The sequence below is a fragment of the Triticum aestivum genome, chromosome 5B (genome assembly GCF_018294505.1).
Source record: "Triticum aestivum cultivar Chinese Spring chromosome 5B, IWGSC CS RefSeq v2.1, whole genome shotgun sequence".
NCBI classification, from domain to species: domain Eukaryota; kingdom Viridiplantae; phylum Streptophyta; class Magnoliopsida; order Poales; family Poaceae; genus Triticum; species Triticum aestivum.
The window spans coordinates 566672135-566744223 of NC_057807.1; the positions used below are offsets into that span (position 1 = coordinate 566672135).

Genomic DNA, 72089 nt, shown 5'->3' on the forward strand with positions numbered 1-72089 from the left:
GTATATCCTTTGCATACTGGTCCGTCGCTCGGGCCAGTCCATCTTGAGAAGCTCGGATGTATGCGTCTCCTGAATTGAAGGCATTGAATGCCTCTTCGGAAAAGATACCATCGCGGAGTACGGCCCGTCGGTGCCGGTGATTCATGGCGCTCTCTACTTCGGAATTTGTGGCGGATAACCTATCCGCATCCTCTGTCGGAGGATAATTCAGCATTGTGCCCACATTAGCCTCCTCTCGTGAGGCCGGTTTTGGAATCCGGCTGCTGGAGGCGTGGCCGGCAGGATCTCCGGATACAGTCCAACGACTACTCTTTCTGCCAGGACATGGTGGACGTTGTTACATTTCAAAGATGATAACCACAAAGCAGATTTTAAAATTATACCTCTGCGACAACGTTTCAATCCTGACCGCCTTCCTCTTGAGCCTGCCTGTCCTGGATGCCCTTTGCTGACGAGTCCCTAGGGGCTCGGCGCCGCATCCCGAGGGCCGCCTCTATAAAAATACAATGTATGTGCATAAGGTATGGTATAAAAAAGGGATCCTCTTTGGAGGTTAGGACTTCAGCTTTGCTTACACGTGATCCAGGGAGCAGTCCGGGATAATCGGCAATAATGGCCACCAAGGTGCCGTTGCAGCTTGCCTGATAAAATGTCCCGTCGACAAGCTCCATGGATATATCCGGATCTTCTTCAAGTCCGGGGTCGAGAGCTCGGCCAGAATCCTTTGGCTGCGGAGAGGGGCTGTTGAACTCTTTCACAGCCTTCCTCAGTTCCTGCTTTAAAACATCAGGGTAAATGATTGTGACGAAGGATGCAAGAATGGATAGAGTTGAGTACAGAGTAACGGCTTACCCAGCTTGGGGAGTTGTACATGGAAAATCCATCCCGCCGCTTAATGCGGAGGAACTCCTCTTCTTCTCCTTTATACAAATCGGACAGTATTCTCACCAGAACGATGGCGGAGTCCGGACCTTTATGACCGTAGTGGGTGGCATCGTCTTCCCCGTTGAAGTGCCACATGGGCTTCCCCCGATATTGAAGTGGCCGCACCCCCCGCATTATGCATATTGACATAACTTCGATTATTGTCAATCCTTATTGGGCCAGTGTCTTTATCCTGGCCATCAAGAAGTGGACTTCTCTGTCATCTTCCTCCCGGGGGCTCCGAGGGTGCCAGCTTTGGCGTTTCTTCAGCGGAGCGTTATTAAACTCAGGAAGGCCCGTCCGAATTGGGTCCATAAGGGGAACGTCATCTACATAAAACCACTCCGAGGGCCAGCCTTCGGATGCCTTCTTTGGAGTGCCGGACAGGTATCCGGTCTGGGCGACGCGCCATACTTTGGCTCCGCCCACTTGATATATAGATCCCTCCTGATTACGAGGGACGAGGCAGAATAACCTCTTCCATAACTCAAAGTGAGCCTCGCAGCCCAGGAATAACTCACAGAGGGCAACATATCTTGCGATGTGCAGCACGGAGGCGGGGGTAAAGTTATGCAGCTGGAGGCCATAGAACTCCAGGAGCCCGCGGAGGAATGGGTGGATTGGAAATCCAACGCCTCTTAGAAAATATGGGGCGAGGCATACCCGCTCCTCCTGAGATAGGTTAGGAGATCTCTCTGCTTGTGCCCCACCATTATAGGTGGCTAGTCCGGCTCGGACTGGGACCATGTATGCAGGTGGAAGAAACCCTTGGGTCTGCAACTCTACTAAACGATTGTGAGGGACAGAACACTTTCCCCAATCCCCTGGCTTAGAGATGAGTGAGCGAGAGGAGGAGCTGCGGCGGCCGGCCATGATGGAATGTTTTTTCCGGATGCGCTCTATTGAACGCTGGCCTGGGAGAAGATGGTAAGATTTGGATCTGAAGATCCCCGTCTCTTCAAATAGACGGTTCATTTACAGGGTCAGGGTGGCAAATATAAAAATGCCCTGGCTCCTCATATTCGCTCGACACGTGGAAATAACCATTAGTGAAGGACAAAAGCCTAGGAGTACAACATTGGCGGGAGGCCGAACACTATTCGCCACAATGGGTACTCTGGATTCGGAGAAGAACCCGCCTTGCAATGCCGAAGATAATCTGCACGCTAGACTCATCGTCATTGAAGCCTGGTTCGGGGGCTACTGAGGGAGTCCTGGATTAGGGGGTATCCGGACAGCCGGACCATGTACTTTGGCCGGACTGTTGGACTATGAAGATACAAGATTGAAGACTTTGTCCCGTGTCCGGATGGGACTCCTTAGATCTCCTTCTCTATAACTGACTATGTGTAACCCTAGCCTCCTCCAGTGTCTATATAAACCGGAGGGTTTAGTCTGTAGGACAAGAACAATCATAATCATAGGCTAGCTCCTAGGGTTTAGCCTCTACGATCTCGTGGTAGATCAACTCTTGTAATACTCATATCATCAAGATCAATCAAGCAGGAAGTAGGGTATTACCTCCATCGAGAGGGCCCAAACCTGGGTAAAACATTGTGTCCTCTGCCTCTTGTTACCATTAGCCTTAGATGCATAGTTCGGGACCCCTTACCCGAGATCCACAGGTTTTGACACCGACAGCCGCCGCCAAGCCCTAATCTCTCTTGGAAGGGCTGATCTCGAGTCCGTTCGGGGCTCCGGAGAGGGGGATTCGACGATGTCGTCATCATCAACCATCCTCCATCACCAATTTCATGATGCTCACCGCCGTGCGTGAGTAATTCCATCGTAGGCTTGCTGGACGGTGATGGGTTGGATGAGATTTACCATATAATCAAGTTAGTTTTGTTAGGGTTTGATCCCTAGTATCCACTATGTTCTAAGATTGATGTTGCTATGACTTTGCTATGCTTAATGCTTGTCACTAGGGCCCGAGTGCCATGGTTTCAGATCTGAACCTATTATGTTTTCATGAATATATGTGTGTTCTTGATCCTATCTTGCAATTCTATAGTCACCTATTATGTGTTATGATCCGGCAACCCCGAAGTGACAATAATCGGGATACTTCTCGGTGATGACCGTAGTTTGAGGAGTTCATGTCTTCACTATGTGTTAATGCTTTGGTCCGGTTCTCTATTAAAAGGAGGCCTTAATATCCCTTAGTTTTCGCTAGGACCCCGCTGCCACGGGAGGGTAGGACAAAAGATGTCATGCAAGTTCTTTTCCATAAGCACGTATGACTATATTCGGAATACATGCCTACATTACATTGATGAATTGGAGCTAGTTCTATGTCACCCTATGTTATAGCTATTACATGAGGAATTGCATCCGACATAATTATCCATCACTGATCCAATGCCTATGAGCTTTTCACATCTTGTGCTTCTCTTATTTACTTTTCCGTTGCTACTGTTATAATTACTACAATACTGCTATCTTTACTTTTGCCACTATTACCATTACTATCATACTACTTTGATACTAAATACTTTGCTGCAGATACTAAGTTATCCAGGTGTGGTTGAATTGACAACTCAACTGCTAATACTTAAGAATATTCTTTGGCTCCCCTTGTGTCGAATCAATAAATTTGGGTTGAACACTCTACCCTCGAAAGCTGTTGCGATCCCCTACACTTGTGGGTTATCAAGCGTGAGTTTGGTAACATGGCAAAAAAGGTTCAGAAATTGCCGAAAACCTTGGAAAGACTTAGAACTGCTTCTATTGGTAGAGGCCCGACATAAGAGGAACTCTTCGTGGCTTCCCAGCTCCGAGAAGTGTTGTGTAGGAAGAAATATGGATCAAACAACGATCCAGGGTGCAAACTATCCGGGCTGGCGACAGGAATACAATTTTTTTCATGCATGAGCGTCACAGAGGAGAAGGATAAATCGGATCACCACTTTCGAAAGAGATGATGGTCATATATGTTCAGATCATGAAGAGGTGGCTGATGAGATCCAAAGGTTCTACATGAATCTGTACACCTCTCAAGGATACAGAGACATGGCAGATTTACTTCAATTTGTCACACCCCGATTAACAATGGCAATGAACGAAGCGCTAGAGAAGGACTTTACTGTTGACGAGGTGCGGACAGCTCTGTTCCAGATGGCCCCATCCAAGGCTTCGGGTATTGATGGCTTCACCGCCGGATTCTTTCAAAGGCACTGGGACATCCTTGGTTATGACATAACAATGACCATACTAGATTCTTGAATGGAGGTGAACTTCCAAGGGGACTAAATGACACTGCCATAACTCTAATCCCCAAGGTATGTAACCCCCGGAAATTATCTCAGTTCTGCCCTATAGCTCTCTGTCTCGTTCTTTACAAAATTGCTGCAAAAGCAAATAGCAACCGAATGAGAAACTTGATGGATGAGGTTATAGGGGATGAGCAAAGCGCCTTTGTCCCAGAACGTCTCATCACTGATAACGTTCTAATGGCATATGAAAGTATCCAAGCAATGAAGAAGAAAAGAAAAGGCAAGAACGCTTGATACGTCTCCAACATATCTATAATTTTTTATTGTTCCATGCTATTATATTATCTGTTTTGGATGTTTAATGGGCTTTACTATGCATTTTTATATTATTTTTGGGACTAACCTATTAACCGGAGGCCCAGTCCAAATTGGTGTTCTTTTCGCCTCTTTCAGTGTTTCGCAGAAAAGGAATATCAAACGGAGTCCAAACGGAATGAAACCTTCGGGAGAGTTATTTTTGGAACAAACGCAATCCAGGAGACTTGGAGTGGACGTCAGGGAGGAAACGAGGTGGCCACGAGGGTCCAGGGCGTGCCCTATCGCCTGGGCGCGCCCCCACCCTCGTGGGCCCCTCGTGGCTCCCCTGACCGACTTCTTTCGCCTATATATACTCATATACCCCGAAAACATCCAAGAGCACCATAGATTGGGAGTTCCGCCGCCGCAAGCCTCTGTAGCCACCAAAAACCAATCGAGACCCTGTTCCGACACCCTGCCGTAGGGGGGATCCATCACCGGTGGCCATCTTCATCATCCCGGCGCTCTCCATGATAAGGAGGGAGTAGTTCACCCTCGGGGTTGAGGGTATGTTCCAGTAGCTGTGTGTTTGATCTCTCTCTCTCTCTCTCTCTCTCGTGTTCTTGATTTGGCACGATCTTGATGTATCGCGAGCTTTGCTATTATAGTTGGATCTTATGATGTTTCTCCCCCTCTACTCTCTTGTAATGGAATGAGTTTTCCCTTTGAAGTTATCCTATCGAATTGAGTCTTTAAGGATTTGAGAACACTTGATGTATGTCTTGCATGTGCTTATCTGTGGTGACAATGTGATATTCACGTGATCTACTTGATGTACGTTTTGGTGATCAACTTGCGGGTTCAGTGACCTTGTGAACTTATGCATAGGGGTTGGCACACATTTTCGTCTTGACTCTTTGGTAGAAACTTTGGGACACTCTTTGAAGTACTTTGTGTTGGTTGAATAGATGAATATGAGATTGTGTGATACATATCGTATAATCATGCCCACGGATACTTGAGGTGACATTGGAGTATCTAGGTGACATTAGGGTTTTGGTTGATTTGTTTCTGAAGGTTTTATTCTAGTATGAACTCTATGATAGATCGAACGGAAAGATTGGATTCGCGTTATTTTACTACAGACTCTTGAATAGACCGATCCGAAAGGATAACTTTGAGGTGGTTTCGTACCCTACAATAATCTCTTCATTTGTTGTCCGCTATTAGTGACTTTGGAGTGACTCTTTGTTACATGTTGAGGGATAGTTATATGATCCAGTTATGTTATTATTGTTGAGAGAACTTGTACTAGTGAAAGTATGAACCTTAGGCCTTGTTTCCTAGCATTGCAATACCATTTACGCTCACTTTTACCACTTGTTACGTTGCTGTTTTTATATTTTCAGATTGCAAATACTCATACCTACCATCCATATTGCACGTGTATCACCATCTCTTCGTCGAACTAGTGCACCTATACAATTTAACATTGTATTGGGTGTGTTGGGGACACAAGAGACTCTTTGTTATTTGGTTGCAGGGTTGCTTGAGAGACACCATCTTCATCCTACGCCTCCCACAGATTGATAAACCTTAGGTCATCCACTTGAGGGAAAATTGCTACTGTCGTACAAACCTCTGCACTTGGCGGCCCAACAACGTCTACAAGAAGAAGGTTGCGTAGTAGACATCAAGCTCTTTTCTGGCGCCATTGCCGAGGAGGTGAGTGCTTGAAGGTATATCTCTAGATCTTGCAATCGAATCTTTTCGTTTCTTGTTTTATCCCTAGTTTAGTCTATAAAAGAAAATTACAAAAAATGAAATTGAGGATGCCTCATATGCTTCATCTTTTTAATATCTTTCATGAAAATAAGGATTCCGATAATTGTGCCAAAGTCTTAGAAGAAGAATGCATTAGAATGTTTGGCACTAAATCTTTGAATGATGATCATGATTGCAATGTTGTTAGTGTGAACTCTTTGAATATCCATAGTACTAATGATGATTGCACTAGTCATGATGAAAATGTCTCTTATAAGCATGTCAACTTTTGTGGAGTGCATAGAGTTTGCAAGCACACACCAAATAGGGAAGATAGATTTTGCAAGAGGCATAAGAATTTAGAAACTAAATGGTTGCAAGAGAGGCTAGAAGCTTGTGCTGAAAATTTAAAATTTCTTTGCCATCGTTGTGAACTTTGCAATGAACGTGATCATTTAAATACCCAATGCAAATTGTTTCGTGATCAAATCGTGTCCAAAAATTGTGATGACTTGATTTCCCTTGCACATCATAATGAACTTAGTTTGCTTTTGGGTTATGAAGAAATAAAACGTATAACTAAGGATATGCCCGAATTTGTCCTTGATAAAGTTCTTGATTTTGATCTAGAAGAAATTTTTATGTATTGTGCGGTGAATTGATTGAAAATCCTTATATTGCCAATTACATAAAGAAAAGAAAACAAATAGAAGATGAAGAGAATACTAATGAAAGGGAAGAGACTTCCCAATATCGTCCTATTATTTCTTATGATGAATCAGGTAACGAGGAGGAGCTTTCTATTCAACCAATATCATTAATAAGGAGCTCAAAAAAGAGGTTAGACCCACACATGATCTGAAGAAGAAAAAGGAAAAGACGGAGAAGCAAAGGCAGAAAGGTATCCCTTCCAGATGATGTTGCTCCTATTACTCATTGCTATACTATTGGTGCTATCCATACTATTAATGATGAGAGTGATTATGCTTATGATACGAAAAGGCCCAAGCTTGGGGATGCTATGTTTGATGAGAATGACATGTTTGAGAATATATTTGCTACAATTAATGTTTGTACCAAGCTTGGGGATGCTATGTTTAATGAAGATGATATTTTTAGCCTCCCAAGTTTTGATGTGCAAATTTATTATGATGATAGCATGCCTCCTATTTATGATGGTTATATTGATGAAAGTGGGTTTGGAAGAGTGTCAACTTTAGGAAGTAATGATCCCACTATTTTGGAGGGTGTTGAATCTTATAATATTTATGAAAGTGTATTTGGAGAGGTCATTACTTTATTTAGTGATGAATCCACTATTTTGGAAGAGGTTTCAATTGATTATGGTGAGAACAAAGTTGCTACTTATGATGATTATTGTGATGATACTTATGCTATAGAAAGTAGTAATGATTATATTTATAAAACTTGTCATGATTATGATTACCATTTTTCTGAACATTACTCTTTTAATGTGGAAACAATTTATAGTATTCGAGTCTCCTATGATACTCCCACTATTCCGAATAAGAAGAATTTTGCTTATGTGGAGAGTAATAAAAATTTCTATGCTTGTAGATCATGAAAAGAATGCTTTATGTGATAGTTATATTGTTGAATTCATTCATGATGCTACTGAAAATTATTATGAGGGAGGAACATATGCTTGTAGGAATTGCAATAATATCAAGTTCCCTCTCTATGTGCTTAAAGTTTTAAAGTTATGCTTGTTTTGCCTTCCTATGCTAGTTGATTATTGTTCCCATAAGTTGTTTGCTCACGAAATCCCTATTCATAGGAAGTGGGTTAGACTTAAATGTGCTAGTAATATTCTTCATGATGCTCTCTTTATGTTTCAATTCTTATCTTTTATGTGAGCATCATTGAAATCATCATGCCTAGCTAGGGGCGTTAAACGATAGCGCTTGTTGGGAGGCAACCCAATTTTATTTTTGTTTCTTGCTTTTTGTTTCTGTTTAGTAATAAATAATTCATCTACCCTCTGTTTAGATGTGGTTTTATGTTTTAATTAGTGTTTGTGCCAAGTAGAACCTCTGGGAAGATTTGGGTGAAGTCTATGTGATCTTGCTGTAAAAAACAAAAACTTTTGCGCTCACGAGATTAGCTGCAATTTTTTACAGGAGAGTGATTTTAGGTTGATTATTTTTGAAGATGATTAATAGACAAATGTCTCAGGTCCACCAGTTTATTACAGAATTTTGGAGTTACAAAAGTATTCAAATGATACAGATTACTACAGACTGTTCTGTTTTTGACAGATTCTATTTTCATTGTGTTGTTTGCTTATTTTGATGAGTCTATGAGTAGTATCGGAGGGTATGAACCATAGAGAAATTTAAATACAGTATATATTACACTAATATGAATTTAGAAGGAGTTCACAACAGTACCAAAAGTGGTGATTTATTTTCTTATACTAACAGAGCTTACGAGTTTTCTGTTGAGTTTTGTGTTGTGAAGTTTTCAAGTTTTGGGTAAAGATTCGATGGACTATGGAATAAGGAGTAGCAAGAGACTAAGCTTGGGGATTCCCAAGGCACCCCAAGGTAATATTCAAGGAAAACTAAGAGCCCAAGCTTGGGGATGCCCCGGAAGGCATCCCCTCTTCCGTCTTCGTTCATCGGTAACTTTATTTGGAGCTATATTTTTATTCACCACATGATATGTGTTTTGCTTGGAGCGTCATTTTATTTTGTTAGTATTTGCTTTATGTTATTTATCACAATGTTTTGCATCTATATTTTCAATATAAATGTCAAGGATAGCCTTTACCATGCTTATTTTGCAAGTATACATGTTATTGTTTCAAAACAGAAAGTTTACCGCTGTTGCAAAAATTCCCTAGAAAATTCAGAAAATGATATAATTTTGAAATTTTTTGCATATTGAGATATGATAAATATTCTAAAGTTTAATATTTTTATCATAATTTTTGGAGTTAGGGAAGTATGATGAATCTTGCATTCTTTACAGACTATACTGTTTTGGCAGATTGTTCTTATGTTTGCATTGTTTGCATAAGTTTGCTTGTTTAATGATTCTATTTGAGGATAGGAGTATTAAATATGTAGAGACATTTAATATGAAATGTTGAATAATAATTTTTGTGATTTTTTACAGTATAAAATGATAAGGTTTTTGCATTGGTTTATACTAACTTATCTCAGGAGTTCTTGTTGAGTTTGGTGCGGATGAAGCTTTTGAGATTTAGGAAACCGAGATATAAAAGGAATTAAGGAGACACAAAATCTCAAGCTTGGGGATTCCCAAGGCACCCCAAGATAATATTTCAAGAAGTCTCAAGCACCCAAACTTGGGGATGCCCCGGTAGGCATCCCACCTTTATTCTTCAACAATTATCGGTTAGTGTCGGTTGAACCTAAGTTTTTGCTTCTTCACATGACGTGTGCTATCCTTGAAATGTCATTTGTTTTGTTTTGATTGTTGTTTGAATAAAATACCAAGATCTGAAATTCTTAAATGTTAGAGAGTCTTCCCATAGTGCATAATTATTCGACTACTCATTGATCTTCACTTATATCTTTCGGAGTAGTTTGTCATTTTCTCTAGTTCTTCACTTATATCTTTTTAGAGCACGGTGGTGGTTTTATTTTGAAGAAATAGATGAACTCGCATGCTTCACTTATATTATTTTGAGAGTCTTGAACAGCATGGTATTTGCTTTGGTTATAAAATTGGTCCTAATATGATGGGCATCCAAGATAGGTATAATAAAAAATATCATATAGAGTGCATTAAATACTATGATAAATTTGATACTTGATAATTGTTTTTAGATATAAAGGTTGTAATGTTAGAGTCATGCTAGTTAGATAATTATGAAATTGAGAAATACTTGTGTTAAAGTTGGCAAGTCCCTTAGCATTTACGTATGGTGAACGTTGTGTGACAAATTTGAATCATGTGGTGTTTCTTTGATTGTCTTCCTTATGAGTGGAGGTCGGGGACGAGCGATGGTCTTTTCCTACCAAACTATCCCCCTAGGGGCATGCATAGTAGTACTTTGCTTCGAGGGCTAATAAACTTTTGCAATAAGTATATGAGTTCTTTATGACTAATGTGAGTCCATGGATTATACGCACTCTTACCCTTCCGCAATTTGCTAGCCTCTACGGTACCGTGCATTGCCCTTTCTCACCTTGAGAGTTGGTGCAAACTTCGCCGGTGCATCGAAACCCCGTGATACAATACGCTCTATCACACATAAACGTCCTTACATCTTCCTAAAAACAGCCACCATACCTACCTATTATGGCATTTCCATAGCCATTCCGAGATATATTGCCATGCAACTTTCCACCGTTCCGTTTATTATGACACGCTCCATCATTGTCATATTGCTTTTGCATGATCATGTAGTTGACATCGTATTTTTGGCAAAGCCACCTTTATAATTATTTCACACATGTCGCTCTTGATTCATTGCATATCCCGGTACACCGCCAGAGGCATTCACATAGTCATATTTTGTCCTAAGTATTGAGTTGTAAATAAATAGAAGTGTGATGATTTCCATTATTAGAGCATTGTCCCATGTGAGGAAAGGATGATGGAAGCAATTATTCCCCCACAAGTTGGGATGAGACTCTGGACTCTATGAAAACTAAAAGAGGCCAAAGAAGCCCAAAGAAAAAAAAGAGGCCAAAGAAGCCCACCAAAAAAAGAGAAAGAAAAAAATGAGAGAAAAAGAGAGAAGGGACAATGTTACTATCCTTTTTCCACACTTGTGCTTCAAAGTAGCACCATGATCTTCATGATAGAGAGTCTCCTATGTTGTCACTTTCATATACTAGTGGGAATTTTTCATTATAGAACTTGGCTTGTATATTCCAATGATGGGCTTCCTCAAATTGCCCTAGGTCTTCATGCGCAAGCAAGTTGGATGCACACCCACTTAGTTTCATTTTGATGAGCTTTCATACATTTATAGCTCTAGTGTATCTGTTGCATGGCAATCCCTACTCCTCATATTGACATCAATTGATGGGCATCTCCATAGCCCGTTGATTAGCCGCGTCAATGTGAGACTTTCTCCTTTTTTGTCTTCTCACATATTCCCTATCATCATACTCTCCTCCACCCATAGTGCTATATCCATGGCTTACGCTCATGTATTGAGTGAGGGTTGAAAAGGCTGAAGCGCGTTAAAAAGTATGAACCAATTTCTCGGCTTGTCATCGGGGTTGTGCATGATGGGAGCATTGACAAAAATGAAGCATAGCCAAACTATATGATTTTGTAGGGATAAGCTTGCTTTGGCTATGTTATTTTGATAAGACATGATTACTTTGATAGTACGCTTAAAGTATTACTATTTTTATGTCAATATTAAACTTTAATCTTGAATCTTTTGGATCTGAACATTCATGCCACAATAAAGAGAATTACATTGAGAATTATGCTAGGTAGCACATCAAAAATTCTGTTTTTATCATTTACCTACTCGACGACGAGCAGGAATTAAGCTTGGGGATGCTTGATACGTCTCCAACATATCTATAATTTTTTATTGTTCCATGCTATTATATTATCTGTTTTGGATTTTAATGGGCTTTACTATGCAATTTTTATATTATTTTTGGGACTAACCTATTAACCGGAGGCCTAGTCCAAATTGTTGTTTTTTGCCTATTTCAGTGTTTCGCAGAAAAGGAATATCAAATGGAGTCCAAACGGAATGAAACCTTCGGAGAGTTATTTTTTGAACAAACGCAATCCAGGAGACTTGGAGTGGATGTCAGAGAAGCAACGAGGTGGCCAAGAGGGTCCAGGGCGCGCCCTACCCCCTGGGCGCGCTCCCCACACTCGTGGGCCCCTCGTGGCTCCCCTGGCCGACTTATTTCGCCTATATATACTCATATACCCCAAAAACATCCAGGAGCACCATAGATCGGGAGTTTCGCCGCCGCAAGCCTCTGTAGCCACCAAAAACTAATCAGGACCCTGTTCCGACACCCTGCCGGAGGGGGGATCCATCACCGGTGGCCATCTTCATCATCCCGGCACTCTCCATGACGAGGAGGGAGTAGTTCACCCTCGGGGCTGAGGGTATGTACCAGTTGTTATGTGTTTTATCTCTCTCTCTCTCTCTCGTGTTCTTGATTTGGCATGATCTTGATGTATCACGAGCTTTGCTATTATAGTTGGATCTTATGATGTGTCTCCCCCTCTACTCTCTTGTAATGGATTGAGTTTTCCCTTTGAAGTTATCCTATCGAATTGAGTCTTTAAGGATTTGAGAACACTTGATGTATGTCTTGCATGTGCTTATCTGTGGTGACAATGGGATATTCACGTGATCTTTTTTATGTATGTTTTGGTGATCAACTTGCGGGTTCAGTGACCTTGTGAACTTATGCATAGTGGTTGGCACATGTTTTCATCTTGAATCTTCAGTAGAAACTTTGGGGCACTCTTTGAAGTACTTTGTGTTGGTTGGATAGATAAATTTGAGATTGTGTGATACATACTGTATGATCATGCCCACGGATACTTGAGGTGACATTGGAGTATCTAGGTGACATTAGGGTTTTGGTTGATTTGTGTCTTAAGGTGTTATTCTAGTACGAACTCTATGATAGATCGAACGGAAAGAATAGCTTCGTGTTATTTTACTACAGACTCTTGAATAGATCAATCAGAAAGGATAACTTTGAGGTGGTTTCGTACCCTACAATAATCTCTTCGTTTGTTCTCCGCTATTAGTGACTTTGGAGTGACTCTTTGTTGCATGTTGAGGGATAGTTATCTGATCCAGTTATGTTATTATTGTTGAGAGAACTTGCACTAATGAAAGTATGAACCTTAGGCCTTGTTTCCTAGCATTGCAATACCGTTTACGCTCACTTTTACCACTTGTTACCTTGCTGTTTTATATTTTGAAATTATAAATACTCATAACTACCATCCATATTGCACTTGTATCACCATCTCTTCGCCGAACTAGTGCACCTATACAATTTACCATTGTATTGGGTGGGTTAGGACACAAGAGACTCTTTGTTATTTGGTTGTAGGGTTGCTTGAGAGAGACCATCTTCATCCTACGCCTCCCACGGATTGATAAACCTTAGGTCATCCAGTTGAGGGAAATTTGCTACTGTCCTACAAACCTCTGCACTTGGAGGCCCAACAACGTCTACAAGAAGAAGGTTGCATAGTAGACATCAATGCTTCATGTGCAGTTAAGTTGGACATGCTCAAAGCATTTGACAGGGTGGAGTGGCACTACCTAGAAGCGATGATGATCAAGCTTGGTTTTGTGATAAATTCATCAGGCTAGTTATGAAATGTGTATCATCAGTCCGCTTCTCTGTGAAGGTTAATCGAGCACTCCTACCATTCTTTCAGCCGACAAAAGGATTATAGCAAGGGTGTCCCATGTCCCCCTACCTATTCCTAATTTGTGTGGAAGGGTTTACTTCGCTGATGAACAATCATGCTGGCCCCCATATTGATCGTGGGATTCACGTGAGTGTACGCTCACCATGGGTCAACCACCTACTGTTCGCGGATGACAGCATCATATTTCTTGGCGCAAATCTTCAGAGTGCGCGAAGATTGAATGAGATCCTGCAGATTTACGCAGAATGCTCCGGACAATCAGTGAACAAGGCCAAAAGTTCAGTTTACTTCAGTCTGAATGCAAGTCAACCTGTTCGTGAGATAGTAAAGCAAGAACTGGGAATTCTATCTAAAGCTTTCACGGAACGATACCTCGGTCTACCGACAGCGGTAGGACGTATAACCAGTGGCTCATTTGACCACATCAGAGAGAGGAGACATGCAAATATGCAAGGCTGGTCAGAGCGCTTCCTTGCATGCGCAGGAAGAGAGGTACTACTGAAATCAGTAATTCAAGCCATCCCCACCTTCAGTATGTCCTGTTTTCTATTGACAAAAAAAGTTTGCAAACAACTTACATCTTCAATGGCAAAATATTGCAATCTGGGTTTGTTGCACCAATTATACTGTATGGGTTCCCTTATAGTCTTTCTGTCAAAAAAAATTATATTGGTGGAGTAGCTCCATCGATAGGCGATCCTTGCATTGGCTATCATGGGAGAAACTGTCGGTACCAAAGGTTCAGGGAGGCATGGGGTTTAGAGAACTTGAGAAATTCAATCTGGCGCTTCTCGGGAAGCATGGCTAGCGGCTAATAACCCACCCCAACTCCCTTTGCTCTCGTGTCCTCAAGGGGAAATATTTCCCAGACTATGACTTCATGCAGGTCAATGCTCCATCCTCCTCATCAGCGACATGGAAAGCTATTATTGCAGGGAGAACAACACTGCAAGCGGGGTTGATCAATCGTGTTGGAAACGGTGAACCAATCTCTATCTGGAACGATCCCTGGATCCCCACATCCTCTTCCCTCAAGCCCATGGGGTTGCTAGGGAACGATCCGCTCGAGCGTGTCTCGGAGCTTATTGATTCCAACATGGGATCTTGGGATTGTGAAAAAGTACGACATAACTTTCTTTCACCTGATGTAGAGGCTATATTAAACATTCCTATTCGACGCAACGGTGGAGAAGATTTCTTGGCATGGGCCTTTGAAAGATCCGGAGAGTACACTATAAAATCAGCCTACCGTGCTCTTGTGACTCAGAACGAGCGTCGAGCTCTAGAGGAAGGGACGACAGAGGGAACTTCAACTTCTCAGAAACAGTTGTGGACTGCTATATGGAAACTCAAAGTGGTCCCAAGAGTTCATGTTTTCATGTGGAGAGTTCTCAGGGATACTGCCTGATTATGCCAACATGAAATACCATCATATCCGCACCAACTCTCGGTGCGACTTGTGCAAAGCAATGGATGAAGACCTCTTCCATGCATTGGTTCATTGCTCACATGCGCAAGCTTTCTGGTCTGCAGCAAAGGAAGTCATTGGTCTCAAACTTCCACGGCTGCATCCAGACACATGGGAACGAGACCTAGTGGTTGACACTAGATTCTTAGACTCGGACGTATTCAAGATCATTACAATCATGCATTCAATCTGGACCTCGAGGAACCGCTGGACACACGATGAGAAGGTTATGACCCCGCCCAAGCAATCAAATGGGCTCGAGATGACCTATCTATACTCGATATGCCTCCGAACCAGCGACAAAACACGAGGACTCAGAAGTTGATCCCACCCCAGCCCGGGTGGATCAAAATCAACACAGATGGCGCACTGGACACACAACTCCGGGTGGGAGGTGTCGGGGATATACCCCGCGGCGTAAACCGGCCGGAAGTTTAACCCGGCCGGACTTGGCGGTTTATCTGAAGACCCCGCTGGCACTTGGCGATTCACCGGGCGACCCGTTTGGACCTGGCGGTTCACGACTCATTGGTAACCCGGCAGGTGGGTGCGAGGAGCGACAAGACCTGGTGGCCCAACGGGCGGTTCATGAAGGCCGGTTCATACTATGGTGGGCCGGTTTAAGAGGAAAGGCAGGAGGAATATTTACCTTACAAGGAGTTAAGACCAGGACTTGTATCCGGTTTGTATTAGAGATAGACTAGTCCTAATCCTAATAGGACTCCACATGTAACCCGCCCCTTCAACATATATAAGGAGGGGCAGGGCTCCCCAAAGAGGGACAAGCTACAAGAAAGAAGAAACAATCTTAGGGCTAGACACAAAGAGGAGAGCCGGTTTACGGCGATTCCCTCGTGATGATAATGAGACATAGCCTCAAACAGCATGTAGGGTTGTTACCGGATGCTGTTTCCCGGGGTCCGAAGCTGTCTAAATCCCTGTCTTGTGTTACATCTCTCGATTCCGCTCAACCCCTCTCAAGCTACCACATAGATGCGTTGGCCTCACGACTAAGTCCTTACCCTAGGATATTCGACGTGACAAATCCACGACAATTGGCGCCCACCGTGGGGCCCGCGCACGGTGGTGATGAGTTCTTGGAGGGATCTCTTCAGGGATCGAGAAACTCGCGATTGATCAGGATGAGAAAGAGCCGGCACGGAACGATCGTATGAGCTGCCGGACAACCATAAGCATACCCAAGTTTATCAGAATTATGGTTAATTTTGGAGCTGACAGATACAAGATTGGAGATGAAAAATTAGGGTTGCAGTTGTGTACGTCGCCGTGCCCGTGCGTTTTCGCCGCGTCCGAGACGAGATCTGCCGCACAGGTGATTTATCAAAGACGTCGCTATCCAAGACGAGTTGATTTGCGCACAAATCGCCCAGGCTGCAGCCTTTTTTAGCCGAGACCGACAGTCCTCCGCCGAGTTCCGCTGTCAATCACGGGTCGCTTCCACATCAAACCACAGCTTCAAGTCCCAAGGAGATCAATTACCGATTTGTTTGCTTAAATAAATCTAGTCACCGTGGTGTACTAGCTGAAAGTGCTCTGTTTACAATCCTCAAATCCTAGTCACTGTGGCTACACTACTGCTGCATCACGTGAAGGCCAAAACCACGGAGACGCAGGCGCACAAGACTACTGGGATGATACACGAACAGAGTTCAGAAAAAAAAAAATTACGTGGTGGAGCCACGACCCAAACTCGGATGAGGCCACTTGGACTCTGCGGCCTCGGTCATTGCCAGCGCCGGTGCACGCTCGCCTGCATCTTTCCTCCGCGGTCGCGCCAGGCCTCTGCTCGCCTCGCTGACAGCCGACGTGGGCCTGTCTCAATCTACTGCTACTCAACCGGCATGCGTTTCAGCCACGAGAGATCTTCACCACCGCCCCTTCCATGGCTGGCTTCTAGCCAATATATCCCTCTGCGGCCTTGAGATGCGGATGCCGCGGACTGGCGCCACAAGCCGTCTTGCCGTGCGCCCACTCCGCTGTGGTTAAGCCGCCGGCCGTCTCACCTCTGTGGTGAGCCGCCGTGCCGGTTTGCCTCGCCGCCAAGCTGGCCTCGCCTCTCGTACTTCGAGTCGCCGCTTCGTCAAGTGGCCCTGCTTCCGAGACGCTTTCCGGTTTGATCTCCGAGTCACCCGCAGCCGCGGCCTTCTTCTGAGCCGTCCCGGTTTAGCCTCGCCTCCCAGTCGTAAGCCACCTCGAAGCTGCCGCGGACGCCATTCACCTCCGCCGGAAACCGGCATCTGCTGCTGCCGACCCGGCCTCTACTGCTGCTAAACCGACCTCCCCTGTTGTCGTGAGTCGCTGCGACCGCACATCGACCCACCTCGGATGAGCCGCCGGCCACTCAACTTAGGTTCTGCCGTGGCTCCGCCTTCTTCAAGACTGCGCCACCCCACCTTCTCGTGTTTGGCTTCATCCGCTGCCAAGGGCCCTCGCCAAGCTACTGAATCGCCGGCGTCCCCTTGCCTTGCCGTTGTGCTGTTTCTTCAAATCAACCGCGCCATAAGACGCCCAAATTGTTGCTCCACTTCTGTTGTTACCCCGCTGAGCTACGAATTATTCATATAAAGGACAACAAGACAAAAGCTCCATCAGAATTGCCAAAACTGCATCAGGGTTTTCTGAAGAAGGCCTAGCTCCCGGTGGTGAGAGAGAGAGAGATCATACAAGCATCATTCTACGACGCTATTCGTTTAGTAAAACAGGCCACCGAACAAGCATAAAGGCAAATTTCTACCATGGATATCCATGGTTTACATTGCCCGTCAGACGCTAAAAAGGAAGCCAGTGGCAGCCTGCGTGGGATGTTAGGCACTGCCATCTCCATTTTCTCAAAAGAAGACACAGGCAAAATCGACTAGCACTTACAGTACAGCCGCTTATACGGTGAGGGAGTTCTACTACTAGTAGTAGTAACCCATCCAGACTAAAATACTAGCACATGCACAGTGCTACTAGATCCAATTAAATTCTAGCATGTGTCCAAATACATCACGTGAAATCTATCCGATCTATTTTTATTTATATATTTTCATTTCTATGAGCACAATTACTCTGGCTGTAATATTTTTACGCAGGATGATTATTAAAAAAAAAGATGGTATTATACTACAGAGGCACGTTCGGCTGTGCCGCGCAGTTTCACGGACACACGTATCACGGTCCGTTTTACATCAACGCGCCAACCGACTCGCCCGTCCGCACCACCTTACAACACCACGGACGATTCGCCTGTCCGCCCTGGCCACCGGTTCATGCGTCCGCACCGGTTTACAACGCGGAGGATAACTTGCTCGTCCGCACCTGTTTACAACACCGCGGCCGGTTCAACTGTTTGCTCGCATGGCCGACTTGCCCATGATGGATTTCAGCTTCACTATGGTGATCGTCAAACTCCGCGGTGGATATTTTCTGGCTAACATATCAGGTGAAATACACCCACTATATTTTCATATTATATATTGCTTTCTTTAAAAAGAGCAAAATACTCTGGCTTGCAAGTTTTCCAATGCAGGACAAATTGTCTATTCCAAAAAGGGATTATTATACCGCTGAGCTATTGGATAACCCATGCCGGTTTATATCGCGATCCAATCGCGTCAACTCGTCAGGACCATACGGATTATCCAATAACGCATGCACAGGCCGCCGTCCCCCGCAGTCCGGTCTACATCAACATACCGGGCCGCACCTGTCTGCATGAGTTGTTTATTGAGTATGGGCAAGTCACAGTTTGGGTAGCCTGTTTTTCTTTCAACAAAATGGAGGCAAATTACCATATACTATCAACAGTCGTCTGCACTGGATTGCTCAATGGGCAGGCGCACAAGTCGCCGCCACTGCAGTTTGGTTAATTTCAAATCGCCAGTTGGAAGGAACCATTGGCCGAGTTGCTGACACGGCTCATATGGGATCATTTATAAACCCACCGCAGTCACCTCAACTTTCTGTGGACTCACATCATGCTATCAAACACCAAATGATATACAAGTTATGCCGGTTTATATCACGGTCAAATATGGAGAGTTTCAAGCCAACTCCTCGAGTCACCTTGAGACTCGGGGGCTACGATGACATGACTCAGCAAATCTTGCCAGTTTCAGCAAATTTAAGAACCCAGGACGATGGAGGGAAAGATAACCCGGTCCCGGAGGCTACTGTTATTTGAAGTCCGTCAGAAAATTTCCGGCTTAGAAAAAATATGACAATTATAGAATCCCGGCTCAATGAAGAAGTTTCGGGTCATCAGAAAAGATTCCGGTTTAAAATCCGGCTCAAGGGAAGCCAGTCTCACTGAAGCTCTCAAATCCGGTTTAACAATGTCCGGTTCAAAAAAGGAATTAATTTCTCGCAAGTTCGAGTTGAAAGGCCGTCAGAAAATTCCCGGCTGAAAATGAAGATTCCGATTTGCAATCCTGTTTAAGGGACGTCTGTTCTCCCACAAAGCTTTGAAGCTCTCACTATCCGGTTCAAGATCCCGGTTCAAGAAGAATTTATCTCTTGCAAAAAAGTTAAAAATTACCAAAGAGGACCTGCTGCCATGATGCGCGGTTCAAACATGGGTATCCTGCCTTATTGGCCTAACATATTATTGATCACATGGGGGCTTCTGCTTCATAAAGCGGGGTCTCTGTCTTTCTCGTCATGCGAGGTTACACGGAGTGGTTCTGTTTAAAGCGACCTCCGGTTTACCCCTTGACATTTGTTTTTTATATATCACTGGGGGCCTTGGTCGTGTCCGAACCAACGAACACCCTTTGATAGGCGACAACCACCAGATCATTTGGGGACATGGTCAAGTCTGAACCAGTCACGCCTCTTGGTCGGCCTAAGGCCACAAAATCACTTGGGAGCATGGTCGAACCCGAACCATTGCCACGCCTCTTGATCTGGCATATATGCCACGAATCATTTGGGGACCTGGCTGACTTGAATCATTGTCACTCCTATTGGGGGCCTTGATCCTGTCCGACCATGGTAATACCATCTGATCAGCTCAGTATAGCATATTTTTGCAAACGGTTTTTATCATTGCCTTTGCTTCCATATTTTTTCATAACTGTTATTTGATTTTTGTTGCATTTTTTAAACCGACAACGTTTTAATCCGGTTCAACTATCAATTACAAATTGACGGAACACGGTCAAGTCCTAATCCGGGGGCCATCTGCCCGGTTTGATTTTCTATTATCATCCTATTATGGAGTAAGCCGGCGTTCATTAACCTGGCTTGACTTTCAATTACAAATTGTCAGTACATGACCAATTATAATCCGGCGATTATTAATCCGGTCTGGTTCGACTACATGTCACCAGTATTATATATGGATAATCCGGTGTCTATCATAACCCGGTGCGGTTTTATCATAAACCGACACAATATGGAAGGAGTTATCAGTACTCAAGATTGGGATTATCACCCTTACTACAGAAAGTTGGTAAACCAGCGAGGTGATTCAATGTCACAGGTATGATATATTTCATATTTGATTGTTCTTAAGTGCAGCCTTGGTTATAAACCCAGGTTATATGTTGGGCATTATGACCCGCCGGCGGTAAACCGCCAGGACACTTTAAACTTGTTGTATGCAGAAACAGGTTGAATAAAGCATGATTATAAATCGTCGGCATTTATTAAACTGGCCTGGCTTTTGAATATAAGTCACCAGTATATATTTGGATTGCGACATTGGAATCATGCGCTTATAAATCATTGGGTTATATCATTCAAATAGCCGAACTTGGCTGAATTTTCATTATGATATTGAATGAATATGGTTTTCATACCGGATTATATTATCTTGAATAGCCAACATGGCTGGATTTTTATTAATAACCGATATTATTGAGGTTTTCAAAGTCGCTTTAGCGCACTGGATATTATTTTATCAAAGGATATGGTTTATTCTACAATTGAAGGAATAGTCCCGAGTCGCTGCAGGCTTACGACCTGGCACTTGGGGGCTACATTATTCAAATTGAGGTTATATGCAAGTCTCATGTCGCTGCAAGCATGCACCATGACACTTGAGGGCTAATGCAAAGTCATTTTTTGCTCATTTTATTGAAGACCCGACTCATCATATCATAATGAGCCGGCCCTTGAGGGCTACCAATTGCTCCTGTCAAACATTCAAGGTATACAAGACTTAATCCATTATATTAAAGGGTTCATTGCTCGGTTGGTAAAACACAAAGCTCTTGACCTTGTGGACGTGGGTTCAAGCCCTACGATGGAAGCTACATTATAAGATGTTATTTTCATTGAAGTATACATAAACTCCCAGCTTAATAATTATCTTATTAAGCCGGCCCTTGGGGGCTACACTGGTTGAACTTTTTTGAGCATCAGGCAATTACAAGTCCCAGGTTGCTGCAAGCATGACAACCCGACACTTGGGGGCTACATAATATGGAGTGTTCAGTTTTTATTCGTGACTGGGATGAACAACAGGGATTTCTTCATCCGAGGCAGTATTCATATTGAAGCAAGTCTTAAACCATCACTTTGTTCTGCTCAAGACTTGGGGGCTACAGGTAATATGCATATAAGGAGAAATGTTTTCAAATTCTCAGTTTTGAGCAAACCAGATTGACCCGATGTCACCAATTAATCATTACGACCTTGTGGCTGCAACCCGGCGTCATCAACAATCATAACCCGGCGTCTATAAACGGTCATAATCCGGAATCATCTGTTTTATAACCCGGCCATTTTGGTAATGTTAAACCGGCAAGTTTTTACATCTTCAAACCGGTTGAATATCAGATGAGTATTTCAAAGACCAATATTTCTTAAACCGGCGCTTTGGAAGCCGACTCAAGTGGATTATTTTTCACAATATTTTTCTATGAGAAACCAACGTCAGCAATTTGAGTATGAAGCTGGTTTATTGACCCGGATTTTCTAGAAGAAGGAAATGACAAGGACTTCAGAATGATCAGACGCCGGTTTTCAAGAATTCTTAACCTGAAGCATAGTCTGTCAAATTTGTTCTTGTATTTGTTTTACAAGATCAGTTTAACATGGATAAATCTAAATTAAACTGGGGGCTAATGTCGGGGATATACCCCGCGGCGTAAACCGGCCGGAAGTTTAACCCGGCCGGACTTGGCGGTTTATCTGAAGACCCGCTGGCACTTGGCGATTCACCGGGCGACCCGTTTGGACCTGGCGGTTCACGACTCATTGGTAACCCGGCAGGTGGGTGCGAGGAGCGACAAGACCTGGTGGCCCAACGGGCGGTTCATGAAGGCCGGTTCATACTATGGTGGGCCGGTTTAAAAGGAAAGGCAGGAGGAATATTTACCTTACAAGGAGTTAAGACCAGGACTTGTATCCGGTTTGTATTAGAGATAGACTAGTCCTAATTCTAATAGGACTCCACATGTAACCCGCCCCTTCAACATGTATAAGGAGGGGCAGGGCTCCCCAAAGAGGGACAAGCTACAAGAAAGAAGAAACAATCTTAGGGCTAGACACAAAGAGGAGAGCCGGTTTACGGCGATTCCCTCGTGATGATAATGAGACATAGCCTCAAACAGCATGTAGGGTTGTTACCGGATGATGTTTCCCGGGGTCCGAAGCTGTCTAAATCCCTGTCTTGTGTTACATCTCTCGATTCCGCTCAACCCCTCTCAAGCTACCACATAGATGCGTTGGCCTCACGACTAAGTCCTTACCCTAGGATATCTGACGTGACAAATCCACGACAGGAGGCGTGGGGGGAGTTGCCCGCTCGCATCTCTCCTTCATGGGTGCATGGTGCAAGCCAATCCCAGGTATTACTGACCCTTTCAGTGCCGAAGTTCTAGCATCGCGAGAAGGAGTGATATTCGCCCAACTGAGGGGCTTCTCGCATGTGGCAATGGAAGTGGTCTGCCTGGAGGTAGCGAACCTCTGGAATTCGCATCACAGTCCCAGATCGATTGTGAAGCCTATCTTTGATGAAATCAAGGAAAGAGCTGCGAGCTTTGTCTCCTTCTCGATTCAGCATGCCGTAAGAGAAGCCAATTGTCCGGCTGATCTTTGTGCGAAGCATGCGACTACGCTTTCCGTTTCAGATGTTTGGATGGACACCTGCCCATCCTTCTTAGTTAGCAGCTTCTTAGCTGATTATAATCGGATCTCTATCATGCAATAAAGCTCCTTAATTTCGCGTCAAAAAAAAGGTTGTGGTGCAGGCCCCTCCCGTATTGACGAGGCAGACTTCGCAAAAAAACTTGGCCGCTTGCTCGCCCGCTTGGCTGTAGTCTGTCAAGTCTGCCAAAATGATTGCTTGCCTCCTTGCGGAGGAGGTTTGTACGGACAAAATGAAGAAGGTGAAGAAGGCTATCAGGAGTATAGGCAAGAAGAGTGACGCCATTAGAAAGGTGGCTGCGGTGGCTTAATGGAGGATGCTCAGTCTCTTCGTCGCCCATCTTCAGTTGACTCGCCTATGTGGATTTGGTGGCGTTCGGTGGTTTTGTTGACGGTTTTGTTGCAACATTGATCTGCGATGGCCCGTGGTTGTTGTATGTTATGGAGTTCTTTTCCTAGCGAGTAGTCCGCATTTGATTTGTATTTATCGATTTTTGGCCGGTTTTTTAATTAACTGGTCAATTCTTTTCTTTTTAATTAATCGATGAGGCAGATCTTTTGCCTTCATTTTGAAAAAAAGCTGTGGTGCATGTATACGCATGTCAGGACAACCGCCGGGGTCGATTGTCGTTAGTGTCAGTAGTGTAAGTGTACATGCATGGTTACTGTCCGATGCGATGTTGTTTTCACAGAAAAATCCGCGTGAGTCGTCATTTTCATATAATATTTTTTCAAAAAGGGACGCTTTATTGCTTAAAAGGTTTAAGCATTACACCCGGCCTCTGCATAATTAAGATGCACACAGCCAACAAAGTTCTCACACCAAGGCAAAATAAAAGAATAAGGCGATATACAAGAAAAATGAAATCTGTATAATGCCTAAACTGAAGGTGGCCCAATCCTAAGATCATGCTGCCACCCACGTTGGAAAAAAATATCCCTCGCCGAAGCCTCCAATCGTGTACACACCTCCATAAACAGGTCTCCATTCTCCACTTGTTGTAGAGAGGACCATAAACAAAGAGTCCCGGTACATCTGTAGATAACCTGCATAAGAGAAGTACTTTTATCACTAAATTTTTTATCATTTCTACATAGCCAAAGCGACCAAATCACGGCAAGCGCTTCCACCCTGATAAGAGTTCTAAACTTGTGATCAATCCCATGTAGTCAGTTGCCAAATATATTAGCAACAATACAGGGAGGATACAAGCCAGACGCTATTTGGATGACTGACCATATAGAACGAGCCAATTTACATTGGAAGAATAAATGTTTTATTTTCTCATCATGTGGACAAAAGACACATTGTGTACTTTCATGCCAATTCCTCTTAATAAGGTTATCTTTAGTAAGAATGACTCCGCGATGAAGATACCATGCAAAGATTTTATTCTTAAGAGGTATCTTCATCTTCCAGATCTTCTTATTATTATCAACTGGCACGTCAGACTGGATCAAAGCTCTATACATAGAATCCACTTAGAATTTCCCACTCCCATGTAGGTTCCAACGAAATACATCGGACCCTTGTGACAACTGTACCGTGGCTAACCGCTGGAGTAGTATGTTCCACGATTGGAGTCTAGGTCCAATTAAATCCCTTCTGAACGTCACATTTCACGGAAATGATTCCAAAACCTTGGCGTAGTATCATCCTTGTGACGCACAATATTATATAGAGCTGGATATTGTTCACGGAGTGTAGCATTACCTAGCCACTTATCCTCCCAGAATCTAATTTCCGAGCCATCCTTAATCAAGAAGGACCCATAGCGGAAGAAATGTTTCTTTGTTGCCATTAGTCCCGCCCAAAAATGGGAGTCCCCAGTCTTCCAGTATACTTGTGATACCGCCTTTGAACCCACATATTTTCTTCTAAGGAGTGTTTGCCATACACCATCTTCCGTCAATAACTTAAACAACCATTTGCCGAGAAGGGCCCTATTCTTAACCTCAAGGTCATGAATGCCCAACCCGCCTTGGTCCTTGGGACGACAAACCACACTCCATTTAGCCAGTCGATATTTCTTTCTCTCGCTATCTCCTTGCCAAAAGAATCTCGATCGGAAGTAATCCAATCTATATAATACTCCTTTCGGCAACTGGAAGAAGGAAATCATATATAGTACCGTATTACTTAGTACTGAATTTATGAGGACCAACCTTCCACCCAGAGATAGCAGTTTACCTTTCCAACTACTAAGTCTTTTTTGTAGTCTCTCCTCGACGTATTTCCATTCAGCATTTGTGAGTCTCCGATAATGTATCGATATCCCCAAATAAGTGATCAGAAACTGGCCCAACCCGCATCCGAATAGGTTAGCATACAGATGGGCCTCGTCTTGAGCCTTGCCAAAACAAAACAATTCACTTTTATGGAAATTGGTCTTAAGCCCTGAGAGTTGCTCGAATGCTGATAAAATTAATTTCAGATTTCTTGCTTTCTCGAGGTCATGATCCATAAAGAGAATTGTATCGTCAGCATATTGAAGGATGGAGAGACCACCATCAACTAGATGATTCACCACCCCATCAATTTGGCCATCAACCTTAGCATGCTCAATCATGACAGCTAGCATATCTGCCACTATATTGAATAGCATGGGCGATGCTGGGTCACCTTGTAGCAATCCTTTCTTCGTTTGGAAATAGTTACCAATGTCATCATTGACTTTAATGGCAACACTACCTCCAGCCACGAAGCTATGGATCATTGCGCGCCACTCTGCAGAAAATCCTTTTATTCTGAGAGTCTGTTGAAGAAAAGACCACTTGACTTTGTCGTAAGCTTTTTCAAAGTCGATTTTAAGAACTACCCCATTCAGTTTTTTCCGATGCAATTCGTGGACTATTTCATGAAGGACAACAACCCCATCTAGGATGTTTCTGCCTTGCATGAAAGCAGTTTGAGAAGGACGAACCATATGTACAGGAACCGAATGTAGTATAATCGTCGCAACCTTCGTGAATATTTTAAAACTGACATTAAGGAGGCAGATTGGCCTATACTGTTGTATCCTTTCAACCTCATTAACCGTAGGTAATAAAATAATTTCATCGAAGTTTAATCGAAACAACTCTAGTTGGCCAACGTGAAGGCAGCTAAACAGGAGTAGGAGATCATGCTTGATGACATCCCAAAAGTTTTGGTAGAACTCAGCGGGAAAACCATCTGGACCCGGAGCTTTGTTGTGCTCCATTAGGAAAACCGCCTTTCTAACTTCCTCCTCAGAAAATGGAGCTGTTAGAAGGCTATTTTTTGCATCAGAAACTTGCGGGATGTCATCTATTCGAGACTCATCCATCAAGAAGTTTCCTTCCTCAGGTGTTCCGAATAGATTTTTGTAATAGTTAGTTATATAAGACTTAAGTTTCTCATGCCCTTCAATCGTGCCCTCCTCCTGATGTAGGGAATGAATAAGTTTCTTCGGGTGTCTACCATTGGCGACACCATGGAAATATCTCGTATTCGAATCACCTTTCAGGATAAACTGAGAGATTGAGTGCTGGTACCACTTAAGTTCCTCCTCACGTAGCATGCGAGCTAACTGGGCATTCGATTGACTCTTGATCTCTATCTCATGCTCAGAGAGAGGTCTAATCTCTGCCAAAGCTTCTAAATCATCAATAATAGATGAAAGACGAAGCTTTTCTTTTTTGAGGACACCTGCAGTGTGCCTAGCCCAACCACGAAGGAACTTACGTAAAGCACGCATTTTGTTGTTCCATTTGTGAATTGGGGTAAGTCCGGCAACCGTTTTATCCCACACCTCCTTGACCATGTCTTGGAATCCATCCCGATGCAACCAACCCAGTTCAAACTTGAACTTGCGTCTGTGCTGCCGTCGTGGCAATCCAGTAGATAAGAGGATGGGTGCATGGTCTGAGATAGCCTCTATATGAGGTAGAGCGCGAACAGAGACCATTGGGAATTTGGATTCCCAGTCGGTATCCATTAACACGCGATCTAGTTTCTCATATGTCGGCTCCGGGAGACTGTTCGCCCAAGTGAACTGTCTTCCAGTCATGGAAACCTCTTGCAGATCTAGACTGTCTATGACAGCGTTGAAAAGGAAAGGCCAATGATTATCAAACCTACCACGGCTTTTCTCATTTGGAAATCGTAGCAAATTAAAATCCCCACTAATAAGAATGGGATAGGGATTATATTTCGCCAGATTAACCAATTCACGGAGAAAAGCAGCCTTGAACTCATCCTGGGCTGCCCCATACACGGCGACGAGGGACCATGTGAAGTTGTCAGCTTTGTTTCGGATATGGAGTTTAATGTGAAACTCACTCTCCGAAGAAGCCAGAACATCCATAGTCCCTGTGTTAACGCCAAGTAAAATGCCCCCAGAACGACCTCGAGGTGGCCGTGAAATCCAATTATAGTCAATCCCGCCAGAAAGACGGTTAAGAAGACTTACTGAGAAATCACATCTCCCCATTTCAGATAAGGCCAAAAAGTCTAAATTATACTCCCTATTACATTCCACAATGAATAGATGTTTAGCCAAGTCACCAAGACCTCTGCTATTAAAAAACATGCCATTCATGAGGAAACAATAGGAGATTTAGAAACTTTCACCCTCTTAGAGGGTTTATGACCTCTTTTCGAACGGTCAGACTTGGAGCTGTAGCTCAATCAATGAACTAAGCCCGGGCTCCTCCAAGCCCACGTCCGAAACCTCCCCTACTACATGAGCGAGTAGCTGACCATCTGATGTGGCATGCACCTCCTCGTCATCTAGATGTGAGAAGAAAGATTTGCTCGAAACTCGTGGTTTAACCTTTAATCGGTCATATTCCAAATGTCTCAAAGCGTTTGCAGAAACAGAAATATCATTTTCATTATTTCCTAGACTAACGCCCACTTTATTCAACTTAGAAACTATGAATGTAGTAGAAAAGGATAAAAATGATTTGGGTGATGACGAAGTACCTTGGTTGTCGAGGTTCTGGGTTGCTTTACGTCGCATAACCTTGGTCAAAGAGTCCTCGTTAGTGGCCGTCCTACCATCATCGGCCACCAAATGACGGCCACTCCGGTGTGTGGGTGTCACCTCCAATGAAGAATGTCGCACAAGCACCCCTGCTGGAGGAGGGGACGAGGGTGGAGTAGCAACCCCCTACCCGGCAGCCTCGATCGCCAGTTCACACGACGCCGCCAGTAAAGATGGCGTGTCAGTACACGGGACCACGGGACCACGGGAGGAGCTTGGAAAGAAGAGGTGGACACGTCCGGCTCCGTCAGATGCTGAGGAGCAGCAGCGGAAGCGTCCTGCTCCACAGGAGTCCGAAGAGCCGCCGAGCGTGCAGCACTGCATGGATGCACGCCCGTCGATGCACTACATGGCTTAATACCCGAGGCAACACTGTATGGCTGTACATACGTGAGTAGTCCTTCATGATCCAGCCCTCCTGTAGTATGCATGCGCTGCTCCAACTGCGCTGCTTGCTGGACGGCCTCATCCCCAGCCTCAGGATGCCAGTTCTTCAAACGCGCACCAGGGCGCCCCGGAGTACCGCCGGCTCCCTGCACCTGCTTGGGTACAGCCAGCTTCGACGGCGCCGTCCGTGTCGTCGACGGCGGCTGCGACGCCACCTCAGCAGCTCATTGTACATTATCAGAAGGAGAGGCCGAGTGCCCTGCCGAGCCGCCGGTGGCCTGCATCGCCTGGAGGGCAGCGGGCGGCGACGTAGCTGCCCGAGAAGGCGATGACGGCTGTGATATATATATTGCCCGTGGTGTATGAGGCAAAGGTGACTCCTGCCGGTGCACTCGTGAGGATTTATGAAGACCCGCGGCATGCTCCATGCCTCTCGGCGTCTGCCACGAGGAGTTAAATGGAGTGACGGCCAAGAACACAGAACCGCCTCCCGTCGCACCACCAGAGCCCCCACTCGACAGACCATGAGACACATTAATGTTATTCACCGGAGCAGCACTAGACGACGGATGGTTGGATGGTTGTTCTGAGGTGTCCATCTCATCGTCCTTCTCCTTGGTGCCGCTCTCATCGTCAGCATCATCACCCTTGCGTTTCCAGATATACGGGACAAAGTCAGGATCCGAAATGTATCATGCTGGCTCCCTCCTGAACGTGAAGGCGTAGCCCTTGAGCTTAACCAGCACATCTGTTGCAACAAAAGGCCCCGCAACATCTTTGTCTTTAGACAAAAACTGAGTGTTGGTCATAGCCACGAGAATCCGGACAACACCACGGCGTCGAAGGCTAATGATATCCTCATCTAAGGTCTTGTCCATCAAAGTACCAATAGCCGAAAGCCCCCAAAAATGACGCGCTGTATGAGGAACACCCTCAACATGGAGCCCAATCTGCTGAAGCTCCAGCTTATGTGGGACCTCCTGTGATCTCCATGCTGTGACGGTCATCTGGACATTAACCGACGGCACGTTCATCTAAATTAATGGCTATTAAGCCATATAATATATCTGTAGCACTTCCTGGCTTCCCGTTAATGGGTCTGGACCGTGCTAATTGGCGGTTACCCGCTGGGCAAGACAACGGCGATCGCTTTCCGACAGCAGCGCTCTACCCGTGCATGATGGATGTGTCTTGGGGTGCGTGAAAGCGATTTTCCTCTCACATTTACACGTGGACCAACTTTCAGCATATATTTTTACCACGTCAAAAAATGAGTCATCTCTATCTTATTCTCACACGGACACGGTGACACAGGCACGCTATATTTCTCTCGATGCGGGGTAGACCTCGGTAGATAAACTAGTTATAAACACAATCTACTCAAAAATAGAAAAAAGAAACTGGTTAAACACAAAAGCTACAGGGAGGATAAGATACGTGCGGATGGCAGGGGTTTGGAGCCCGCGTATTCGTTGCAAGTTGGACGTACGTGCTGACCGGAGAAGGAAACAAGCTATCCCAAAGGTTTTATAAAAAAACAAGGTATACCTCATATGATATTTTCCCACAAAAAAAACCCTCATATGATTTAAACCTCCACAGAAAAGATAGTAAATTTGGCAATTTTGCAGTAAATGGTTGTTCTTCTACTGTGGCGTTCTTAATCGAGAGCCGTTTTATTTGTTTGGTAGTAAAAGCCAGCGCCAGTCTTGCTTAGTTCTTCTTTGGATCTCTGCTTCAGGGTCACAGATTAAATATCTCATGACTCTTAGACATACTTGTGTGGCTCCTGATCCTTCGGTGGTAAATGAGATTAAATATCTCATGACTCTTAGACATACTTGTGTTACTCATGTCTCTCGTTCACAAAATAAAGCTAGTGATAGCTTAGCTAGTTTTGGTAGAATTCATGGCAGGACGATGACCTGGTTTGGGTCTGGTCCGCCGGATGTTTTGGAGATCGTTCGTAAGGACTGTAACAACTCTTTGATTGAGTAATGCAAGTATTTCTCCCGAAAAAAGAAAAGGGTCGCAGCTATGCTGCCCTCGATGTGGGTGGCCGAGTTCTGAAATGGATCTTCATGCGTTTCTACACGGCCTATGGAGTGAGGGTTGGGTCGACGTTCGTCCACGGTGAAGTCAGGGCCGCTTGTTCGGGGATTAGGGATGGCGATGACACCTGTTTGTGGAGAACTGATGACGATGATACCCGTGTGCTAGCTCGATGAGGCACTCTTTGCAAAGTTGTGTGTGAGATATCTATGTGTGCCGCTCACCGGTTTGTTATAGTTTTCGCCCGGTTTGTCATTAATTAACCAAACAATTCTCTTCTGCTTAATTATTGGATGAGGCAAGTATTCTTCCTTGGTTTCGAAAAAAACTCAGATCAAACATGAGCATAAATTTGAAGTTGTGGAGCGTGAAAGGGGTTCACATTTTTAATCGGTGATCATAAGTTCATAACCACAATTTGTACTTCCTAAATCAGCGACAACTAATATGAACGGAGGGACTAGTTAGGATTAGGAGAACAAATGTTATATCATTTGTGAAAAAAGTTATGAGTAAGTATTTTACCGAGACTGTGAGAATTACTTCATCTAGTATTTTATTCCTTTTAGGGTCTTTCTTAGGCCTCTTTTGGGAAACTCGTATCTCCTTAATTATTTACTTGATTAAATTTCACGAGTGAACACATGTGCGTACACGTGGTACTTATCACGACGGCTATCTTGGTGCATATTACCTCCGTTGTAATTGTATCTGTGCAACTAATGCTTTGCAGGCAGCTGCACTTAGCACATGCAGTGACATGGCTAAAGATGGAGTATCAGAATCAAATCCTGGCGCAGGCCTCAGCTGGTCTTGCCAATAGCAGGCAGTGGTATACGCGTGTCGGGCAAAACCGCGTAGGTTGCCATTTTCTAGTTCTTTTTTGTTTTTGAATACTTCAATATCACAGAGTTTAAATTGCCCCGGCACTGGCAAAATAAAGAGTTTAAATTGTCAGTTCGTCACGTACGAAAAGCTAGCTCATACACAGCCTCATTCGAACTAGACATCATCTATACTCTGAGTTCTAGTTGGCCAAATTAGATTCGTATCCGCCCACGAGTGTTGCCAATATTTTTGATCATTGGCTGGACGGTATTTTAAATAGGTTGAAAACGCTAATAAGGATGGGAGAGTATGCCTTATTATGGTCGCTTTGGCTATGTAGAAGTGATTTGGTTTTTAATAACAAAAATGTCTCTACGCTGCAAGTTATTGTCCGTTGTGCGTACTTGCTTCGTACGTGGTCTACACTATAACAAGCGAAATACCAACCATTATTCAAGGTGGTCTGTACGCGGTTGGAGCAGGTGGCTATGAAGGTTTTTGCCCAACATGGGTGGCAGCGTAATCTCCGGATCGGTCCACCATCCATTTTGACATAGGCATAGTCTCGGTCTATAGGACTACTGTTACTGAATTGTCGGCTATTTTACGTTCTTTTGTCAGACTATTGGTGTTTGGCTGTGTGCATTCTAGTTATGCAGAGGCCGGGTGATACTCTTAATGATTTGTATCTCTTGATGCTACGTTTGAAGTTAATAAAAATGCCCTTTATCGAAAAAAAGTTGGCCAAGTTAGATGATGATGGGCTAGAGTATCATTTATCTCTTATCTCTTACTAGGTGCCATGGGCCTTGTGCCATCTTTGTGGCCGTTCTTGCGTCTTCCCTGGATTTGGATTTTGGAGGTCCGTTGAGATTCCTTCCTCCGGGAAGGATGGGTTCCGTGAAGCTAGGCTCCAAGTTGGATGCTGCTTTTTCATGAGGCGAAGCCAATTAAAGTGTGCTAGCTAGTTCCTTTTGCCGCCCATGGTTGCCACTTGGGACATATATGATTCATGTACTCGCCGACATTAAACAGTTACATAAGACTCTCTCAGTCTTCTGCATTTGATCGATGAAAGGCGTATTTCACTGGATGATTTGTTGATAATCTGGATTTCTGTTGCAAGCAAGCATGTTTCATCTTATCTTTTGTATATATTACTCTAATTTTTTCTGAGGTTCTGAATAAAAAACTGCAAGTGTAAAATATTGTGTTGGCAGCTTTTTAGGGGCATGCATAAAAACAGGGAAACATTAGAATCCTCTAGTACCGGAGTTTTACAGTTTACTATACATCATCGGCTCATGTATAACTGGGAAACATTAGAATCCTCTAAAAACAGGGACTTTATGATGCATGCATGATTATTGTGTAAGTCAAGAATGATGGAAATTGTTTATGTTGCTACTTGTTGTATAGTTTTTTTATAGATAAAACCTTGTATAGCTGGTACGTTTGTCCCATGCACTTCCAATATGCTTACACAATTCTTCCGAGGAATGCAAAGTCTTCAAATTTATATGCTTATACCTTTCCACTTGCAGTATGTAACTATATGGATGCATGCATATGCATATATATATTCTATATATATAGTAGGTTGGGGTAGGACCATCGGACCACTGTGGCGACGGTAGTCTATAAGTCTATTCGACCTTACAGTAACACTATACTACTGTTGAGCTTAGAGAAGACAACGTTGCACTAATATAACCATCACACAGTGTTGCCAAGTTAACAGGTCGCTCTAAACTAATGGCCCCGCATCATGGGCTGCGTCACCATCGTGACGTGGGCCAACTCGGCCCCCCATCGCCCACTTGCCCCTACTCTCAAGGATTGCTATATATACCCCTTGCCAGCAGCAGAGCAGCTCACACCAGTCACCACCAATCACCACCACCACTACCTCTACCATTACGCCTATCATTCGTGATAAGCCCTAGCTAGCTAGTGAGTGAGCTCAGAGAGCTTTGGTAACGAGGCATGGACGAGCTGTACGTCCAGTCGCTGGTGCTGGCGGCGGTGGCCGTGGCCCTGCTGCAGGTGCTCAAGGTCTACCTGAAACCGATGCGGGAGAGGGCGCCGCCGGGGCCGTGGAAGCTGCCGGTGATCGGCAGCATGCACCACCTGCTGAACGTGCTGCCGCACCGCAAGCTGCGGGACCTGGCGGACGCGCACGGCCCGTTCATGATGCTGCAGCTCGGCCAGACGCCGCTGGTGGTGGTGTCGTCCAAGGAGACGGCGCGGCTGGTGCTCAAGACCCACGACACCAACTTCGCCACCCGCCCCAAGCTCCTCGCCGGCGAGATCGTCGGCTACGAGTGGGCCGACATCCTCTTCTCCCCCTCCGGCGACTACTGGCGCAAGCTCCGCCAGCTCTGCGCCGCCGAGATCCTCAGCCCCAAGCGCGTGCTCTCCTTCCGCCACATCAGGGAGGACGAAGTAATTAATTAACTATCTGAACGTGGCAACAGAAAACGCCAGAGTATCCCATAATTGAACTTACAAGTAGTTAAGTACTGTGCGTAACACAGCTACACTTAGCAGCACGGCCGAAAAGTTAAAGTACGTAACACAGAACAGTCGCGTGAAAAAAATACCGGCACCACAAGATTGAGACTTATGAATGAACAGTGTTTAGTTCGTCAGCTCGATTCGTGTTGACGCATGCATGCATGCATGCACACATATATGCAGGTGATGATGCGGATGGAGCAGATCCGCGAGGCGGGGTCGTCGACGCCGGTGAACCTGAGCGTCATGTTCCACAGCGTCACCAACAGCATCGTGGCGCGTGCGGCGTTCGGGAAGAAGCGGAAGAACGCGGCGGAGTTCATGGCGGCCATCAAGTCCGGCGTCGGCCTGGCAAGCGGCTTCAACATCCCCGACCTCTTCCCGACGTGGACCACCCTGCTCGCCACCATCACCGGCATGAAGCGCAGCCTCCAGGGCATCTACACCACGGTGGACGCCATCCTTGAGGAGATCATCGCCGAGAGGAAGGCCGCCCGCGCCGACAAGATCAAGGCCGGCGCCACGGAGAACGTGGACGAGAACCTGGTGGACGTGCTCATCGGCCTACAGGACAAGGGCGGCTTCGGGTTCCACCTGGACGACAGCAGGATGAAGGCCATCATCCTGGACATGTTCGCGGGCGGCACGGGCACGTCGGCGTCGGCCATGGAGTGGGGGATGTCGGAGCTGATGCGCAACCCGCGCGTGATGAGGAAGCTGCAGGCCCAGATCCGGGAGGCGTTCAAGGGGAAGGCGGTGGTGACGGAGGCCGACCTGCAGGCGAGCAACCTGCAGTACCTGAAGCTGGTGATCAAGGAGGCGCTCCGGCTGCACCCGCCGGCGCCGCTGCTGGTGCCCCGGGAGAGCATCGACCACTGCGAGATGGAAGGGTACACGGTGCCGGCCAAGTCGCGCGTGGTCATCAACGCGTGGGCCATCGGGCAGGACCCCAGGTACTGGGAGGCCGCCGAGGAGTTCCAGCCGGAGCGGTTCGAGGACGGCGCCGTGGACTTCACTGGCAGCAGCTACGAGTTCCTCCCGTTCGGCGCGGGACGAAGGATGTGCCCCGGCTTCAACTACGGGCTGGCCAGCATGGAGCTCGCCCTCGTCGGCCTCCTCTACCACTTCGACTGGTCGCTGCCGGAGGGCGTGGCCGAGGTCGACATGGAGGAGGCCCCCGGCCTCGGCGTGCGCCGCCGCACCCCGCTGATGCTCCTCGCCACCCCCTTCGTCCCGGCCGCCGTCGCGTAGCCACGTTTGGCTGCATGCCTCGTACCGACCTATCAATGATGCATGCACTGTGTGTGTGTCCGTCGGTGCGTCCCCATCTACTATCTAGTACCCACACACGCGCGCGTGTGTACAGTATCATTGAGTACGTTGCTTGTGTTGATGTGTGTGGTGTACGTGTGTCACGTGCAGTGTAACCATGGAGGCCCTAATACTTGAGGCCGATCGATCTGGCCGTACTGTATCTGCATGAATGATTGGATTGTTGTTACTCCCGTACGGGAGTACGTACTGCTGTTGTTTGAAACATTATTATGTTCTTTGTTTGTCCTGCCGGGGACATATCGCATGTATCACGGCAGTGACTCGGTGTAGGAGGCCGTGACTTGGTGAGGTACATACGTGTAATATTTCACGAAATAACCATATCACCATATCATATGATCGTACGTTCAGAAAATTCAGATACATCACTTAGGATTCATGCACCACAGTGCTCGATCAATCGGTTTAATCAAACAGCAAAGCATCTACGAACCGACACTGACATAGCTAGACGCTGCACTGCTAGTTCACGTGCATTTAGTATACCAAATAAATATAATATGAACATATATTCTATGATGGATCTGAAGATATCAATTTTGTCTTATGAACGTTAATAGTTTCTTGTATAAACACGGTCAAACTTCAAAGACTTTGAAATCTAGTATGCGGAGTAAAAATGATCGGAGAGAGTAAGAAAAAGTTCATGTCTGCATAATCCATCTTAGTTTTTTTAGGGGAAGAATCCATCTTAGCTGAAAGTAGCTACGAGTACGATGCAAAACATACGATGGACCGTGCGTAATCAACATGCATGCATACGTGGGCACGTGCAGAGGTACAGCTACCTAGTTCAGGCAAGCTCGAGCGGCCCAGGGCCTCTAAAAGGGGGAGAGGCTACAGATCAGTCGACTGAATTTTTCAGTTAGTGTCAGTCGCGTGGACCGTCGGATGAAAATCGTGTGGCAGCTAGATCTTCTTCTTCCTCAGCTCCCTGACCGCCAAACATGCCTCCGGCCGAACCGCCGACCACCGTCACCCGCGGCCGGCGGCGCTCCTGCTCCCGCCTCGCCGCCCTGCCCTCCCTAGGATCGCCCCCCGCTGTCGGTGTAGCGCCACCCCGGCTATCCCTCTAGCCCCCCCCCCACCCCCCCTACCTCTCCTGGTGACTGGATTTTTTTCTCCGGCGAAGTGCGCCCCCGCCCCACCACTGCCGTCCACCATCGCCCCCACTCTGAACCCTAAGATAGATACTGGGGTGATGACGGCGAGTCCCTTCCTCTTCTCCGGCGAGGTCTTTCCTTATCTCCAGTGAGCTCTTTCCTTCTCGTGCGTTCGTTCAAGAATCGTCCGACCACGAACTGAAAAATCAGTCGACTGATAAGTAGCTAAACTGTCTAAAAGGAGTAGGCCTCGCGTGCATGCAGCTGAAGGAGGACAATCACGAGGATGCATGGCCAGCAAGAGTACGAAAATCATCTGCATGGCCACATGGGCATAGGGATAAGTATACCTGGGCGTTGCACTGTTGCTGTACAATTTTGGCCTTTTGCCAATGCATGATTGACATGATATTCGCCTCTTCCAAAAAAACAAACGGTTTTGCTATTATTCAGATACCTGAAAATAATTGTTGCGTTGATTACTTATTTTTTTAGGAGGGCGGACCTTGTCGAAGAAGAAACGGTCCAACTATCTATCTTAGGAGGAAGCAACAACCTTATTATCTATCTTGGGGGGAAGCAACAGTCTCATTATCTATCTTAGGGGTCGGGGCGGGGATCCAGGGAGATCGCTGGAGTTGTTCACCGGTGGTGCGGGGCTTAGAGGGATGGTTAGGCAGCAGCCAACATGGTGGTGGGGGGAGGTCGAGAGGAGGTAGGGAGGATGATAGCCGCTGGACGCAGGGGGCGAAGGTAGGCGGTTAGGCTTGGGTTGGCCAATGACTACATGAGAAAGAAGAAGCTGGAGGTTGAAGATGAACAACGCCATATCTGTTTTCAGTCGTTGGATGAAAATCTAATGGCCTTTGATGAAAGTGACAGTGGCATATGTTTTTTCAAGTACATGTTAAATAGAAATAGTAGGTCCCAAACAAGCCAATATGCACTTTTGCCTGTGTTGGACGTACTGGAAATTTTCCTTTTAGCACGATATTTTAGTGCCTGATTCATTAAATCATAAGAAAATAGTAGAAGAGAAGTGTCCGAGTAACTAAGGGAAATCTGGGCAGAAACAAAGAGCACACTGGCCGATCTGGCGGCCCACAAGGCCCTTACAAACTGTGTTGCACTCTGAGACCTCATTGGGTTTAGAGAAAACCAAAATATGGCAATTAAGAAGAGTATAGCAATTTGATAGGACGATACTTGCCATCCTAAGGAAATTGTCTTTGCCTTGTTCTTACGCAAAAAAATAAGCTTTAAGTGAAAGTGTAGATTTCTCCAAGAAGACAAGAAATGAGTAGTATTCCTACGAAATTCCCGTATGCGTTTCCTACAAACCGAATACATGTATCTATAGGAAAAAATTTCTCTGAAATTCTTGTTCCTATGTTTTTTCTACAAAAATCCTCCAAATACCCAATGAGGCCTGAAATCTGGCTTTAAACCGTTAAGTAAACAGATGGAACCCTAGCTGCCGGTTGGGTCAATCGTAGGTCGACGTAACTAACACTCTTACGGTTGGACCGATCTGGTATTAACATGTAGTACTACAGCGCTTTCCGGGGAATCATGCACTCCCGTCTCTGAAATAGACTCTGCCTTAGCTGTATGCACAGTAGACAGTGCCCCATGTGGCCATGTGTAATGCGTGCAGCTATAATCTTTCCGGCTAAAGGATAGGTTTATACTATGCGGTGGTGCCCAGCGTTCACATCAGAAGAAATAATCGTAGTGCTATCTGTTTTCTCAGGCGAACATATTTACTAATTGCTATAATCTATATTGCGTATACCCAGAGTGTGACATGTCTAATGATACCAACATTTAAATAATACAATAAAATGTTTGGTACAAACTATAACGAAAAATACAGAAATTTGGCATAGAGACAACATGGTATAATGTGCTCGCACCTAGACATGTAAAAGAAAAGAATATGTTGAAAACGAAGAGGAAAAGAGATATAGTATTCACAGTAGAGGCTAAAAATGTGTACATTCATAGAACCAAACGTATATACATCCTGTTTTGATTTTATGTGTCCCATGTTATTCGAATTTTTGCAAAAAAAAGTTCATCATGCCATACTTTAGATCATTGTCATTTCCTTAATTTTTTTATCATTTATCCTACAATTTTTATGATGGTATAGCGATATATATCATTCATTGGTAGCACGAGATATGTTTTCCTATGCATATACATTTCAAGTATTCAACTTGAAAAAGGGCAGCTAAAAGAATCGACCACAAGACTATGAATCGCGCGGTCCGCCCAGTCCAAAGAAGCATATTCACTTGTAATTTCCTAACACTATAAATGAACGTAATTGTACGAGAATCATATGGATGGGTCGAATATAATCATTGAGTGCTGTTCTATATACTACTATTTGGCGATGCTGATGCACATGGCGAGTGCACATTGATTATTTCGGTCCACAGTTTAAACCAAGTACACGTTGCGTGCAAAGAAAAAAAGGTGCACGTTGCGCACGCGACAGTACAACACTTCGTTTTATTTTGGCAAACTTGGCCCCCCAAAGAAGGCCACTCTATACATTATCTCTAACATCGAATTACATATAAACAACCCACCAGGGTTCAAATCCTGATACTCGCATTTATTTTCGGATTTATTTCAGAATTTTCGGCGATGCGTATTCAGTGGGAGGAGACGTTCCCGTCGACGACGAGGCGACTACGGTGACTTCGTAAATCTCAAGATGATATGCCAGCCCAGTCTTTCGGAGGTGCTTATAGGGATAGGTGTGCGTGTGTGCGTTTATAGGGATGAATGTATACGCGTGTATATGAGCGCTTGTGTCTGTACTGATGTTAAAAAAAACATCAAATTACATATAAACAACCCAATTGAAAAAAAAGATGCACGATAATCCAGCAAGGACACGCACACCGATCGCCGTTGTTGGACGATCCACGCGTAGGCTCAAGCACAAAGGTTGTTTAAGTCACCAGAATAGCTTCCACGCCATCGTCGCTGATTTGAGGAGGCTTGTCTCGAAGAAGCCGGTGCTCTGGTTGCCACCAGCAAGGTGGCCACATCGTAAATGTCCGGCGATGCACTCTGAGAGCAACTCCAACGGGGTGACCCGTTTCATCCGTCATCGTCCGTTTGGTTCAGCGCGGACAGAAAAGGCGGTCCAACGCGCCAACTCAAACGGACGCGCGTCCGCTTTTCGTCCGCGGGCGACCCATTCCCGGCCCATTTCTGAGCCGGATTTGTGTCGGCGCAGACACGCGACGGACGTGCGCACGCTCGTTCTCTCCTCCCCGGGCTCGCTAGTCTGTGTCACATTGCCCTCCCCCATCCAACAGCAACCCTCGTCCTCCTTCTTCGTCGTCGCCGTCGCTGCCGCTCATTTTTGCCGGGGCCTCTGCCAGCTGCCGGGGCCTCCACATCCGCCCAGCTACACCGCCCACTCCCACGTTGTCCGCCACCGCCGTCTTGCCGCCGGGGAGCCGACTGCTTCCCACCCCCCGCGCCACCCACCACACAGCCGCCCCCGACCAAGAAGTCGCCTCGCCGCCCGGCCAGATCCTCACCGTCACGCTCGTCGGACGCCGGCAGGACAGCTAGCTGGTCCGTGCGTGCCGCGACTCCCTTCGCCGACCGTCTCCTTCACCGACACCCGCAAGCTGTTCGACAGTTTGCCAAGGTACAAAATGAACTCCGCTGACGAGTTTTTTTTTCACAATTTTCTTTGCGACTCCGACGATTCGTCCTCCAATGACAAGGAGGAGATATTGGCTGCCGTGTTGCTCCATCACCACCTCAACAGCCAGCGGCCATTTTTCCGTGGCTCCATTCCGGGCCACCTTCCGGCGTTGAACCGCAACCGAGAGAGTGGGCATTTCCTTCTTTGGAAGAACTACTTTGATACAACAAACCCGTTGTTCAAACATCAGAAATTCCGCCGCCGTTTCTGTATGAGTAGGCATGTTTTCAACTGTATTAGAGAGGGGGTGGTCGGCTATGATGACTATTTTGAGTGCAAAGAGGATGCCGTTGGCAAGATTGGTTTTCCTCTTATCAGAAATGCACTGCCGCCATCTGAATGCTTGTATACGGAGTGCCCGGTGATCTCATTGACGAGTACGTCCGTATGAGCGAGTCTACTTGCCTAGAGTCCCTGTATAAGTTCTGCAAGGTTGTTATTGCTGTGTTTGGCCCTGAGTACTTGAGAGAGCCGACTGCTGAAGATACAACCCGTTTGTTGGCGATGAATGCCAGTAGGGCCTTCCCAGGGATGCTTGGTAGTATAGGCTGCATGCATTGGGAGTGGAAGAACTTCCCTTCTGCTTGGCAAGGGCAGTATAAGGGCCATGCAGGGCTTGCACTATCATACTTGAGGCCGTGGCATCTCAAGATCTCTGGATCTGGCACTCTTTCTTTGGCCTGGCCGGATCACACAATGATATCAATGTGCTTCAGCGCTCGCCGGTGTTTGATAGGCTTGCCGAAGGCAACAACCCACCGGTGAACTTTATTGTCAACGACTACACCTACGACAAAGGATACTATCTGTGTGACGGTATCTATCCTCAGTGGACCACTATTATCAAGACAATACCCAACCCTATCGGAGAGAAGAGGAAAATATTTTCCCAAGAGCAAGAGAGTGCTAGGAAGGATGTCGAGCGTGCCTTTGGTGTTTTGCAATCTCGATGAGGCATCGTTCGGTATCCTGCTAATACCTGGAGCACGCAGAAACTACGGGAGGTGATGGCTGCTTGTGTGATCATGCATAATATGATCGTAGAAGACGAGCACCCGGAACATCTGTATGATCAAGGGTTTCAGTTTCAGCGTGAGAATGTTGTGCCTGAGCATAGAGTAGCGGCAGCGTTTGAAAAGTTCACCCAATTTCATCAAGACATGCGTGATTGGGAAACTCACATGCAACCGCAAAATGATTTGGTTGAGCATATGTGGGCTCATGTTGGAAACTGATACGTCTCCATCGTATCTACTTTTACAAACACTTTTGCCCTTGTTTTGGACTCTAGTTTGCATGAATTGAATGGAACTAACCTGGACTGACGTTGTTTTCAGCAGAACTGCCATGGTGTTATTTTTGTGCAGAAATAAAAGTTCTCGGAATGTTCTGCAAATCCACAGAGATAACTTTTGGAAAATATAAAAAAATATTGGCGAAAGAATCAAGGCCAGGGGGCCCACACCCTGTCCACGAGGGTGGGGGCGCGCCCCTCCCCCTGGGCGCGCCCCCCTGTCTCGTGGGCCCCCCTGATGCCCCACCGACCTCAAATCCAACTCCATATATTCCGTTTCGCCGAGAAAAAAATCAGGGAGAAAGTTTCATTGCGTTTTACGATATGGAGCCGCCGCCAAGCCCTAATCTCTCTCGGGAGGGCTGATCTGGAGTCCGTTTGGGGCTTCGGAGAGGGGGATTAGTCGCCGTCGTCATCATCAACCATCCTCCATCACCAGTTTCATGATGTTCACCGCCGTGCGTGAGTAATTGCATCGTAGGCTTGCTGGACGCTGATGGGTTGGATGAGATTTACCATGTAATCAAGTAAGTTTTGTTAGGGTTTGATCCCTAGTATCCACTATGTTCTGAGATTGATGTTCCTATGACTTTGCTATGCTTAATGCTTGTCACTAGGGCCCGAGTGCCATGATTTCAGATCTGAACCTATTATGTTTTCGTGAATATATGTGAGTTCTTGATCCTATCTTGCAAGTCTATAGTCACCTATCATGTGTTATGATCCGAAAACCCCGAAGTGACAATAATCGGGATACTTCTCGGTGATGACCGTAGTTTGAGGAGTTCATGTATTCCCTATGTGTTAATGCTTTGGTCTGGTACTCTATTAAAAGGAGGCCTTAATATCCCTTAGTTTCCATTAGGACCCCGCTGCCACGGGAGGGTAGGACAAAAGATGTCATGCAAGTTCTTTTCCATAAGCACGTATGACTATATTCGGAATACATGCCTACATTACATTGATGAACTGGAGCTAGTTCTGTGTCACCCTATGTTATAACTATTACATGACGAATTGCATCCGACATAATCATCCATCACTGATCCAATGCCTACGAGCTTTTCACATATTGTGCTTTGCTTATTTACTTTACCATTGCTACTGTTACAATTACTACAAAACTGCTATCATTACTTTTGCCACGGTTACCATTACTATTATATTACTTTGCTACTAAATACTTTGCTGCAGATACTAAGTTATCCAGGTGTGGTTGAATTGACAACTCAACTGCTAATACTTAAGAATATTCTTTGGCTCCCCTTGTGTCGAATCAATAAATTTGGGTTGAATACTCTACCCTCGAAAATTGTTGCGATCCCCTATACTTGCGGGTTATCAAGACTATTTTCTGGCGCCATTGCCGGGGAGCATAGCTCTATTCTTTGAGTCACTTGGGATTTATATCTGATTATCACTATGAAGAACTTGAAAGATCAAAGAACTAAAAAATTTCCCTCAACTACGAGGGGAGGTAAGGAACTGCCATCTAGCTCTGCACTTGATTCTCCTTCCGTTATGAGTAAACTTGCGACACCTAAACCTGCTACTGCTATGAATTTTGATATGTCACATGTTATTGATGATGCCACTTCTGCTATGCATGATACTTATGATGAAACTACTTCTATGCTTGATACTACTGTGCCATTAGGTGAATTTCTTGATGAACAACTTGCTAGAGCTAGGGAGAATGAAATTATTGAAACTGATAATATTGATGATAGTGATGATGAAGGTTCTCCCCCTAAATATGAATTGCCTGTTGTTCCTGAGGGTTATGTTATGGATGAAGAAACTGCTAGAGATTTTCTTGCTTGCATTGATAGATCAGATCTTAAGAAATTATTAGCTAAACTAAAACAAAAGACTCTGAATGCTAGAATGAAACATGACCCTGCTTTTGCTACTTCACCTATGTTTGTTACTGATAAGGATTATGAATTCTCTGTTGATCCTGAGATAATTACTTTAGTTGAATCTGATCCTTTCTATGGCACTGAATCTGATACTGTGGTGGCACATCTTACTAAGTTAAATGATATAGCCACCCTATTTACTAATGATGAGAAATCTCGCTATTACTATATCCTTAAAATATTTCCTTTCTCATTAAAGGGTGATACTACAACATGGTTTAATTCTCTTGATCCTGGTTGTGTGCGTAGTCCCCAGGATATGATCTATTACTTCTCTGATAAATATTTCCCTGCTCATAAGAAACAAGCTGCCTTGCGGGAAATATATAATTTTGTGCAAATCGAAGAAGAGAGTCTCCCACAAGCTTGGGGGAGGCTTCTCCGATTACTTAATGCTTTGCCTGATCATCCTCTTAAGAAAAATGAAATACTTGATATCTTCTATAATGGACTAACCGATGCTTCCAAGGACCACTTGGATAGTTGTGGTGGTTGTGTTTTCAGGGAAAGAACAGTCGACCAAGCTGAATTGTTATTGAATAATATGTTGACTAATGAAAATAATTGGACTTTTCCTGAGCCAAATCCTATTCCTAAACCAACTCCAAAGAAGAGGGATGTTCTATTTCTCAGTCCCGAAGATACGTAAGAGGCAAAGAAGTTTATGAAACAGAAAGGTATTAAAGCCGAAGATGTTAAAAATTTACCTCCTGTTGAAGAAATTCATGGCCCCAATATACCACCTAAAGAAATACAAGGTCTTGATAACCCTACACAGGTAGTGAAGGTAAACTCTCTTTATAGATATGATAAAGTTGAAATCCCGTCTACTAAGTTTGCTAGCCAATGCTTAGATGAATTTGATGATTTTATGGATAAACAAGCAAATTTCAATGAATATGTTAGTAGACAATTGAAAAATAATGCTTATATGATTGGATGCTCAAGTGATTATATGTCTAGAGTTAAGGGTGAACTTAAACTCACGAGTAAACATGTTTCTATGGTCACCACTCAAACTGAACAAGTACTTAAGGCTCAGAATGAATTGCTAGATGAATTAAATAATAAACATGATTTTGCTGTTAGAGTGTCTACTAGAACAAGTAAAGTGACTCAGGAACCTTTGTATCCTGAAGGCCACCCTAAGAGAATTGAACAAGATTCTCAGAGGAATAATTTAGATGCTCCTAGTCCTTCTAAAAAGAAGAAGAAAAAATGATAGGACTTTGCATGCTTCTAGTGAACCTAATATAAAAACACTTGAGAATCCTAATGATACTTCTATCCCTGATGCTGAAACACAATCCGGAGATGAACATGAACCTAATGATAATGCTAATAATGATGTTAATATAGATGCTCAGCCTAGCAATAACAATGATATAGAAATTGAACCTGCTGTTGATCTTGATAATCCACAATCAAGAAATCAACGTTATGATAAGAAAGATTTTGTTGCTAGGAAACATGGTAGGGAAAGAGAACCATGGGTTCAGAAACCCATGCCTTTTCCTCCTAAACCATCCAAGAAAAAGGATGATCATGACTTTGAGCACTTTGCTGAAATGATTAGACCTATTTTCTTACGCATGCGCTTAACCGATATGATCAAAACAAACCCTTATGCTAAATACATGAAAGATATCATTACAAATAAAAGGAAAATACCCGAATCTGAAATCTCCACCATGCTTGCCAACTATACCTTTAAGGTGGAATACCTAAGAAACTTGGTGATCCCGGAGTACCCACTATACCATGCTCCATAAAAAGAAATTATGTTAAAACTGCCTTATGTGATTTAGGAGCCGGTGTCAGTGTTATGCCTCTTTCCTTATATCGTAGACTTGAATTAAGTAAGTTGACACCTACTGAGATATCCTTGCAAATGGATGATAAATCAACTGCTATACCCGTCGGCATTTGTGAGGACGTGCCTGTTGTTGTTGCGAATGTTACTATCTTAACAAACTTTGTCATTCTTGATATTCCTGAGGACGATAGTATGTCGATTATCCTTGGAAGTCCCTTTTTAAAAACTGCAGGTGCTGTTATAGACTGCAACAAAGGCAATGTCACCTTTCATGTTAATGGTAATGAGCATACGGTACACTTTCCGAGAAAACAACCTCAAGTTCACAGCATAAATTCTATTGGGAAAATTCCATCAATTATATTTGGAGGTTTTGAATTTCCTCTCCCTACTATAAAGAAAAGGTATGATATTCTTATTATTGGGGATGTTCATATCCCCGTTGAGGTAACCTAGTGTCACTTCGAAATTTCTCCGGTTGTATGTGATTCGGAATGAGTTTGTTAACAAGACTTGATCAACCTTGTTATTGGATTCCATTTGATGAACATGAGATGGATGAAGTTAGAAGGCACAACCTTCTGTACCCTCTCTTTACTTTCTGTTACTTAGAATAAATAAAGTAGAAATAGAATATTTTGTCAGTTTTCTGAATTATCCATGCAATAAAAAATATCCCGAAAATAAAAGTTCTCCAAATGCCATGCCAATTTAATATGATTTTTTCTGGAATATTTGAGAATATTTGGCACTAAGAACACAACAGGGGGAGCAAGCACCTGGCCACGAGGGTCCAGGGCACGCCCACATCTACAGGGCGCGCCCCCTACCTCGTGGGCCCATGGTGGCTCCCCTCTACTTATTCCTGCACCCACACACTCCATCTTCCTCCCAAAAAATCCCCATCCAGCTCAAGCACGAGTTCTAGCTCATTTTGCTGCGATTTTCGATCTCCTTGCTCAAAGCTCCATTCACAAAACTGCTTTGGGAGATTGTTGCTTGGTATGTGACTCCTCCAATGATCCAATTAGTTACTGTTCTAGTGCTTTATATCTCCTTGCTCAAAGCTCCATTCACAAAACTGCTTTGGGAGATTGTTGCTTGGTATGTGACTCCTCCAATGATCCAATTAGTTACTGTTCTAGTGCTTTATTCATTGCAAATTCTTGCTGCCTTGGTGACCCTGTTCTTGAGCTTGCATGTTAAATTTATGAGGTCCCAAGTAATTCTAATGCATGATATAGGCTCTAGGCACTTATGGGAGTAGTTGCTATCAATCTTGTTTAGTTTGATTCACTTTTGTTTTGAAGTTACTAAAAATTTCAGAAAATTTTCAGAGGAAGAAATATGTTTAGGAAAATGTACCAAGGTGGTTCTTCAAGGAAGAAAGGACCCAGGCTCGCGATACGTGAGTTGTACGACAAACCACCAAGGGAAGCTAATGTGCGGCCTTGTGAATGGCCGTCAGAGCAGTTTATGGTATCATCGGGCATCAAGAATGAATTCGATGAATATGTGCGTAATGCTGACCTTGAGGAATTCATGCAAGATAAGTGCCCTCAATACCAATATTTAACTGATTCATTTGTGAGAAGGTTTAAATTTACATCCTCGCGCAATTCTCAAAGTGTCCTGTTTGATATTTATGATAAATCTTATACCATGGACCTAGAAGATTTTACTACCGCTTGCAAACTCCCGCAGTGGGGAGGTGTTAATGAACCTAGTAAATCTGAATATAAATACTTTCTTGCTAGTATCACTGTGGGAGAGTCTAGAGAAATAGCACAAGCTACCATAGGGAGCATTCATTTTCCTGCTATACATTATTTTGCTCTCTTCATTGGTAGATGCATTAATGGTAAAGATGAAGCATGTCACATGTGTGTTCCTGATCTTTGTGTTCTCAAGAGTGTTGTCTTAGGTGATAAACAATACAACTTGGGGGTAATTGTTGCACGTAGGTTGCATCATAATGGTTTAGCTGGAGATTTGTTTGGAGGAATTTATGCAACCTGTGTGGCTAATTATCTTGATATACCTATACATGAAAATGATACGGAGTTGCTTCCCGCTTATTTAGATTATAATGCCATGGTTAGTCATCATTTTCTTGAGAGGAACGACCAATTCCTCCAATATCGACTAATCTTTGACAGACGTCATGCTGTCCATATTACTCTCCCTGCTCCTACCCTTTTTGATTATCAGGCAAAACAAAGATATGTTGTCACCAGGGAGGAGGCAAACTAGTACGAGAGAAGAGCGAAGGCAGCCCGCCGCCAGGCTGCAGCTCAGGAGGCAATGGTTGCTGCATCTCAGTACGACCCCAGTTACAACTACGGATATCAGCCAGGCTACCCATGGCCATAGACCAACTTAGGCCAAAAGCCTAAGCTTGGGGGAGTACGTATTCCTCGCCGACTTTACATTCATGTTCACACACTCATTCTAGTGTCGGTGCTCATACTCTTTCATTGTATTATCCATGCTAGTTTAATTTCTTTTTCCTGCTTTCTTCTTGTGTGTTTGATAAACCTTAAGAAAAACCAAAAAATTAGTTAGTTTAATTTCCATGCTTGTAGTAAAAATTAAAAGAAAAACTCAAAAAGATTTCTCGTTCTTCTTTTTGCTTGTTGGGAGCTTTCCCGTGTAAATAGTTTTATTTCTTTTCTTTCCTTTGGGGGTCAAGAGTAGAATACCATAAGGAAAATGCTTAGTGGCTATTATATGCATGATTATTGATTTAATTTAGAGCCCAAATTACCTTGTCTTCTCCCTTAAGTTGAATGCTTGCAGATTCCAGCTTAGTCCAATGCACGTGCACTATTATTATTATACACACAGTTCGGTCGTGCAAGTGAAAGGCAATAATGACGATATACGATGGACTGATTGAGATGAGAGAAGCTGGTATGAACTCGACCTCTCTTGTTTTTGTAAATATGATGAGTTCATCGTTCCTGATTCAGCCTATTATGAATAAACAAGTTTGCAATGACAATTAGAGATTATAGTAGCTTATGCCATGCTTAATTAGCTAGGAGTTTATAATGGTTTACCTTGCCTGCCAACATGCTATTAAAATGGTTGTGATGTGGTATGATAGGGTGGTATCCTCCTTTGAATGATTCGAGTGACTTGACTTGGCACATGTTTGCGCATGTAATTGAAACAAAAATCAACATAGCCTTCACGATATTTATGTTCATGGTGGATTATATCCTACACATGCTTGCACTCGGTGTTGATTAATTTTAATGCATGTTCATGACTATTGTCGCTCTCTCAGTTGGTCGCTTCCCATTCTTTTCCTAGCCTTCACTTGTACTAAGCGGGAATATTGCTTGTGCATCCAAACTCCATAAACCCCAAAAGTTATTCCATATGAGTCCACCATACCTTCCTATATGCGGTATTTACCTGCCGTTCCAAGTAAATCTGTATGTGCCTGATACGTCTCCAGTGTATCTATAATTTTTTATTTCTCCATGCTACTTTATCTACTGTTTTGGACTATATTGGGCTTTATTTTCCACTTTTATATTATTTTTGGGACTAATCTATTAACCGGAGGCCCAACCCAGAATTGCTGTTTTTTTTTTGCCTATTTCAGTGTTTCGAAGAAACAGAATATCAATCGGAGTCCAAACGGAATGAAACCTTCGGGAACGTGATTTTCTCACCGAACGTGATCCAGGACACTTGGACCCTGCTCCAAGGAACAACTGAGGCAGTCACGAGGGTGGGGGGCGCACCCTCCCCCCTAGGCGCGCCCCCCTACCTCGTGGGCCCCCTGTTGCTGCACCGACGTACTCCTTCCTCCTATATATACCTACGTATCCCCGACAGATCAAAGGGAGAGCCAAAAACCAAATTCCACCGCCGCAACTTTCTGTATCCACGAGATCCCATCTTGGGGCCTGTTCCAGAGCTCCGCAGGAGGGGGCATCCACCATGGAGGGCTTCTACAACAACACCATAGCCTCTCCGATGAAGTGTGAGTAGTTTACCTCAGACCTTCGGGTCCATAGTTAGTAGCTAGATGGCTTCTTCTCTGTTTTTGGATCTCAATACAATGTTCTCCCCCTCTCTCATGGAGATCTATTCGATGTAATCTTCTTTTTGCGGTGTGTTTGCTGAGACCGATGAATTGTGGGTTTATGATCCAGCTTATCTATGAATAATATTTGAATCTTCTCTGAATTCTTTTATGTATGATTGAGTTATCTTTGCAAGTCTCTTCGAATTATCCGTTTGGTTTGGCCAACTAGATTGGTAGTTCTTGCAATGGGAGAAGTGCTTAGCTTTGGGTTCGATCTTGCGGTGTCCTTACCTAGTGACAGAAAGGGTTGCAAGGCACGTATTGTATTGTTGCCATTGAGGATAACAAGATGGGGTTTTTATCATATTGCATGAAGTTATCCCTCTACATCATGTCATCTTGCTTAAGGCATTACTCTGTTTTTAACTTAATACTCTAGATGCATGCTGGATAGCGGTCGATGAGTGGAGTAATAGTAGTAGATGCAGAATCGTTTTGGTTTACTTGTCTCAGACGTGATGCCTATATACATGATCATACCTAGATATACTCATAACTATGCTCAATTCTATCAATTGCTCAACAATAATTTGTTCACCCATCGTAGAATACTTATGCTCTTGAGAGAAGCCACTGGTGAAACCTATGGCCCCTGGGTCTATTCTCATCATATCAATCTCCATTACTTTAATACTTGCTTTGTTTTTACTTTGCCTTTTACTTTTCACTTTGCATCTCTATACCAAAAATATTATTTATCATCTCTATCAGATCTCACCCTCGTAAGTGACCGTGAAGGGATTGACAACCCCTAATCGCTTTGGTTGCAAGTAGCTATCGTTTTGTGCAGGTATGAGGGACTTGTGCGTGGCCTCTTACTGGATTGATACCTTGGTTCTCAAAACTGAGGGAAATACTTATGCTACTTTACTGCATCATCCTCTCCTCTTTGGGGAAATCCAATGCAGTGCTCAAGAGGTAGCAAGAAGAATTTCTGGCGCCGTTGCCGGGGAGTTTGCACAAAAGTCAACCATACAAGTACCCATCACAATCCCTATCTCTCGCATTACTATATTTGCATCTCGTTTTCCTCTCCCCCACTTCACCCTTGCTGTTTTATTCGCCCTCTCTTTCCCAATCTCCTCCTCTCTTTCCCAATCTCCTCCTCTCTTTCCCTTTCGCCTTTTTCTCGTTTGCCTTTTTTGTTTGCTCATGTGTTAGATTGCTTGTTTGTCGCGATGGCTCAAGACGCTACCAAATTGTGTGACTTCACCAATACCAATAATAATGATTTCCTTAGCACTCTGATTGCTCCTCCTGCCAATACTAAATCTTGTGAAATCAATACTGCTTTGTTGAATCTTGTTATGAAAGATCAATTCGCCGGCCTTCCTAGTGAAGATGCCGCTACTCATCTGAATAGCTTCGTTGATTTATGTGATATGCAAAAGAAAAAAGATGTCGATAATGATGTCATTAAATTAAAGCTATTTCCTTTTTCGCTTAGTGATCATGCTAAAGCGTGGTTTTCATCTTTGCCTAAAAATAGTATTGGTTCTTGGAACAAATGCAAAGATGATTTTATCTCTAAGTATTTTCCTCCTGCTAAGATTATCTCTCTTTGGAATGATATTATGAATTTTAAGCAAATTGATCATGAACATGTTGCACAAGCTTGGGAGAGAATGAAATTAATGATACGTAATTGTCCTACTCATGGTTTGAACTTGTGGATGATTATACAAAAATTTTATGCCGGATTGAATTTTTCTTCTAGAAATCTTTTAGATTCGGCCGCGGGAGGCACTTTTATGGAAATCACTCTAGGAGATGCTACTAAACTTCTAGATAATATTATGGTAAATTATTCTCAATGGCATACTGAAAGATCTACTAATAAAAAAGTGCATGCGATAGAAGAAATTAATGTTTTGAGTGAAAAGATGGATGAACTTATGAAATTATTTGCTACTAAGAGTGTTTCTTATGATCCTAATGATATGCCCTTGTCTACTTTGATTGAGAATATAATGAATCTATGTATGTGAATTTTGTTGGTAGGAATAATTTTGGTAACAACGCGTATAGAGGGAATTTTAATCCTAGGCCTTTTCCTAGTAATCCTTCTAATAATTATGGAAATTCCTACAACAACTCTTATGGAAATTTTAATAAGATGCCCTCTGAATTTGAGAGTAGTTTTAAAGAGTTTATGAATTCACAAAAGAATTTTAATGCTTTGCTTGAAGAGAAATTGCTTAAAGTTGATGATTTGGCTAGGAACGTTGATAGAATTTCTCTTGAAATTGATTCTTTAAAGCTTAGATCTATTCCTCCTAAACATGATATCAATGAGTCTCTCAAAGCTATGAGAATTTCCATTGATGAGTGCAAAGAAAGAACCGCTAGGATGCGTGCTTCCAAAGATGCCTTTATTAAAGCATGTTCTTCCAACTCCTATGAAAATCAAGATGAAGATCTAAAAGTTATTGATGTGTCCCCCATTAAATCTTTGTTTTGCAATATGAATCTTGATGAAACTGAATATGATCTTCATTTACCTAGAAGGCGTTCTAAGAATTCGGAGTTTTTAGACCTTGATGATGAAATTGATGAAAGTGGGATTGAAAGAAATAAAAACCTAGATACTGCTAAACCCACTATTTTGGATCTCAAGGAATTTAATTATGAAAATTGCTCCCTAATTGATTGTATTTCCTTGTTGCAATCCGTGCTAAATTCTCCTCATGCTTATAGTCAAAATAAGGCCTTTACCGAACACATTGTTGATGCCTTGATGCAATCTTATGAAGAAAAACTTGAGTTGAAAGTTTCTATCCCTAGAAAACTCTATGATGAGTGGGAACCTAATATTAAAATAAAAATTAAAAATTATGAGTTTCATGCCTTGTGTGATTTGGGTGCTAGTGTCTCCACTATTCCCAAAACTTTGTGTGATTTGCTAGATTTCCGTGACTTTGAAGATTGCTCTCTAAACTTGCATCTTGCGGATTCCACTATTAAAAAGCCTATGGCAAGAATTAATGATGTTCTTATTGTTGCAAATAGGAATTATGTGCCCATAGATTGTATCGTTCTTGATATAGATTGCAATCCTTCATGTCCTATTATTCTTGGTAGACCTTTCCTTAGAACGATTGGTGCGATTATTGATATGAAGGAAGGGAATATTAGATTCCAATTTGCCTTAAAGAAGGGCATGGAACACTTCCCTAGAAAGAAAATAAAATTACCTTATGAATCTATCATGAGAGCCACTTCTGGATTGCCTACCAAAGATGTCAAAACCTAGATCTATCCTTGCTTTTATGCCCAGCTAGGGGCATTAAACGATAGCGCTTGTTGGGAGGTAACCCAATTTTATTTTTTATTTTTTGTTTTTGCTACTGTTTAGGAATAAATAATACATCTAGCCTCTGTTTGGATGTGGTTTTATATTTTAATTAGTGTTTGTGCCAAGTAGAACCTATAGGATAACCTACGATGATAGTTGATTTGATTCTGCTGAAAAACAGAAACTTTGCGCGCACGAATATAATTTTGTTAAATCACAGGAACATGCTTTTGCGTTGATTCGTTTTGCTGCTATTCAATAGACAAATTTTCCAGGACTTCCTATTTTGGTAGAATTGTTAGAGTTCCAGAAGTTTGCGTTAGTTACAGATTACTACAGACTGTTCTATTTTTGACAGATTCTGTTTTGCGTGTGTTGTTTGCTTATTTTGATGAATCTATGGCTAGTAAAATAGTTTATGATCCATAGATAAGTTGGAATACAGTAGGTTTAACACCAATATAATAAAGAATGAGTTCATTACAGAACCTTAAAGTAGTCTTTTGCTTTCTTTCACTAACGGAGCTCACGAGATTTCTATTGAGTTTTGTGTTGTGAAGTTTTCAAGTTTTGGGTGAATTCTTTTGATGGATTATGGAACAAGGAGTGGCAAGAGCCTAAGCTTGGGGATGCCCATGGCACCCCCAAGATAATCCAAGGACACCAAAAAGTCAAAGCTTGGGGATGCCCCGGAAGGCATCCCCTCTTTCGTCTACTTTCATCGGTAATTTACTTGGAGCTATATTTTTATTCACCACATGATATGTGTTTTGCTTGGAGCGTCTTGTATTATTTGCGTCTTTGCTTGTTAGTTTACCACAATCATCCTTGCTGTACACACCTTTTGAGAGAGCCATACACCAATTGGAATTTTCTAGAATACTCTATGTTCTTCACTTATATCTTTTGATCATGATAATTTTTGCTCTAGTCCTTCACTTAGATCTTTTAGAGCACGGTGGTGGATTTGTTTTAAAGAAACTATTGATCTCTCATGCTTCACTTAGATTATTTTGAGAGTCGTTAATAGCATGATAATTTGCTTAATGTTAATATACTTGGTATTCAAGATATGTGAAACTTTCTTTTGAGTGCGTCGAATACTAAGATAAGTTTGATGCTTGATAATTGTTTTGAGGTATGGAGGTAATAATATCAAAGTCGTGCTAGTTGAGTAGATGTGAATTTGAGAAATGCTTGTGTTGAAGTTTGCAAGTCCCGTAGCATGCACGTATGGTTAAAGTTGTGTAATAAATTTGAAACATGAAGTGTACCTAGCTTGTGCATCCTTATGAGTGGCGGTCGGGGACGAGCGATGGTCTTTTCCTACCAATCTATCCCCCTAGGAGCATGCGCGTAGTACTTGATTTTTGATGACTTCTAAATGTTTTCAATAAGTATATGAGTTCTTTTGACTAATGTTGAGTCCATGGATTATACGCACTTTTACCTTTCCTCCTTTGCTAGCCTCTTCAGTACCGTGCATTGCCCTTTCTCACCTTGAGAGTTGGTGCAAACTTCGTCGGTGCATCCAAACCCCGTGATATGATACGCTCTATCACACATAAACCTCCTTATATCTTCCTCAAAACAGCCACCATACCTACCTATCATGGCATTTCCATAGCCATTTCGAGATATATGCCATGCAACTTCCATCATCATATTCATGACATACATCACTTTTGTCATATTGCCATTGCATGATCATGTAGTTGACATCGTATTTGTGGCAAAGCCACCATGCATTATTTTTCATACATGTCACTCTTGATTCATTGCACCATCCCGGTACACCGCCGGAGGCATTCATATAGAGTCATATCTTGTTCTAAGTTCCGAGTTGTAATCCTTATGTTGTAATCAATAGAAGTGTGATGATCATCATTATTAGAGCATTGCCCAAAAAAGATAGAAAGGCCAAAAAAGAAGGCCCAAAAAAATAAAAAAAATAAAAAGGGCAATGCTACTATCTCTTTTTTCACACTTGTGCTTCAAAGTAGCACCTTGTTCTTCATGTAGTGAGTCTCATATATTGTGCTTCAAAGTAGCACCTTGTTCTTCATGTAGTGAGTCTCATAAGTTGTCTTTTTTTATACTAGTGGGAAATTTTCATTATAGAACTTGGCTTGTATATTCCTACAATGGGCTTCCTCAAATGCCCTAGGTCTTCATGAGCAAGCAAGTTGGCTGCACACCCACTAGTTTTCTTTTGTTGAGCATTTATAGCTCTAGTGCATCCGTTGCATGGCAATCCCTTATCCTCATGTTGACATCAATTAATGAGCATCTCCATAGCCCGTTGATTATCCTCGTCAATGTGAGACTTTCTCCTTTTTGTCTTCTCCACACAATCCCCATCATCATATTCTATTCCACCTATAGTGCTATATCCATGGCTCACGCTCATATATTGCGTGAAGGTTGAAAAAGTTTGAGATTATTTATGTATGAAACAATTGTTTGGTTTGTCATCGGGGGTATAGAAGTTGGGAACATCTTTGTGTGATGAAAATGAAGCATAGCCTAACTATATGATTTTGCAGGGATGAACTTTCTTTAGCCATGCTATTTTGAGAAGACGCTTTGATTAGTATGCTTGAAGTATTATTATTTTATGTCAATATGAACTTTTGTCTTGAATCTTTCGGATCTGATTATTCTTACCACAATTAAGAAGATTTACATTGAAATTATGCCAAAGTATCACTCCGCATCAAAATTTCTTTTTTTATCATTTACCTACTCGAGGACGAGCAGGAATTAAGCTTGGGGATGCCTGATATGTCTCCAACATATCTATAATTTTTGATTGCTCCATGCTACTTTATCTACTGTTTGGACTATATTGGGCTTTATTTTCCACTTTTATATTATTTTTGGGACTAACCTATTAACCGGAGGCCCAGCCCAGAATTGCTGTTTTTTTGCCTATTTCAGTGTTTCAAAGAAACAGAATATCAAACGGAGTCCAAACGGAATGAAACCTTCGGGAACGTGATTTTCTCACCGAACGTGATCCAGGAGACGTGGACCCTGCTCCAAGGAACAACTGAGGCGGTCACGAGGGTGGGGGGCACGCCCTCCCTCTGGGAACGCCCCCTACCTCGTGGGCCCCCTGTTGCTCCACCGACGTACTCCTTCCTCCTATATATACCTACGTATCCCTGACAGATCAAAGGGAGAGCCAAAAACCTAATTCCACCGCCGCAACTTTCTGTATCCACGAGATCCCATCTTGGGCCTGTTCTGGAGCTTCGCCAGAGGGGGCATCCACCACGGAGGGCTTCTACATCAACACCATAGCCTTTTCGATGAAGTGTGAGTAGTTTACCTCAGACCTTCGGGTCCATAGTTAGTAGCTAGATGGCTTCTTCTCTCTTGTTGGATCTCAATACAATGTTCTCCCCTCTCTTGTGGAGATCTATTCAATGTAATCTTCTTTTTGCGGTGTGTTTGTTGAGACCGATGAATTGTGGGTTTATGATCCAGCTTATCTATGAATAATATTTGAATCTTCTCTGAATTCTTTTATGTATGATTGAGTTATCTTTGCAAGTCTCTTCGAATTATCTGTTTGGTTTGGCCAACTAGATTGGTAGTTCTTGCAATGGGAGAAGTGCTTAGCTTTGGGTTCGATCTTGCGGTGTCCTTACCCAGTGACAGAAAGGGTTGCAAGGCACGTATTGTATTGTTGCCATCGAGGATAACAAGATGGGGTTTTTATCATATTGCATGAAGTTATCCCTCTACATCAAGTCATCTTGCTTAAGGCGTTACTCTGTTTTTAACTTAATACTCTGGATGCATGCTGGATAGCGGTCGATGAGTGGAGTAATAGTAGTAGATGCAGAATCGTTTCGGTTTACTTGTCTCGGACGTGATGCCTATATACATGATCATACCTAGATATACTCATAACTATGCTCAATTCTATCAATTGCTCAACAGTAATTTGTTCACCCACCGTAGAATATTATGCTCTTGAGAGAAGCCACTAGTGAAACCTATGGCCCCCGGGTCTATTCTCATCATATCAATCTCCATTACTTTAATACTTGCTTTGTTTTTACTTTGCCTTTTACTTTTCACTTTGCATCTCTATATCAAAAAAACCAAAAATATTATTTATCATCTCTATCAGATCTCACCCTCGTAAGTGACCGTGAAGGGAATGACAACCCCTAATCGCGTTGGTTGCGAGTAGCTATCGTTTTGTGCAGGTACGAGGGACTTGTGCGTGGCCTCCTACTGGATTGATACCTTGGTTCTCGAAACTGAGGGAAATACTTACGCTACTTTACTGCATCATCCTCTCCTCTTCGGGGAAATCCAATGTAGTGCTCAAGAGGTAGCACTGCCAAACTCCAAACCTTCAAATGAAATTTTTTTTTGTATGCTCGAGCAGCTGATGTATCAACTAGGGTTGTCTGTATCTTCCATGCTAGGTGGGTTATTCTCAAGAGGAGTGGACTCCGCTCCTCATTCACGAGAAAATGGCTGGTAACCGGGATGCCCAGTCCCATGATCAAAAAAATCAAAGAAAATCTAAATAATAATAAAAAACTCCCCCAGGATTGTTGTTAGTTGGAGGCACTCGTTGTTTCGAGCAAGCCATGGATTGATGTTTGTTGATGGTGGGGGAGTATAAACTTTACCATTCTATTTGGGAACCGCCTATAATGTGTGTAGCATGGAAGATATCGAGATCTCATAGTTGTTATGTTGACAGTGAAACTATACCGCTCAAAATGTTATTCATCTCTATTTCAAAATCGAGCTCTGGCACCTCTACAAATCCCTGCTTCCCTCTGCGAAGGGCCTATCTATTTATTTTTATGTTGAGTCATCACCCTCTTATTAAAAAGCACCCGTTGGAGAGCACACTGTCATTTGCATGCATTACTATTAGTTTATATTGGGTATGACTTGACTGGATCTCTTTTACCATGAATTACAATGTTTAGTCAGTCCTTGATCTTTAAAGGTGCTCTGCAGTTATGTTTTGCGGTCTCGGAAAGGGCTAACGAGATACCATCTTGTTATATCATATTATGATTGTTTTGAGAAAGTGTTGTCATCCGAGTTTTAATATTATTGCTCGCTAGCTGATTATGCAATTGATATGAGTAAATATGAGACCTAAGTGTTATTGTGAATATGGTTAGTTCATAATCTTTGCTGAAAACTTGAATGCTGGCTTTACATATTTACAACAACAAGAGCAAATAGAGTTTGTAAAAGTTTTTCTTTATCACTTTCAGTATGTCAACTGAATTTCTTGAGGACAAGCAAAGGTTTAAGCTTGGGGGAGTTGATACATCTCCGTCGTATCTACTTTTCCAAACACTTTTGCCCTTGTTTTGGACTCTAATTTGCATGAAATGAATGGAACTAACCCGGACTGACGCTATTTTCAGCAGAACTGCCATGGTGTTATTTTTGTGCAGAAATAAAAGTTCTTAGAATGTCCTGCAAATCCACGGAGATAACTTTTGGAAAATATAAAAAATATTGGTGAAAGAATCAAGGCCAGGGGGCCCACACCCTGTTCACGAGGGTGGGGGCGCGCCCCCTCCCCCTGGGCACGCCCCCTATCTCATGGGCCCCCTGATGCCCCACCGACCTCAACTCTAACCCCATATATTCCGTTTCGCGGAGAGAAAAATCAGGGAGAAATTTTCATCGCGTTTTACGATACGGAGCCGCCGCCAAGCCATAATCTCTCTCGGGAGGGCTGATCTGGAGTCCGTTCGGGGCTCCGGAGAGGGTGATTCGTCACTGTCGTCATCATCAACCATCCTCCATCACCAATTTCATGATGCTCCGCTTGCTGGACAGTGATGGGCTAGATGAGATTTACCATGTAATCAAGTTAGTTTTGTTAGAGTTTGATCCCTAGTATCCACTATGTTCTGAGATTGATGTTGGTATGACTCTGCTATGCTTAATGCTTGTTACTAGGGACCGGTGCCATGATTTCAGATCTGAAGCTATTATGTTTTCATGAATATATGTGAGTTCTTGATCCTATCTTGCAAGTCTAGAGTCACCTATTATGTGTTATGATCTGACAACCCCGAAGTGACAACAATCGGGATACTTCTCGGTGATGACCGTAGTTTCAGGAGTTCATGTATACACTATGTGTTAATGCTTTGGTCCTGTACTCTATTAAAAGGAGGCCTTAATATACCTTAGTTTCCATTAGGACCCCGCTACCACGGGAGGGTAGGACAAAAGATGCCATGCAAGTTCTTTTCCATAAGCACGTATGACTATATTCGAAATACATGCCTATATTACATTGATGAACTGGAGCTAGTTCTATGTCACCCTATGTTATAACTATTACATGATGAATTGCATCCGACATAATCATCCATCACTGATCCAGTGCCTACGAGCTTTTCACATATTGTGCTTTGCTTATTTACTTTACCGCTGCTACTGTTACAATTACTACAAAACTTCTATCGTTACTTTTGCCACTGTTACCATTACTATCATATTACTTTGCTACAGATACTAAGTTATCCAGGTGTGGTTGAATTGACAACTCAACTGCTAATACGTTAGAATATTCTTTGGCTCCCCTTGTGTCGAATCAATAAATTTGGGTTGAATACTCTACCCTCGAAAACTGTTGCGATCCCCTATACTTGTGGGTTATGATCAACCAATAGATGTATCTTGTTTTATCATTTGCAAAACTATGTGAGACCTTTTTATTTTCATTTGGCTTGTAATAAACTATACTAGTTTATTCGGTCCAAAACGATTTCATTTTGATGCAAACTATGCAATCATGCAAAAAATAGGGGGGCTAGGCAGCCACGCCGGCACATATGGGTCGGCGCGTTGGATGCCATGCCGACCCATATCTAAAATAGGGCGGACGCCAGGCGGGCGGCCGACCCAAATGGACAAAAAACGGACAAAATCGTCATCCGTTTGGGTCGCCCCATTGGAGTTTCTCTAACTACCCATATTGGCTCGTGGCTCTGCGACTATCATTGCGGTAAGGATGAAGCCGAGGATCTCACCGACACCATGAAATAGGACGAAGCACATGCATCAATGATGAACAAGAGGGCTTGGAAAACATACAAGATTACGGGTCTGGAGCCAAAGCAGAAGATTAAGAGCATCTCTAGCAAACCCCGCAAAATCCCAACCCGGATAAGCCATTTACAGTTCGCGGAAAAGGGTATATGCGGGCCGGCGCGGGCAAGGTCATACTCAGACCCTCTAAAATGGACCCATGAAAAAGGATATTCGGTGAATATGCTCTTTTACGTGTCTGCTACGCGGGGTCTGATCGGGCATCGCCACGTCGACCCGCAAACCGAAGACACCCACTTATCGAATTTGACATTCCGACAAATGAGTTCGAATTCAAATAATAGAACACAGTTCACACGCAAATAAAAGCTTAGTTTTGTAGGATAAACACAAAAGAGGGTCTTGAAAAAGTGACGACCACGTCCGACATCATCTTGGTCGATCTTCACTTCATGCCATCGAGTCCATGGAGGTCATCGGAACCACCGAGTCCACCTCCAGCGCTTGTTTCAACTCCCGCACCAAAATCATCGGCTGGTGCACTGAATGCATCGGCGACATTGGTTACAAACCCCGTTTAGAAAACATCTCCGGCACTGTAACACGCTGGTCGACGCAACCATTCTCCTCTTCAAGACTTCTCTTCTTGCCATATCATGCCATTCTTTGGTGAGGTCGTCCATGTCATTGCGGTTCAATGTCATGATCTTGTTCTCTTCGGCAAGCAACTTGGACATGGCTTTGTTTTCAGCAACATGTGCTCTTCTCTCCTCAATGGCCGCTTTGCGCAGCCCCTCGTCCTTGAGAAATTGCCATTTTACCTACTTTCCCGTGCCTTCTTCTCGGCCAACTCTTTCTTAATCTCCAACATCATCGCTAAATCAACTCATTTGACTGCACCATGACATCAATCTTGTCCCGCAAGCTCTACGCTTCGTGCTCCCTCTTCTCTTCTCCTTAGTCTTCTTGGCGCCATCGGGCTTGTTCAAATTTCTTGGGCCATCATCATCCTCATCTTCATCCATGTTTGTAAGTGAACCTCTCTTCGGTGGGTATTCTTTGTCAATCAACTTCCACTTCTCGCACTCTTTGAGCAAGTCCCAACAATGCTCTAGTTTGAAGAATTTGCCTTCCGAAGCTTCCACGTCTTTGTATCTTCATTGGGCAATTTTGTCCTACACAATTAAAACAATGTCAAATTATGCAATCACTTTAAATGCTACAAATGATTTTCATCACTTGGAACGTGAACTCACATAGTTGGATTCCATGGTTCCACTCGGCGGGGGGGGGGGGGCATTGCGATCTTGTTCCAAGCAAGTAGCCCAACAACTAAAAATCGGCTTGATCACGTCCCAATGACCTTTGGAGTGACCGAAAGTGTGTGGAGTCCTATTGGGATACTTTTCCATCATGCGGAAGTATTGATCTTCGATCCTTTGCCAATACCTCTTGGCGGTTTGAGAAGTACCCGTGCAAGCTGAAGGAAATAGGCCCTAGAGGCAATAATAAAGTTATTATTTATTTCCTTATTTCATGATAAATGTTTATTATTCATGCTAGAATTGTATTAACCGGAAACTTAGTACATGTGTGAATACATAGACGAAGTGTCACTAGTATGCCTTTACTTGACTAGCTCATTGAATCAAAGATGGTTAAGTTTCCTAGCCATAGACATGAGTTGTCATTTGATTAACGGGATCACATCATTAGAGAATGATGTGATTGACTTGACACATTCCGTTAGCTTAGCACTTGATCGTTTAGTATGTTGCTATTGCTTTCTTCATGACTTATACATGTTCCTATGACTATGAGATTATGCAACTCCCATTTACCGAAGGAACACTTTGTGTGCTACCAAACGTCACAACGTAACTGGGTGATTATAAGGTACTCTACAGGTGTCTCTGAAGGTACTTGTTTGGTTGGCATATTTCGAGATTAGGATTTGTCACTACGATTGTTAGAGAGGTATATCTGGGCCCACTCGGTAATGCACATAAATATAAGCCTTGCAAGCATTTCAACTAATGAGTTAGTTGTAGGATGATGTATTACGGAACGAGTAAAGAGACTTGTCGGTAACGAGATTGAACTAGGTATTGAGATACCGACGATCGAATCTCGGGCAAGTAACATACCGATGACAAAGGGAACAACGTATGTTCTTATGTGGTTTGACCGATAAAGATCTTCGTAGAATATGTGGGAGCCAATATGAGCATCCAGGTTCCGCTATTGGTTATTGACCGGGCACGTGTCTCGGTCATGTCTACATAGTTCTTGAACCCATAGGGTCTGCACGCTTAAAGTTCAATGACGGTTATATTATGAGTTTATGTGTTTTGATGTACCGAAGGTAGTTCAGAGTCCCGGATGTGATCACGGGCATGACGAGGAGTCTCGAAATGGTTGAGACATAAAGATCAACATATTGGACGACTATATTTGGACACCGGAATGTTTCCGGGTGAGATCGGGATAATACCGGAGCACCGGGAGGTTATCGGAACCCCCCGGGAGGTATATGGGCCTTAATGGGCTTTAGTGGAAAGGAGGGTAAAGGAGCAAGGGAGGGGGCGCCCCCCCAAGCCCAATCCGAATTGGGAGGGGGGCCGCCCCCCCTTTCCTTCCTCCCTCCTTCCTCTTCCTTCCCTCTCCATCTCCAAGTAGGAAAAGGAGGAGTCCTACTCCCGGTGGGAGTAGGACTTCCCCCCTTGGGCGCGCCTCCTCCTCCTGGCCGGCCCTCTCCTCCCCTCCTTTTTATACGGAGGAGGGGGGCACCCCATAGACACAAGAATTGATCCCTTGGATCTCTTAGCCGTGTGCGGTGCCCCCCTCCACCATAATCCACCTCGATAATATCGTAGCGGTTCTTAGGCGAAGCCCTGCGTTGGTAGAACATCATCATCGTCACCACGCCGTCATGCTGATGGAACTCTCCCTCAAAGCTCGGCTGGATCAGAGTTCGAGGGACGTCATCGACTTGAACGTGTGCTGAACTCGGAGGTGTCGTGTGTTCGGTACTTGATCGGTCGGATCATGAAAACGTATGACTACATCAACCGCGTAGTTCTAACGCTTCAGCTTTCGGTCTACGAGGGTACGTGGACACACTCTCCCCTCTCGTTGCTATCCTGTGTGTGCGGAGGAAATTTTCTGAAATTACTACATTCCCCAACAGTGGCATCCGAGCCAGGTTTTATGCGTAGATGTTATATGCACGAGTAGAACACAAGTGAGTTGTGGGTGATACAAGTCATACTGCTTACCAGCATGTCATACTTTGGTTCGGCGGTATTCTCGGATGAAGCGGCCCGGACCGACATTACGCGTACGCTTACGCGAGACTGGTCCTACAGACGTGCTTTGCACATAGGTGGCTGGCGGGTGTCAGTTTCTCCAACTTTAGTTGAACTGAGTGTGGCTACGCCCGGTCCTTGAGAAGGTTAAAATATCACTAACTTGACAAACTATCGTTGTGGTTTTGATGCGTAGGTAAGAACGGTTCTTGCTCAGCCCGTAGCAGCCATGTAAAACTTGCAACAACAAAGTAGAGGACGTCTAACTTGTTTTTGCAGAGCATGTTGTGATGTGATATGGTAAAGACGTGATGCTATATTTTATTGTATGAGATGATCATGTTTTGTAACCGAGTTATCGGCAACTGGCAGGAGCCATATGGTTGTCGCTTTATTGTATGCAATGCAATCGCCCTGTAATTGCTTTACTTTATCACTAAGCGGTAGCGATAGTCGTAGAAGCAATAGTTGGCGAGATGACAACGATGCTACGATGGAGATCAAGGTGTCGCGGCGGTGACGATGGTGATCATGACGGTGCTTCAGAGATGGAGATCACAAGCACAAGATGATGATGGCCATATCATATCACTTATATTGATTACATGTGATGTTTATCCTTTATGCATCTTATTTTGCTTTGATTGACGGTAGCATTATAAGATGATCTCTCACTAAATTTCAAAGTAAAAGTGTTCTCCCTGAGTATGCACCGTTGCCAAAGTTCGTCGTGCCGAGACACCATGTGATGATCGGGTGTGATAAGCTCTACGTTCATCTACAACGGGTGCAAGCCAGTTTTGCACACGCAGAATACTCAGGTTAAACTTGATGAGCCTAGCGTATGCAGATATGGCCTTGGAACACTAAGACCGAAAGCTTGAGCGTGAATCATATAGTAGATATTATCAACATAATGATGTTCACCATTGAAAACTACTCAATTTCACGTGATGATCGGTTATTGTTTAGTTGATTTGGACCACGTGATCACTTAGATGATTAAAGAGATGTCTATCTAAGTGGGAATTCTTAAGTAATATGATTAATTGAACTTTAATTTATCATGAACATAGTCCTGATAGTATTTTCCAAATAATGTTGTAGATCAATAGCTCGCATTATTGCTTCCCTATGTTTTATATGTGTTCCTAGAGAAAACTAAGTTGATAGATGATAGTAGCAATGATGCGGACTGGGTCCATGATATGAGGTTTATCCTCATTGCTGCACAGAAGAATTATGTCCTTGATGCACCGCTAGGTGACACACCTATTGCAGGAGCAGATGCAGACGTTATGAACGTTTAGCTAGCTCAATATGATGACTACTTGATAGTTTAGTGCACCATGCTTAACGGCTTAGAATCGGGACTTCAAAGACGTTTTTAAATGTCATCGACCATATGAGATGTTCCAGGAGTTGAAGTTAATATTTCAAGCAAATACCCGAGTTAAGAGATGTCAAGTCTCCAACAAGTTCTATAGCTAAAAATGGAGGAGAATTGCTCAACTAGTGAGCATGTGCTCAGATTGTCTGGGTACTACAATCGCTTGAATCCAGTGGGAGTTAATCTTCCAGATAAGATAGTGATTGACAGAATTCTCTAGTCACCATCACCAAAGTTACTGGAACTTCGTGATGAACTATAGTATGCAAGGGATGACGTAAATGATTCCCGAGCTCTTTGTGAAGTTGAAATCGACGAAGCTAGAAATCAAGAAAGAGCATCAAAGTGTTGATGATCGATAAGACCACTAGTTTCAAGAAAAGGGCAAAATTAAGAAGAAGGGGAACTTCAAAAATAACAGCAAACAAAATGCTGCAATTTTTGCTTGTTTAGGTTTATTTTTCCGAGGAATTATTACTCTGCTTTGTTCCATCATCTGTACACAGGTCTATGGTGTCCGCGTTAATCCCAGAAATTTTTGCTTGTTGAGGTTTATTTTTCCCAAGGAATTATTACTCTGCTTTGTTCCATCATCTGTACACAGGTCTATGGTGTCCGCGTTAGCGACGATTGCATGGTGGTTTGGTAAGTTTCTGTGCATAGTTCGGCGAACGCCGTATCCGGAACTCGGACCGACCCGTGAATTCGGGCTTTGTCACGCCTTCACTGCATCACACCGACGCCCTGCATCGACATTGACCTCGATGCTCAGGCCATATCTCTTTCATTATTTCCTTCACTTGTATTAAGTAAGTAGAAGAATTTTTTTAATATACATTATTATCTTTATTTGTCATTACTTTTGGTTTGCGCTATTTTATCTGTGCAGCCAATTGACTCAGACTGAGCCACATTGTCGCCTCCTTCGATCAAATTGTGTTGTCGCCTTAGCGCGCTGATCTGCTCCATTACCGTGGCTGGACTGGGGGCTTCATCTTCTCGGAGTGCCGAACTCTCTGCTCGGCCACCTTGGGACCAGCCTGGAGGCTGGAACCTTGTCCAGCATCAAGCTCCGACTGCGTCATCAATGCCGAATATATCAACTAGCTAAGTCGCTTTCATGCGCAGAAACTTTTAGTTTTAAATTTTGTTCGGTTCGACCAAGCATTAGCCTTTTTTGGCAAAAAGTTGTTTGTGAAAAAATTCCTTGTCATAACTTCGTTTGTGACGCACAAATTCAAATACCTTGTGAACTTGGGGGCATGCTTTATGAAACTTTTCCTCTTGCATTTGATTATACTTGTACGGCTTCGTTCCTTGTTTGTGTATTACGCCACAATATGCACCATATTGACTTAAGTTGTTCTGCAAGATGGGTTGCCTGGCTCCCGTGCCTACCCCTATGTTCCCGATTGTTCGGCTAGGGAGTAAAGGGAGGACCTCTGCGATTGTCACGACCGGGTCATCCGAGCTCTGACCCCAGACTTGGTGAAGCCGAACGCTAGCACTCTTATTGTTTTCAATCATGGTCGGCACACAACGAACTCATGAGTACAAAAAATCTATTGCACAAGTCTCATAATAACAATGAGCAACCAAATAAAGGTATCGGTGGGGGTACTAATTTCTTCGAAGATGCTTCTTACACTTCGTTAGTAATATAACATAAGTTCCCTAAGTGCGCTTTGTCCGTTACAGCCTTATGGCCTGATTGCCTGGTTATCGAAAACACCGTCGATATTCTCGACAGGTGGAGTACATAACACTTTTCGGTCCTTGACGGAAGAGGGAGAAGCCGACGGTCGGCTAAGACGCGTTTAAAGTTCGGGTGAACACAGATATGATATAAGTACTTCGGTACACACAATCATTATAACATAAAATTCTTTTACCCAAGTCACTCGGGGGCTCTTAAATTTATGTGAGCTGTTTTATAATAAGTGTTCTTCTTCCTAGTCATTGCAAAGTCTTTTTTCTATCACTCCTTTTTTCAATGAGAGTGTGTGGTCAATAGCAGGGGAGCCTCATTTCCCTCTCAAAGCCGCTAAACTTTGCTAAACTGGCCAAAATACTCCGCCTTCGGGATAGGAGGTTGAAGCCGTAGGCTGACCCGCTTGAAGTCTTGAGATAGGATGTGTCATGTTAAAGCACGACAAAAACACAATTTTTTTTCTAAGACCAATTTTCTGATTGGCACCGAACAATTGATCTAGTTCTGACATTGAGTTTTTAGTGATGTTTTTTGGTTTTCCAATCCTGTGGCACTTTTCAACTATTTGTGTGTTTTCCGCATAAGTCTCGCAGTGCAACGCCGGACACCTTTAGAGATTCGGCAAAAATTCTCGGATATTGCTATATATGCATCGGTTTCAAATTGTGTCTTCGGTCGACAGTTGGGTTGCCTGGCTCCTGTGCTTGCCTCCTACATTCCGCTTTGTTCGGTTAGGTGTGCAAAAGGAGAACCACTGCGATTGTGCTTCCAGCTCGCATGGTTAAGCACCTCGGTGGAGAAAGCCGAAAACTAACTATCACAATAAGCATAAACTGGTCAGCGATCCGATGACTATGTTAAATGACGGGCCATTCATAACATTGGCCGAAGTGTTTACGGCTTGACCTCGGCTGTCGTTGAACACTAAGCGGGGGGCTACTTGCTGGCCACCCAACTTTAAGCTCCTATGACTAAGTGAAAGTTATAAACCCCGCATATCTGATTGCCTCGTTTCCGCCAAAACAACAGCCTTCGGGCACCGAGACTTCGGCTAAGGGTTCTTTTGTTATTTCAGAAACATCATGTGTAGCATCTACAAGGGGGTAGAAGCCGATGATGGGCCACTTTCAGATTATAAACGGTCGCAACAGAAGTGAAAATTTGGGTTCATCTAGACCATAGAGTTTGGAAGCTTTCCCTGAACTAAATCCTCAGTATTTTCCTCCCACATTGATCGGAGCTGAGGTTTCATGATCATGCTTAGCATGACAACCCAAAGAAAGGAACCGATAGCGGGACTATTTTCTTTGGACCATGTTTCTTATGTTAAACAATAATATAACATGTCTCTCTGCGTACCTTTGTTTATAAAACCGTATGGCCGGACTGCCTTGTTTGCCGTAAATCTTTGCCCTCATAAAGGCTTTATAAAGTAGGACAAACACTCCCCGGCTACTGGCCGAGGAGGTTGAAGCCAATGGTCGGTCAACAAAGTTTTGTACAATGCGGATTCGAGTATTAATGATGTAGAGTACTCGGGTACGTAGAATCATTACACATAATTTGTGATTTTACTTCGGACATCGATCCTTAATTCGGCCACCCGTGCCCACATTAAGGCTTGGGGGCTACTGGGCTTCATGCTTATCATTTACAAATATTAAAGGGGTACATCAATCCCCTGATCTGGTGTCGCCACCCGACCAGTGTCTCGGGGGATACTGCATTGACAATCCAATGCAGAAAATTTAAAGTGCAATATAGTTTTCGAGGAGATTATTATCCTCAGGTTGGTCGGCCGCACCCAACCTGAGTCTTGAGGACTTTGCACACCGCGTTTCTACTCCTATGTATGCTGCCGAGCTAGGAGTTGATCCTCAGGCCCATTTCGCGCATCGACCTGAGTCTCAGGGGCAACTAGGATCAGCGGTTTCATGTTTTCCTTCATGTGCATCTCGGGTTTTAGACCGATGCACACACCTTGAGGGCTACTGGCTATATATCTCGGCACCAATCAAAAAATCAGCCCGCAGTCAGGGGTGGTGCACCACCTCAGAAGCAGTCCGGCATAAAGCTCGGACGCCGGTGGCTGGCTCCATAGAGGGCATTTCCGACATTAAGCTTGGCTAAACTCCTTCAACTTTTTGAACCCAGATGTTCTATGACATCTTGGATATAGTCCGACGTTGGAGCTCGGATATAGTCCGGCGTTGGAGCATGGACATAGTCCGGCGGTAGAGCTTGGATACATTCCGGTGTTGGAGCTCAGAAGCAGTCCGGCATTGGTGCTTGGCTGCAAAAGATACCTTGAATGCAATCCGGCGTTGGAGCTCGGACGCAAGAGAACACTGCCGCCCGGGAATAACTTCAAACCTGAGGTGTGGCATAATAATAACAAGGCATTGATAAAGGCCGGAAACTTAAAGGGGCTCCTCAGATACCCGACATGTAAACTGTTCAGATTTACTTCGCGATCCTCAAGATCGAAGATGAGAAGATTTGTTGAACCAGTTTTCAAGACCAACAACCAAAGATGAAGAATAGTTTGGAAGAATCGAGGAGCGTCCCCAACTTGAAGACCGGTTCGGGGGGCTACTGACGGTGTCCTGGACTAGGGGGTACTCACCACATCGTCTCTCGATCAGTTAGATTGGGCCGAGGACCCCCATGGCCGTATACTCATGGGCCAGTTCGGAAGTTGCCGCATACAAGGAAGATTCCACAAGACTTGGTGATCAAGACAAGGACTCCTCCCCACCGGCGTATTCGGCTAGGACTCTTGTTATCCTAGGCCTCTAGTACATTATATAAACCGAGGCCAGGCTAGTCGATAGATTATGACATTACTCATCATACCTCTAGGGTTTAGACAACAACATATGATCTCGAGGTAGATCAACTCTTGTAACCCCTATACTCATTAAAGTCAATCAAGCAGCATGTAGGGTATTATCTCATCAAGAGAGCCCGAAGCTGGGTAAAATCCCGTGTTCATGTTACCATTGATCCTAAGACGCACAGCTTGGGACCCCCTACCCGAGATCCGCCGGTTTTGACACCGACACTCGCCCCGACCCTCAAAAAATATTCAAAATTTGTTTAAATTCTCAAAAAATATTCAGAATTTCAATTTTTCTTAAATTCTCAAAAAATGTTTAGAATTTAAAATTTTGTTTAAATTCTCAAAAATGTTTAGAATTTTAAAAATAAATTCTCAAAATTGTTCAGGATTCCAAAGTTTGTTCAAATTCTCAAAATAGAATTTTCAAAATTGTTTAAATTTTCAAAAAAAAATCAGGATTCCAAGTTTTGTTTAACTTATGAAAAAACAGAATTCCAAAATGTGTTTAAAGTCTTGTTCATGTTTTTCAAATTTTTTTCAATATTCAGAAAAATATTCAAAAATAAAAATTATTCAACATGTCTAAACACATGCAGACTGCCAAACGAAGTCTCGACTCAGCATGTCTTAGCACATACACCACTATCAAACAATAGCAAATACATGTACTCAGCATGTCTATAGTTAGTATGTCTCAAAGGGGAACAACAATGCTATGGTGGGAACTGTTGGAGAACGTAGTAATTTCAAAAAAATTCATACGCACAGGCAAGATCATGGTGATGGCATAGCAACGAGAGGGGAGAGTGTTCGTCCACGTACCCTCGTAGACCGTAAGCGGAAGCGTTATGACAACGCGGTTGATGTAGTCGTACGTCTTCATGATCCGACCGATCCAAGCACCGAACGTACGGCACCTCCGAGTTCAGCACATGTTCTGCTCGATGACGATCCCCGGGCTCCGATCCAGCAAAGCTTCGGGGATGAGTTCCGTCAGCACGACGACATGGTGACGATGATGATGTTCTACCGGCGCAGGGCTTCGCCTAAACTCCGCGACGATATGACTGAGGTGGAATATGGTGGAGGGGGGCGCCGCACACGGCTAAGGAACGATCCGTAGATCAACTTGTGTGTTATGGGGTGCCCCCTACCCCCGTATATAAAGGAGGGAGGGGGAGGTGCGGCCGGCCTCCTTGGGGTGCGCCTGGAGGAGTCCTACTCCCACCGGGAGTAGGACTCCCCCCTCTTGCCTTGGTGGAGAAGGAAAGGGGGGAGGGGAAAGAGGAAAGGGGGGCGCCGCCCCCCTTCCTTGTCCTATTCGGACTAGGGGGGGAGGGGGGGCGCGGCCTGCCCTGGCCGGCCCTCCTCTTCTCCCTCATGGCCCACTAAGGCCCATTAACCCCCGGGAGGGTTCCGGTAACCCCCCGGTGTTCCGGTAAAATCCCGATTTCACCCGGAACCTTTCCGATGTCCAAACATAGGCTTCCAATATATCAATCTTTATGTCTCGACCATTTCGAGACTCCTCGTCATGTCCGTGATCACATCCGGGACTCCGAACAAACTTCGGTACATCAAAACTTATAAACTCATAATAAAACTGTCATCGTAACGTTAAGCGTGCGGACCCTACGGGTTCGAGAACTATGTAGACATGACCTAGAACCATTCTCAGTCAATAACCAATAGCGGAACCTGGATGCCCATATTGGTTCCTACATATTCTATGAAGATCTTTATCGGTCAAACCGCATAACAACATACGTTGTTCCCTTTGTCATCGGTATGTTACTTGCCCGAGATTTGATCGTCGGTATCCAATACCTAGTTCAATCTCGTTACCAGCAAGTCTCTTTACTTGTTCTGTAACACATCATCTTATAACTAACTCATTAGTTACAATGCTTGCAAGGCTTAGGTGATGAGTATTACCAAGAGGGCCCAGAGATACCTCTCCGACAATCGGAGTGACAAAACCTAATCTCGAATTATGCCAACCCAACATGTACCTTCGGAAAACCTGTAGAGCACCTTTATAATCACCCAGTTACGTTGTGACGTTTGGTAGCACACAAAGTGTTCTTCCGGTAGACGTGAGTTGCACAATCTCATAGTTGCAGGAACTTTGTATAAGTCATGAAGAAAGCAATAGCAACATACTAAACGATCAAGTGCTAGGCTAACGGAATGCGTCATGTCAATCATATCATTCTTCTAATGATGTGATCCCATTAATCAAATGACAGCACATGTCTATGGTTAGGAAACATAACCATCTTTGATTAATGAGCTAGTCAAGTAGCGGCGTACTAGTGACTATATGTTTGTCTATGTATTCATACATGTATCATGTTTCCGGTTAATACAATTCTAGCATGAATAATAAACATTTATCATGATATGAGGAAATAAATAATAACTTTATTATTGCCTCTAGGGCATATTTCCTTCAGTCTCCCACTTGCACTAGAGTCAATAATCTAGATTACATAGTAATGATTCTAACACCCATGGAGTCTTGGTGTTGATCATGTTTTGCTCATGAGAGAGGCTTAGTCAACGGGTCTGCAACATTCAGATCCGTATGTATTTTGCAAATCTCTATGTCTCCCACTTGGACTTGGTCCCGAATGGAATTGAAGCGTCTCTTGATGTGCTCTGTCCTCTTGTGAAATCTGGATTCCTTTGCCAAGGCAATTGCACCAGTATTGTCACAGAAGATCTTCATTGGTCCCGATGCACTAGGTATGACACCTAGATCGGAAATGTACTCCTTCATCCAGACTCCTTCATTTGCTACTTCCGAAGCAGCTATGTACTCCGCTTCACATGTAGATCCCGCTACGACGCTTTGTTTAGAACTGCACCAACTCACAGCTCCACCGTTTAATAAAAATACGTATCCGGTTTGCGATTTAGAATCGTCCGGATCAGTGTCAAAGCTTGCATCGACGTAACCGTTTACGACTAGCTCTTTGTCACCTCCATATATGAGAAACATATCCTTAGTCCTTTTCAGGTATTTCAGGATGTTCTTGACCGCTGTCCAGTGATCCACTCCTGGATTACTTTGGTACCTTCCTGCCAAGCTTATTGCTAAGCATATGTCAGGTCTGGTACACAGCATTGCATACATGATAGAGCCTATGGTTGAAGCATAGGGAACATTTTTCATTTTCTCTCTATCTTCTGCTGTGGTCGGGCATTGAGTTTG

At 43.8% G+C, this 72089-nt stretch overlaps 1 protein-coding gene across 1 annotated transcript; it reads left to right on the forward strand.

Moving 5' to 3' along the window:
- The first annotated feature begins 33320 nt into the window (after positions 1-33320).
- LOC123116946 (premnaspirodiene oxygenase-like) lies at positions 33321-35481 on the forward strand. The gene is made up of 2 exons (XM_044537811.1): positions 33321-33872; positions 34128-35481. The coding sequence occupies exons 1-2, from the start codon at positions 33414-33416 to the stop codon at positions 35193-35195; spliced, it is 1527 nt and encodes a 508-aa protein (XP_044393746.1). The 5' UTR covers positions 33321-33413; the 3' UTR covers positions 35196-35481.
- Positions 35482-72089: the final 36608 nt, after the last annotated feature.

Excerpts from the sequence above, each read along its gene's own strand:
- LOC123116946 (XM_044537811.1), top strand. The coding sequence starts at position 33,414 with ATGGACGAGCTGTACGTCCAGTCGCTGGTGCTGGCGGCGGTGGCCGTG. Across the intron at positions 33,873-34,127 it reads GCCACATCAGGGAGGACGAA|GTGATGATGCGGATGGAGCA; the intron begins GTAATTAATTAA and ends ACATATATGCAG.